This window comes from Rana temporaria, chromosome 4 (assembly GCF_905171775.1).
Source record: "Rana temporaria chromosome 4, aRanTem1.1, whole genome shotgun sequence".
Lineage (NCBI taxonomy): Eukaryota > Metazoa > Chordata > Amphibia > Anura > Ranidae > Rana > Rana temporaria.
The window spans coordinates 170,877,516-170,949,604 of record NC_053492.1 but is presented as its reverse complement, the minus strand read 5'-3'; the positions used below and the strand labels follow the sequence as shown (position 1 = coordinate 170,949,604).

General features: G+C 42.2%; 1 protein-coding gene across 1 annotated transcript; it reads right to left on the bottom strand.

Annotated features, from left to right (window-relative positions):
• Positions 1–14,488: 14,488 nt before the first annotated feature.
• On the bottom strand, positions 14,489–67,529 carry TMEM212 (transmembrane protein 212). The gene is made up of 4 exons (XM_040349375.1): positions 67,209–67,529; positions 34,686–34,745; positions 23,753–24,076; positions 14,489–15,142 (listed from the first exon to the last, which is right to left on the bottom strand). Exons 1-4 carry the CDS (start codon positions 67,365–67,367, stop codon positions 15,122–15,124), a joined length of 564 nt encoding a protein of 187 aa, XP_040205309.1. The 5' UTR covers positions 67,368–67,529; the 3' UTR covers positions 14,489–15,121.
• Between the last annotated feature and the right edge of the window lie 4,560 nt (positions 67,530–72,089).

Sequence of the window (72,089 nt, the reverse complement as noted above, 5' to 3'; positions counted from 1 at the left end):
ACCTAAACACTATATATCACTAAAAAGCAGTGCACCTCCCTATCCATTTAGATCAGGGGTCTCCAAACTTTCTACACGAAGGGCCAGTTTACTGTCCTTCAGACTATAGGGGGGTGGACTGTGGTCAGTGGCAGTAGATAATGCCTCAGGCAGGAGTAAAAAATTACATATCACCCCTGTGGTCAGGTGGAGGAGGAATAGTTTCAAAATTACTAGTGTCACTGGGAGAAATAGTTCCCCATTGTTAGTGTCATTGGGAAGGATAGTGTCCCTGTATTAGTGTCAGTGGGAGGAGTAGGGCCCCATTGTTGGTATCAGTGGGAAAAATAGTGCCTCATCATTTCTGTCAGTGGAAGGAATAGTGTCCCATCATGGGTGTCAGTGGGAGGAATAGTGCCCCATCATGGGTGTCAGTGGGAGGAATAGTGCCCCATCATTGGTGTCAGAGGAAGAATATATGCTCCTCCATTGGTGTCAGTGGTAGAAATAGTGCCACATCTTTTGTGGCAGAAGAAGAATTTGTGCTCCATCATTGGTGTCAGAGGGAAGAATAGTACCCCATTGTTGGTGTCAGAGGGAGAAATAAAAATCCCCCAAAAAATTAAGAAACTAGTCGTGGGCCCAATACCAAACCATCACAGAACTGGGTCTCTGTAAAAACTTATCACAAAAATCTAGACCAATGCTCCATAAAAAACAGCTTTGTTGTACATGTAACACAGACAATTACAAAATCAACCATAGACCACCCTGTCAATATTGCACAATAATTTCACATTCTCATTTATCCTTGAATTTATATTTAAACTCCGTCTGTACACAATTTATAAGTTCAAGGATAAATGAGAATGTGTATTTATTGGGCAATGTTGACAGGGTGGTTTGGGTTCTGTGATTGATTCTATAATTGTCTATGTGCTGCATGTACAATAAAAGTTGTTCTTTATGATGCATTGGTCTAGATTTTTTGGGATACGTTTTTACAGAGACCCAGTTTTGTGATGGTTTGGTCTTGAGCTCACAACTAGTTTCTTTGTTTTTGGATTTTGGATTTTTGCATTACTATTTATTAGGGGCACCCAACTGTACTAGACTTACATGATGGCTCCAAAACATGGGCCAAGTGGTTTTGGGACCTAGAGGGAGTTTTTGTAAGTTCTGAGAGTCAAAGGGAGCAATAATGTCTCAAGGGCCAGATAAAGGCAAGCAAAGGGTAGCATCCAGCCCACAGACTGCAGTTTGGTGACATTTGATTTAGTTAAAAAAAAAAGTTAGGCATACACCACTTAGGCCTATTATTAAAACTGTTGCTTTTAATATTTACACTGCTGTATCCTCTGCATTATTCTAAACCTTTTAGTAAAGCCTCAGCCTGTGCTCTTTTCTCTTGCTATGTAAAATGATCCTGCCTATGGTCAATTTTATTGACATCTGTGGTCTTTTATTTCTTGTATTAAACCACCTTGTTCTTGTTTCTTGTTCTTAAGTACATTTCATCCAATTCTTCCCTATTTAAAATGTGCTGCTACTGACTAATTTTAGACTGCTATTTCATCTGTGGTCTGTTAATTGTTAATGAGAGCTTGATATAAATTGGCCAGCGGCAGGACAGTTTTGCATCAGCTAGAACAAGAACAGCTGTCTCACATTACTAGCTAATTTGTATCTGCCAGTCAAAGCCGGCTTATTACAATTTGACAAAAAAGCATGTTACTGCTAAAACTACCAGAAAAAAAAATCATTTTTTCCCCAAGTTAAAATTGGAATGCTGCTTTGTTAAATCACCAAGACCCAGCTAATTTTAAGACAAACAAACAAATGCCATGCCTATATATGCACTGCTAATGTATGCTGTTGCTTATACTGCCCGTGAAACTGTAATGTTCTGTTAACACCACATAAAGCTTTAAGGCATGTTATTTAAATGATTGGTGTAATTTATACTCTGCCCTTGAAGCCACATTAAATTAACTTTTCCCTGTTGTATGGTAATTTTTTATATATTTTTTTTGCATTGATACATGTTCCCTATGGCAGTACCCAGCTTTTCATACTTTTTTTTTTTTGTACAACAGTTTAACTAATAGCCCTAAAAATGTAACCATAATATTCACACCCCTTACACTTCAGTGGGTATTTACCTCTAAGGTGAGTACACTATGGGGTTTATTTTCGAAAGGCAAATCCACTTTGCACTACAAGTGCACTTGAAAATGCAGTTGCTGTAGATCTGAGGGGGACACGCAAGGAAAATAAAAAACAGCATTTTTGCTTGCACATGATTGGATGATAAAATCAGCAGAGTTTCCCCTCATTTCAGATCTTCTCCTCAGATCTACAGTGACTGCACTTTCAAGTGCACTTGTAGTGCAAAGAGAATTGCCTTTAGTAAATCCCATATTTTGAGCAAGATTTGCAAAACCCTAGGTGATTCATACCTGGGTAGATTTAATCTGCCTATCACTAAGCTTATATACCCAGACATCCTACTACCTAAATTGCCATAGGTTCTGGTATTTTCCTCTCTAGTGTGTTCCATTTCTGAATCAACCATTTACATTGCAGCCACACCCTACACATATGCTGGAGCAAGAGATGGAAGCTGCAGTCTAGGCATCCAGAGAAAAGCCTGCTGAATCTGGGCATGAGAAATTATATCAAACTCAAATCAAAGCTTTGTGGGTTTTTATGACTTTGGCACCATTGCAGTGACTCCTGGAATGAAATGGACTCTAGAACATCATACTCAAGGAACTTTAGACTTGTATGTGTAGTCAGATGAAGGGGAAACTTCAAATAATCTCAATAGCTCTGGCGCGGCAGTTCCTACACAGCAAGGCTTCCTTTGATGGGCACCCAACGGTAGCCCAAACCATAGAAATACAGAAAGAAACACCAGACCAAAACCAGATGAAAGAGTCCAAGATCACTTTAACCACTTGACCTCTGGGAGGTTTACATTTTATTTGCTTTTATAAGTGTATATTATTTGAACAGTTTGTGGGATACTGTGATGGATCTCAGATACCCCAGGTGGGCACATCCGCCAGACCTGTGTCTCCTGTCCTCCAAATGCACCGGCAGCCTGCAGATTCGCCATACCCAGCCCTTAACCCCTCAATCACGAGACAATCCACACAGGTCTTGAGGGTTAAACATGCAGAGCTTAAACTGTTTATTAAATTCCAAGACTTAGCCTTGTCTAAGAGGGGAGGGGGGAAAGGAACAACCAATGGGAACTGAACATTTGTACATTGAAACAGTCTACAGATAAACCTAATGATATTATGTTAAGCAGGCAGCCTCTCAATACACACCCCCTGCGGAGAGACGTCTCCAGTCCAGACCATTGTCTATGTGTCATGAATCAACACAATTAGGCACAGCAACAAGGGGGGGGGAGAAGGGATGTAGCATTACATTATCTCAATGACAGCTTCAGGTCTCCAGTATTTTCTGGCCCATAGTCTGTGGGTAAGAGGCCCGCCCCCAGTCCCTTCCAAAACACACAGTGACAGTGGGTTCTGGCACAGATACAGATACTCGAATCTAGACACCACATCACCTATAAAAATACATAGTAAGGAATGGGGAAAAGGGTAACAAACCCTGGGGACTTTGAACGGTGCCAATAAATCAGTAATACAAATATAATAAAAAATAGAATTTTTTTATTTTACAAAGTATTAAACAATAATTTAGACATGTAAAAAAACATCCAATGGAAATGAATTTGGCTCAAACAATGAGCTAAGGACCTGTTGCAGGAGTTGCTCAACATGTTTTGCTCAAACTGAGCTTCTTCAGGAGCTTGAACAGGTAATGCTACAGGTCACAAAAGAAAAGAGATATGCACAGAATGGAACATGGATTAGTAAATCTACATAAATAGGTGAAAAGTAAACAATGTATTGAAATACAAATAATCAGAAAAAAACAATATATAACAATTTGGAAATAAATATAGATACATGTTCATATGGACTAAAATGCACAACCCTGGCAAAACTCACCATGCTAGACCAGTCTACATCGAAGGATATATATACATAGTGAGGAGAAAGCAACAGATCGTGTGTCGCTGTCAATAACTTGAAACCATGAATCAAAACACCTCGATATTCAATCAAAAAGTCACAGTAGAGAAGAGCCTTGTAACGGTCACCACCGTTTACGATATTCCCATTCCATCAACCACAACAGCTTATCTGACACTCCACAATCCAACAGGCACGATCCATACCAATTCCCCCCAGAAACGAGACACACAGCTCTGTTTGAGGTTCAAAACAGGGAATGAATCTTTAATTGTTAGCTCTCTTATATACAGTTTTAGAACCCAAGTGAACAATGAATCAACTCCACCCACACGGCACTTCAATACACATTCTTAGACAATGACATTCAGTTGAGTTGATTAATTAGTCATCCCCTAGACGTCCCGTCTCTGCATTTAGAGGGGTTAATTACTACAGCTTGACAAGTTCCCCTCACCTGTTATTCCTATCACATAGTATCATCAATAGACTTTTCACACAAACACATTCCTTTAATAAACATAATTGACATGCTAATTCCCTACCCCTAAAAGACGACATCTGACCTTTAGACTGCTAACTCACAACACATATCTATCATCAATAGCATCTTCACACAAACAGTGTTATTAACATACATTATGAAAGGTCTTGCAGCAGACCCAATTAACACCTCAAAGGCATGTGTCCCCCCCATTGAATGAAAACACTCCATTTGGAGTCAGACTTTAACAACTTGTAATATCTCAAGATATCCTGCAATATATGAATTATCATTAATGTCCTATCTCATGTAATCCGAGATATCAGTTCTCAGTCACCCTATGCCCAAAAGGGGCACAGGGTGAACCTAGACCCAAGAGTTATTAGTGACGCTGGCACAGGAGTAACCCTCATCCTTCAAAAGTCTCTAGGTGTCAAGGGGTCATTCCGTTACAAGCCTAATATAAACACATTTTTTTAAATTGAAAAGTAGATTGACATTATATTCTAACACTCATAATCAAACATAAGAAACTCCTGCAACAGGTCCTTAGCTCATTGTTTGAGCCAAATTCATTTCCATCGGATGGTGTTTTACATGTCTAAATTATTGTTTTCTACTTTGTAAAATAAAACATTTCTATTTTTTATTATATTTGTATTACTGATTTATTGGCACCGTTCAAAGTCCCCAGGGTTTGTTACCCTTTTTCCCATTCCTTACTATGTATATTATTTGATTTGTGTGAAAGTTATAGAGTCTACAAATGATGGTATATCTACTGGAATTTATACTAGTAATGGCAGTGATCAGTGATTTATAGTGGGACTGTGATAGTGTGGTGGGAAATCTAACGCTAACAGAGAAGAAACAGCCAAATGGCTGATCTGTGTACAAAGCCCTGTGTGTATGTAAACACAGGACTCTGTGCTGTGATTGGCTAGAGGCAATCAGCAGGTCTCAGCCATAAATCATTGGCCGAGACCTGTTGACACCATTCCACTGTAGCCAGTGACAGCTGTTGGGGAGCGGGAACTGGTTAATTGTTAAAAAAAAGTCCTATAAAAAACAGCCATTGCGTTTCTGTGGCAAACAACTCCTCAACACAGGATAAAACTTAGATGGACTCAGAGAAAACAGTGACTTCACAAATCTAAATTAGAACAAGTATTGAACTCTCTACAAAAAAACTTGACAGCAACAGAGGATGACAGTGCTGCTGGTTAGTGTTTAACCTCCTTAGCGGTATCCCCGAGCGTGACCCGGGGTGGTTATTCAATGCTAGGATCGGTATCCCCGAGTCACGCTTGGGGTAGATGTGCAGAGCGTGCAGCAGCGCAGCTTACCTGCTCGCAGCATCCACAGACAAAGTTACTTACCTTGTCCCTGGATCCTGCGATGCATCCCCACTGTGTGAGCAAGCGGGTCCTCGCTCGATTCACAGTGTCCCCGTGTGCCGCCGATCTCCGTTCCCTGCGACGTTACGACGCACGGGGGCGGAGAACGGCGCCAAATTCAAAAAAGTAAACAAACACATTACATACAGTATACTGTAATCTTATAAATTACAGTACTGTATGTAAAAAATACACACACCCCTTGTCCCTAGTGGTCTGCCCAGTGCCCTACATGTTCTTTTATATAATAAAAACTGTTCTTTCTGACTGCAAACTGTAGATTGTCCATAGCCACCAAAAGTGTCCCTTTATGTCAAAAATGGTTTTAGAGCAGCTAGAAAACAGCGACAATAAATTATAATCACTTGCAGAATTGAGCGATAGCGATTTGTGGGGAAATTCGTCATAAAAAAATAAAAGTAATTACAGCGACAATTCTGCAACTGAGCAAATTTCAGTGATTTTGAGTTGATTACATTATTGAATCATTTTTATTATAAATATATTATTATTTGTTATAATTATTTATAATTATTTATTATATTATAATTTATAATTTTGTTTTTAAAAAAAATTCATACCCGGGATGCCTACTAGACTCTTGTTTGGTCAGATTTAAATTAGTTATTCCTAAGAATTGCAGGCCTACAGTATAAAACGCCAAATTTCCTTGCAAAATGATTGTACCGCTTTTGGTACATAATTACAGACAGAATCATACCGCCAGGGAGGTTAAACAGACAAAAAATAGGTGCACAAGAGGAAGGAGAGGATGGGACAAGTCCTGGGCACTGGAGACGTCTAACATGACAAGCATGAGTGACCTGGATATTAGCAATGGAAGTTCACTACTTTTTGCCTGCGGTTTGTCTTAGTTATGCTTTTTGACCTGACTAAATATTTGAATAATTCTACAAACAAATAAAACACTGAATTTCAAAATCTGTAAACATGTATGAACATATCCTAATAGAGAAAAAAAGCACACCTTATTAACTAAAGTAATGCAAAAGGGCAAATCATTGCTGCGTTCACGTATGTGCACTGCTAGAGAGTGGACATTTCATTATGGCAGTCCCATTGCTTAGGCGCCTTTCACACCTGTGCGTATTCGAATCACAGCAAAATGTGGGACTCAGTTTCAGTTCTGTTATTTCCGATTGGCACCCCAATTTTGCCACGATTGCCATGTGACAAAACGCACCAAAATCATGGCAAAACACGCAATGCCAAATGTGCTTGGCTTGGTGCCAACATTTGGTACATGAGCTTCTTCCTTTTTAGAGTAAAGGGGAAGCCAATTCAAAATAAATGGTGCCGCTCCAAACACGCACCACAAAAATCACAAAAAATAAGTGATGTGACAGCATTGCCTAGTGTCACTCAGGTGTGAATGGGGCTTAACTGCAGCACTAATACCATGCCTGCAAAACGCAAGGCGTCAGAGGATCTTCAGCATCCAAAACAGTGTCTGTGAGGCCTAATCAATCAAATTCTGCAATGTAAAGCCCAACTTTAGCCAAAAACCTTTTTAATTTATTTTTCCCTCACTTCATGTCTAGCAGGGTTGCCAACATTCGGTAAAATTATGAACAGTTTGTAAAATCCGTACATTTTGCATCTGTCCTTGAATGTCCATTACGGACATGTAGGCGGAATGTCCATAACTGACATTCATGGACAGATGCAACATTTATGAAGTTTACAAACCGTTTGTAAATTTACTGAAAGTTGGCAACCCTGATGTCTAGGTATTGGGGAGACCCTACCCCTGTCTAACCAGCTCTAAGGTCTCGTACACACGATAGGTTAACCAGAGGACAACTGTCTGAAGGACCGTTTTCATCGGTCCAAACCGATCGTGTGTAGGTCCCATAGGTTATTTAACCTTAGGTTAAAAAAATGGCAACTTGCTTTAAAATTTAACCGATGGATTGCTAACCGATAGGTCAAAAACGATCGTTAGTAGGCACGTCCATCGGTTAAAAATCCACGCATGCTCAGAATCAAGTCGACGCATGCTTGGAAGCATTGAACTTCGTTTTTTTCAGCACGTCGTTGTGTTTTACGTCACCTCATTCTGACACGATCGTTTTTTTAACTGATGATGTGTAGGCACGATGGACCATCAGTCAGCTTCATAGGTGGACAAGGGTCCTTCAGACCTTTGTCCTCTGGTTAATCTATCGTGTGTACCAGGGCTGGACTGGGACAAAAATTTGGCCCTGGACTTATTCCAGACTGGCCCACTTTGACATGTCTCTCCCATGGCGGCCGGACAAATAGCCACCCCCCCCCCCCCCGGCCACCCAAGCCTCCTGTCCCCCTTACTAGCCGTTCTACTATATTAGATTAGAACGGCTGGTACTGGTACTCTTATAGGCAGTACCAGTGGGGAAGCTAGACATTATTTCACCCGGGGCAAAGAATACGTTTGGTGCCTCCCCCCCCATAGCTGTTGAGTCAGCTGTCTGTTCCCTTCCCCCTGCTCCTCTGGTCCTCCCCCTGCTTCTCTGTTCCCCAAAGGTGAGTGCTGCGGGAAGGGAGAGACAGAGGAGCGGAGAGGGGCGGCGGTCCCCTGTCACTGAGGCCGGCCCACTGAGCAATCGGCCCACCGGGAAACTCCCTGTAGTCCCAATGTCCAGTCCATCCTTGGTGTGTACGAGGCCTTACATTTTGATTGAGTTGGGTATCAAGAATTTAAAACCATTTACAGCTTGTTAAGTAAGGCAACGATCAAAAATGTGACAAATTAAGTACCCACAGCAACCAGACAAAATACAGCTTTTTTAATAAGCATAGTAGGGAGTCAGAGCTGCATGCAGGTTTATAGAGATACCTTAGCAGGGTACATTTTTAAAAAGGTTCATAATAATGATATTAATAATAATAATCTATTTGATAAGGTTTTAACAAGGTACATTTTTAAAACACATTCTTGGGAGTCAGATGCAGGTTTATAAAGATACCTTAACAGGGGACAATTTTAAAAAGGTTGAAAATTTTAAGATAATACAGTAATAATCTTTTTGATAAGGTTTTAATAGCATACACTTTTAATAAACATCCTAGAGAGTCAGGCCTGCATGCAAGTTTATCCTTAACAGGGTAAATTTTTCTACCTGTTGCTGAAGGTGTTGCTGCCTTCTGCATACTAAGATAGGCACACTGGGCCATATTCTCGTAGATCGGCGCATATTTAGTGAGGCGGAGCGGACCTCCGATGCGCACCGCCGGCTTAACTTGGCGAGAGCCGAACCATATTCCCGAACCCCCTGCGTCCTACGCTGCGCTCGCGTAACTTAAATGTGTTGGCGTAAGTAGGCGCAAGTGACGGTAGGAGGGATGTGGGCGTGAAGCATTATAATGATCCGTGACCCCATGCAAATGATGTCCAGACCTAACGGCGCATGTGCCGGACGTGCTCCGCCCTCTGCGCATGCGCACAATGACAATAGGCGTAAATCCATGCTAAGTTGTGCCGGCCCAGTGTATAAAAGCTTCAAGCATCCGCCCAGCTAGTGCAAAGTGACTCCCTTGTATTTCCCTATTGGAGTTTTCACTTTGCTGCTGCTGCTATGCCAAGGAAAGACCGCAGGAAAAAAAACTTCAGCCCTGCTGAGAGGGAAGTTATTATCTCAGCAATGGAGCGCTTTGATGCCAGGCTCCATGGTGCTGAGAGTGGCAATACCAGCAAAATCAAAAAGGAAGAAATCTTACGCAAAGTGACGGCACAGGTCAATGCCCTTGGCCATGAGGTGAGGACCCCCCAGGACATCTTAAAAAAAATGAATGACCTGCGGGGGGTGGTCAGAAATAAAATGGCCACCATTGCCAAACATGCCCGGGGCACTGGAGGTGGGCCACCCTGTCCGATCCGGCTGTCAGAGGAGGAGGAAATTATTGCCAGATGCCTGCGGAGGGAGCAGGTGGAGGGCCTGGAGGGCCATGACTCCAGTGACCCACCCATGAGGACAGGTAAGTGTGTTTTATCTTCTATATGGTGTGTAGCATGTTTGGGGGGGGGACATGTGACAAGTGTGTGGGTCCACCAACATGGGATTTTTTTGTGTCATCCACAGGTGTGCAGGAGGGAGCTGGGCCGTCTTCTGCTGTCCGTCCAACACCATCCCCCCAGCAGTCTGCTACAGTGGCTGACCCCCTGGGAAGCCTACAGGCCATTTTGGAGGGGAGTGGCCAGTCCTCCGCACAGGAGGTGGTTGAGGAGGATATTGCCCATGAGGAGGTGGTGGGCAATGAAGAGGAGGTGGCCCAGAGTGTGCAGGAGGTCATTTTATTTCTTGACGACTCACATGAGATGCCCGGAACATCACAGCACCACCCAATCACCAGCCCCTCAGGGTCTTCCATCACCCTCTCCAGCCCCTCCCGTCCCATGCCCCTCACCACCAGCCCCTCACGGCCCTCCCCCTATTCAAGGGCCCCAGGCACTCCTGTCCCCAGGAAGGCCACCCATAAGACCAGGGGTGTGGCAGGAGTCCTGCAGGAAAAGCTGGTCAGGCAGCAGGACCAGCAGAGCCGCCATATGGGGGACATTTTGGAGGAGTTGAGGCAAGTCAATAATAGCCTGTCCTCCTCTGGAGCAGTGCCCGACGCTCTGCAGGATGTGGCAGGAAACTCTGCAGCCACCATTACAAGTCTGGGTGAGCTGCAAACCACCACAGCCGAACTTGTGGGGGAGGTCAGGGGCCTGCGGATGGCTGTGCAGGCCCAGACTGCATGCCAGGAGGCCCTGCTCAGCCGTATAGCAGTGGCTCTAGAGGGCAGACAGCCAGCCAGGGAGGCACCTGGGGATGTTAATCCACCGAGGGAGGCTCCTCCACCTGATGCCCCACCACCCCCAAATGAGGCTCCCCCCAGACAAGCGAGGGCCAGGAACCTGGGCACCAGGCGGAGTCCGCGCCGGGGCCGGTGATTTATTTGGGCTTCTTTATGCTCTAAGTATGATTTTTGATTTATGCTCTAAGTAAGAGCTTTTTAATATTATTTGATTTATGCTCTAAGTAAGAGCTTTTTAAGATTATTTGATTTATGCTCTAAGTAAGAGCTTTTTAAGATTATTTGATTTATGCTCTAAGTAAGAGCTGTTGTATTTTTTGTGCTGCACAAAGTAGTGCATAGCACAGTGTGAATGGTGTGTGAATGTGGGGTGGTGACATTCCTGCCAGTAAGGGGTGTCACCCTCGGTCGCTGGGGATAAGTTCTCCCCAGGTCCGTGTGAAAGGTGTATGAATGGACAGCAACATCATTGGAGCCTTGACGCGGCGTTGCTGCTCCTTAGTACCGTGCGGTGTACTTCGGTCTAATCCAATGGGATGTGCATGTGGGGTGTGTGTGCTAGGGACCACAGTGGTTTAACGTTCAAAGATTCGCTCCACGAGACATCTCCTGACTGCTGTACCATCAGCAGACGGGGTAGCCTCGGTTAGGGGGGGACATGGTGGTTGGGGGGTCAGGTCATCACGTAGGTCAATCTGCAGGCCCTTTCTCACTGCGAAGTTGTGCAGCACGCAACATGCAGCGATGATTTGGCACACGAAGTTGGGGGAATACAGCAGGGTACCCCCAGTCTTATCCAGGCATCGAAAGCGTGATTTAAGGAGGCCAAATGTTCGCTCAACCACTGCACGGGTGCGTGCGTGTGCTTCGTTATATCTTCTCTCTCCTGGTGTTTGTGGATTGCGGAATGGAGTCATGAGATGAGGTCCCAGGGCATATGCAGAGTCACCTGGAAGGGAAAAGACAGGAGGATGTTAGTAATGCATGTGCCCCTCATGATGTCTGCATCATGGGGGGGGACAGTCATACCTGACACCCATGTCACTCACCAACCAGCCAGCTGTCCCCATACACATTCTGCTCAAATTGTCTTGGGATGTCACTTTGCCTGAATATAAAGCTGTCATGGCTGGATCCGGGGTGTTTTGCACGGACGTGCCATATGAGGCCATGTGCATCCACGATCACTTGGACATTGATAGAATGCCAATGTTTTCTGTTGCGGTATATGTGCTCGGTCTCGTGGGGGGGCTGTATTGCCACATGGGTACAATCAATTGCACCCACAGTGCGTGGGAAACCATCAATTAGGCAGAAATCTGTCATTGCCTTCAGCCGCATGTCCTCCTGGGTGGGTCTGATTATGTGGTGCGACATGCGTCGGAGTATTGCGGGGACAACTTGGTGCATGCATCTACTCATGCTGGTTTGGGATATCCCAACCACGTCTCCACTGGTTCTTTGAAAAGAGCCTGTGGCAAGAAAATGCAATGTTGCCAGGACCTTCACCAGTGGCTGCACTGCATGGGATCGTTGTGTTTGGCTGCTGATGTCATTCTTCAGGGCTCTGGTAATTTCAAGGATGGCATCAGGGTTGAATCTATAACGGTGATACACATCCACATCAGCCATGCCAAAGAGACTAATGCGCTGTGGGTAGATCCTCTCACGTGCCCTCCTCCGTGCCCTCCTCCTTCTAAGTGCCTCTTCCTCCTCACACACTAGCAGTGCTAAGACCACGCCTGCCCCTGGCATGTTGGCATACGAATGTGTTGTCCGTAAAATTTGGTTGCTCAGCTCGTCCGGGATGGTGCTGCTGTATTTGCTTTTTTCAAGCTAACTTACTCAGGTCTGGAGCAAAGTTAACCGAGCTTTATAAGGGGTAACTTTCAGCCGGACAATCGTCTTACGCGCACAGCGCGTAGCCTAAGCCGATCGCGCGTAGGTTCGGGAATCAGCGCATCTACATCATTTGCATATTTGAATACTAATTCTATGGCAGCCTAGGATGCCTTCAGCGGAAATATGCGCCTACGCCGCGTACACTTAAACGAGTTAGGATGGACAGGAGTAGCCTGATTTCTGGCGGATCTGGTTCTGTGACTATGGCGCATAGATAGGACGGCGCATCTTTACACTTACGCCGCGCATCTCCATATACGCCGGTGTAACTTGTTTGAGAATATGGCCCACTGCCTTTTTAAAGTGCAATGGCTGTGGATATCAGTAGCAGCACATCTTTACAAATCAGTGTCTGATAACAGGTACCTGGTCTGTGATTGATGCTCCTTTTAACTAACCTAAATGTGTAACTAACAGAGTATAACATCATCAGAGGCACCAGGCAAGAAAACGTGTCTGTAAACCTATGTGTGAGGGACCTTGCAGGCCTTTCTACAACCACTCGTGTAAAAAAACATAAAATGAATCACATTTCTTTCTATACTATTTTCTGCTATAAACTGTGAAATGGCTATTATAGTAGAAGGAATCAGCTTCTTTATATTACGGGCATTATTTCTGGATAAAAGACATTGGCCCCCTCTACAGGTTAATGTTAACATGATTATTCTTGCTCCAACATGTAAAAAATCCATAGTGAGTGATTATGTAGGACAGATATAATTTCACCTCATATATACAGACATATGCTTGGAAAGAAATAACCGTACGCAAGTTATTTCATTAGTTTACTATATACAGCAGTTTTTTTTTCCTAATTACACTTTTATTACATTTTTCATTTACAACAGACCACCCATACAAAAAAATAAATGAAAAATGAACCGTTATCTATATACTTCCATCCTTACTCCTCTATCTTAGATCCTTTTCCCATTTATATAGGTCAACTTCTATGCAGTATATAAAACCAGCCAAACCACACCCACCCATACAAAACAAAACAAAAAAACAAAACACGGGAAAAAAACGGGGGAAGGGGGGTGAGAAAGGGGAAGGGGGGCGGCAGGGAAGGGGGAGGGAAAGGGCGGAGCAGGGAAGGGACCAGGCGACATAGCCATGCAGAAGGCATGAAGAGAGAAGGAAGAAAAAAAAAAAGAGGGGAAGGTTTAAAGTGAGCAAAACGGAAAAGGTCCTCTCTTCCAGATGAAGGGTCTATATTCCTTCCCAAATTTATGTGCTATCATGTGTCTCCTATGAGTGTATTATTTTATGTGTATGTGTTTATCCATGTGTACTTCATATAAGGGATGGTTAAGGGGAAATACATTTTTTTATAAAAATAAATAAAGTGAAAGTGAGCATACAGGAAGGGTCCCCTTTCCCAAATAGAGGATCTACATTCACTTCCTAGCTTACGTGCTAACATTTATCTATTATAAATGTGTTATTTGATGTGTATGTGTTTATCCATGTGTGCTTCATATATAGAGGATAGTGAAACAGGAGAAAAAAGAAAAAAAAAAAGAAGGGGGTGGGGAGGGTGGCTACCCCACTCGACTCCACCCAACTCTCCTATTCCCCCATCCCAATAAAGAGAAAAAAAAACACACACAGAATTATATAACCTACATTTACATAATATCTGATGCACCTATACAAGGCATGAGACTCTACGGAAATGTTACATCCTATTTCTTTATATTACAGGCATTATTTCTGGATAAAAGACATTGGCCCCCTCTACAGGTTAATGTTAACATGATTATTCTTGCTCCAACATGTAATCTATAGTGAGTGATTATGTAGGGCAGATATAATTTCACCTCATATATACAGACATATGCTTGGAAAGAAATTACTGTACGCAAGCTATTTCATTCGTTTACTATATACAGCAGTTTACAGCAAGTAAACTAATTGTAACAAGAGGCAGTTATATTCTCTGCAGCTGATTTATGAAAACCGATGCGTCAGAAAGTAAGAGATCGTGCCAGTGATAACCAACTATCTTTACTTTCCCAATTTGGGTTTGAGAATGAAATGCAAAAAATTACTGGTTGCTTATCAATGCTATATTTATCCTTTCTTGTGTATATTTAGACCTATGCACAAAATAGGATGTACAGACAGAACACGTATAGACATGAACACTTGTAAAATATTTTTGGTAACGCTGCCTATGTAGCTTGTTCTCCTAGATAAACCCTCTCTGGAATCTGGATGTGACTCTGTGTCATAGGCCAACCAGTGCCAAGATTTGCTTCCTGTGTGCAATACATACAGTTCATACAGTATATACATAAAATATGGTTAGAATATAAACAGATCAAAAGCTAGAACATTCGGAAACTGGATCAAGAAAAAGTGCAGCAGCAATGATATGATGGTTTGAAATGTAAATTTATGCAAAATACATTGCTGATGGTCCACTGAATTCCATGGACATCAATCCGTTGCAGGCTTACAGTTGAGTAGTTGCTTGCAATATAATCTTCTTCTCACAAAATATTTTTTCTTCCCTAGAGGACAAAACAGAATTCTGTAGTTTAGTTTTTCCGCGCTAGGACTAGATTATAAATGCTGCTGCCTCCCCTTAAGTACTCTCAAATGAGAGTAAATAGATATATGTGTTGACGTTTTTGGGGTATATGGCGCTGCTGGTCTGGTGAAGGGCTATCTCTCTTTAAATGATATGCAAGTATATAGGCAAATACTGAATGTTGGGTTCCTTCCTTTGGTTTAGCTTAAATATATAGCCACCATTAGGATGTAAGGTCCCCCTTTTTTATTGATTGGCAGTGTGTTTCCACTCTCAATTGATGAATGGTTCCTGTGTATCCGCCAAGGACAAAAAATGTTTAAGAAACTCAAATTAAATATAAAGAAACAATACGTTGGTGAAGGGGATATTAGTTGAAGTCCCTTAGACCCAGTGTGATATTGGTAGGTGATATCAATTATGTTTGGACTGGGAAATTTTCAATAATCCAATGTGCAAGCTTCTGTTGGTAATTAGTTCACTAAAAAATATATATAATGAATTATGTAAGTTGACAGAAAAAATCTATATATATAAAAATAGTCCCCAAGTGAAAAACTCTTATTCCGTGACGGACGCTAGTTATCTGTATCATATATAAAGTGTGTATCCAGCATCAATGTTCAATCCAACAGAAGAAACAGAAAAACAGGGGGGAAAAAAAGAAAAAACAAAAAAAAGCAAAAATGTGAAAAATCCTTTGCAATGCAAGCTATTATAGCTTCAAACTGTGCCCACTTAAAGTGCTATGTGCTGCTCAAAAATTGAGTAATAGTGAATATGTCCTCTAATAAAAATAATACAAGTTGAAAATGGCAAAAAATGATGATTGTGAAGAAAAATTTTTTTTATATATATATATAGTTCACTTGATTTCTCAGGAACAGGATCAAGAAAAGTAAAAAAATCTTTTGCAATGCAGGCTATTATAGCTTCAAACTGCGCCCATTTAAAGTGCTATGTGCTGCTCAAAAATAAGTAATAGTATATGTGTCCTTAAATAAAAATAATTCAATTTGAAAAAAGCAAAAAAATATATATGAAGGAAAGAATATATATATATATATCGTTCGCTAGGTTTCACATTGGGCTTTAAGTCCCGTAATTAATAATTAGTTGCACTTTGGATTATTAATATGTTAGTATCCAAAAGTTTCTACTGCGATAAGTTGTATAGATGTTTAGAAAGTATTATTCGCAATTTCATTCAAAAGATTCCAATGTCAAAGTAAAGAGAATAAAAACCAAAAACGTCAGGTGTTCCTTAATGGGGGTTAATTAAGCAATATGATCCCCAACATGATTAAACAGATAATCCTTATTGCGCTCTCATCAGTTTTCCTCTATTCACACTTTGATTTGACTGACGATCCCCCCTGTTGTCTCCCCACTCACCGGACAGATGTCCCCTCAAGGGGGTGTAGGGCTTGTCTGAAAAAAGCTTCAGGGAGCTATCAGATGATTACCTCTCCTCCTTATTTCAGTCTGGTGTGGGGCAGCTTTCTCCCAGGGTGCCGTGTCTTTTCTCATAAGTTTTCAATAGTATGAAAGATAAAGGAAATCCACATAGAGTAGTAGATTCTAGACTTGATGATCAATTGTACTAAAGAGTGATCACATCAAGTACATAAATGGTTTTAAAATCGCTACAACCCAGGCAAGAAAACGAGTAACATAAATAAAATATAATATAAGATAAAATAAAATAAACCCGTTCTTGTGCTGGCAGCAGCTATAAGACTAGATCCCAGTCCTCCAACTGATTTGTACACTCGCCCGGTGCGTTAGTTTGGCCCAGCGGTGTCTCTCAGCTTGTGTCACGGCTAATGCTCCACGGCTCTGTAGTCCGTACCCGGAAGCAACTAGTAGCGGTGCGTGTGTGTGAAACAACAGACGCTATATTTTTATATATATAGATTTTTTCTGTCAACTTACATAATTCATTATATATATTTTTTAGTGAACTAATTACCAACAGAAGCTTGCACATTGGATTATTGAAAATTTCCCAGTCCAAACATAATTGATATCACCTACCAATATCACACTGGGTCTAAGGGACTTCAACTAATATCCCCTTCACCAACGTATTGTTTCTTTATATTTAATTTGAGTTTCTTAAACATTTTTTGTCCTTGGCGGATACACAGGAACCATTCATCAATTGAGAGTGGAAACACACTGCCAATCAATAAAAAAGGGGGACCTTACATCCTAATGGTGGCTATATATTTAAGCTAAACCAAAGGAAGGAACCCAACATTCAGTATTTGCCTATATACTTGCATATCATTTAAAGAGAGATAGCCCTTCACCAGACCAGCAGCGCCATATACCCCAAAAACGTCAACACAAAACAGAATTCTGGTCATCAAATAATCTGGCGTTTATACTCTACAGAATTATAGGCAACAACTACAGCCTTAGTACCGGTTCACACTACAGCGACATGAAAGTCGGCACGACTTTGCAAGTCAACTTGAGGCAACTTCGAGGCAACTTCAAGGCAACTTTGAGGCAACTTCAAGTCGCCTCCAGGACAGGCAACTTTGCCAGTGGCCAATCAAACAATAATCAGCTCTGTGGAAGGGAGGGGTTTGCCTGAGAAAACTATTTTCTCTTCCAGTAAAGTTGCTTCAGATAAGACAGTGATCCGACTTTGGAGGCGACTTCCATTGAAATCTATGGGTACAAGTTGCCTAGAAGTTGCCTAGAAGTCGCCTTGAAGTAGTACAGAAACCTTTTCTGAAGTCGGAGCGACTTCAGTAGTGTACATTAAGACGGCTCTCATTCACTTCAATTGAATTTCTCATGTCACGCGATTTGGGACGACTTGGGACGACACAAGTCGGATCCCAAGTTGCGGTAGTGTGAACCGGCACTAACATGTTAAAAAATAAAACTTTAAAACTAAAAGACATAAATCACCCAAAAGAAAATATGTAATTTTACTAGGATTAAAACCGTAATACACATGCTATTGGGGAATTTTTCTTTATTCTTTTTTTAGTTGGGCAGGCTTGGTGAGCCTTACCATACAGCAAGCCTGGACAAGACTACCCAAAATCTGGTAGGTAGTTTTTAGAAAGCTAGAAGTCAGCAATATTGTGGCTTTAAATTGATATATTTAGTTTCTAGCACTTTCAGAAGTCATATACACAATACTCACACATACAGCACCCATATATGCTGTTCTCTCCCATAGCAGTCATATACAGTTCCCATAAAAAAAGAAGCCATATAAACAATCCTCATCCACAGCAGTCACTTATTCTGCAAACTACCCAACCATACTGGATCCTGCTGTACAGCATCCAGCGCCAGATCTATGCCATTACTGTTGTGTTAGGTCATCTCCTGCCCAACAATTTCTGCATAGTTCTGGCAGTGATTGCAACAGGTGGGGCATAGCTAGAGGATTATTTACTGCGTTTGAACACCAATGATTGAGGGTGAAGCAGGGGGTCACTGCCACTGGTCATCAATTATTAGGACAGGAGTTTCTTGCCAGTGCCCACCAACATTTGGGTGGGGGGGTTAATTGACACTGACCACCAATGACTGAAAGCTTTACTGCTACTGACCTCTGATTGGGAAGGGGGTATTGTGCACGGTCCTGACCACTAGTGCTTTGGAGGAGGAATCGTGTTGCCACTGTCCACTAATGATTCATAGCGCATGTTTTTTACTGTAGCTAACCAGAAATGTTACATGCCCCTGACTGCTGCATTCTATATACCATATTGTATTTTAAATACTCTAACACCAGATTGGCTAACATGCCTCCCGTTCTAAAATTGTTAGGTAAGATTCGGTTCTCACCCCCTACATCTGCCAGAAATACAGCTTGCATACTCATCAGTCATTTATACAATTTCCAACACACACAGCACCCTTATTTAAATTTCACAACCCCCACAGTATCCATATATACAGATTTCACCCTCACACCATCAATAAACACAGTTTCATTCTACACCTAGACTAGTTAAATATACACAGCCCCTACCTAAACAAGCAAACACAACTAGAACAGTCATATATACAGTTCTGCCTACCGTTGGGTGACCAGACATCCCGGTTTCCAGGGGCAGTCCCTGGATTGAGGACACAGTCCCCGGACCAAGTCTGTCCCCGGTTTTGTCCCCGGATTGGATTTGAACAGGGGCTGGGGCAATTTCAAAGACAGTCAGTGCAGGATTAAAAAAAATAATCTGAATTACACACGCCCACTCCGCCACTCCTACTAGATTAGGGGGGTGTATTTTTTTCCATTATCTGTGCCCCTTTCTGATGATCATGTGCTGGTTTGGGTGAATGCCCATTCAGCTCTGCTCACATGTTCTTCTGCCTTGGCTCAACCCCCGGCCAGCCGCCTGCCTGCTTATCTCCTTGCTTTCCCCGGCAGAGTGATCTTCCTCCACTCTCCACCCAGTAGTAGCCAGGGCCCGGAGAGTAAGACTTGAGAGGCTGTGAGGCGGGCGGCAGCAGGCAGAAAGACGCTGATTGCCGACTTTCTTAATAAAAAAAATATGTCCCCAGATTTTATTTTAAAAATCTGGTCACCTTAGTCTACCGTCTTCCCTCTCCACATCCGTATGTATATGCTTCTGCCCCCTTCCACCCCTTCAACCTATGTTTTTTTTACTTCACTGATGGGCATTGATGAGGCAGCACTGACGGGCACTAATGGGGTGGCACCGATGGGCACTGATGAGGAGGCACTGATATGCAGCATTGATTGGCACTGATAGGTGGCACTGATGGCCACTGATGGGTGGCAATGATTGTCACTGACAGACGGCAATGATGGGCACTGATGGGTGGCGCTGGTATATTGCACTGATAGGCAGCACTAATGAGTCAATGACAGGTATTACTGATGGGCACTGACTGGCTATACTAATGGGCACTGATTGGCATACTTTATGGGCACTGATTGGCATATGATGTGGGTTCAGGTGAGCACTGATTGGCATACAGGTGGGCATCACTGGTGGGGCACTGATGGGCATCACTGGTGGGCACTGGTGGGTATTGCTGATGGGTCTGAACTGATAATTAATGCGCTGATTATCAGCGAAGACCCCCCTTGTCAGGAGAGCTGCTGATTGTCTCTCCCCTACCAGCGCCTTGTCAGTGTAAATGGCGGAAAGCCGATAAACAGCAGTTACCACTGTGATCAGCTGTGATTGGACACAGCTGAACACATGGTAAAGAGGCATATGTCAGATAGCTATATGGGGGGGGCGGGAAGTGGTTAATGATATCAAAAAATATTTGGAGCAATTTTTGTTAATCAAAAACAATGTATTCAACATAAAAAGTCCTAGAAACTAAAGAGGAATCCCATATACTGATGTAAAGAAAAGAAAACACTGTTCTTCATTTCCAGGATGTCATATTGTTGAGTAGACTGGATTTGCATTTTGCCCAAGGGCCCCAGAGGTACCAGCATAATTGGTCCCTTCTCTTATGGCTCTAATGCTTTATAGGTGCCATTGAATGTGGGCCTGGGACCCATGAGTGTGTTTTTATGTGTTTTGAGGAAGGGACTGCTGATTATATAGTTATTGAATGGAAAATAAAAATGTACAAAAATCTTTCTCCCCTCATTGTCTACTTTGTTAAAAGGGATCGTTTTCTCTCTGGTTCTCTTCCTCTCTAGGTTTAAATTTGCTTCCAGTAATCTTATAGAGTTTTTTTAGAGTGCTTGAACATGGAAATATCTCAGAATCCCATGCTACAATACTATAATGGATGTCTACGAGAGACCCTTATTTAGATTAAATCTTGGAGAAGAAGGGGGAGCATCTATTTTATGTGAATCTGTGTCAACTTTATAGCTACTGAACCTTAGACAAACCTGGGCAGCTCTCGATTGTCTTGGATAGCTGCCCAGAAATCCACAGATTCTAGAAAGCTTTGAATTTATAGAAATATGATGGCTTTGAGTTACCTTTTCTCAACTCTTTAAATATTGTTTTTTAAGATTACAAAATTATGTTATCTATCTGATTTCACAATACAGTGGGGTTGATTTACTAAAACTGGAGAGTTCAAAATCTGGTGCAGCTTTGCATTGTAGACAATCATCTTCTAATCTCAGTTTGTTCAATTAAGCTTTGACAAAAAAAATCTGGAAGTTGATTGATTTTGTATGCAGAACAGCAGATTTTGCACTTTCCAGCTTTAGTAAATCAACCCCTGTATGTCTATATTGTATTATTACAAATAAACATTTAAGAAATGATAAAAGGTTTCCCAGAGCACTATGGGTTAGCTAAAGAGTCCTCACAAGCAGCTCCCATTCCAGGTACTGCTATCTCAGACTGAGCCATTTTAAAACAGTTCATAAAATAATCATGGCTCCGACTCATCTGTAAAAATTTCACTTATTGATCTCTGGAATGCTTTTCAATCTGTACTAAACCTATACTTTCACCTACTAGCCAGCTAAATGACCACAAAATATACAAATGCAATATTTTATGCGTACCAGAAAAATCCTAACCATAATAAATACTTACAAAACCTAGATACACTAATTGTAGGTTCCTGAGGACTTACATGCCCTGCCTTTCACACCTCATTAGGGGTCCATCACTATGAGGGTCAATTACAACTTTAGGAAAATAAGTTGATACTTGGCGATTACCAATGCCTAGGCTTCAGGATTCTCAGGATATTCTTTAGGGTATGTGAATATGCAGTATGAGCCGGGGTTGGTAAGTTGTGTGTAAACGCTCTGGAAATACACCATATTTTGAGATACCTGGAGTTTATAGTAGTGTAACCTTGTATGTATAATTACTTTGTTCACAATAATGTGGCAGCTATGGTTGACTCTAGCAAAACCCCCTTTATATTGCTAAAATGTTTCAAAGAAACTATTAGAAATAGACTACTGTGCTTACCTTACTGTCAAACAACTCCAAGGTTGATTGCTATAAAAACAGTGTTTACCTACAATACAAGATAGTTGGGGAATATTCTTTATATTACCTGCAAGTCACATGTCACACCGAGCAGTACCCATAATCACGTTCCATCCATCAAGTCTAATCTAATCACGTCCAATAACCTTGCCCTGCAAACTCACAGGTAAAATAAACAATATACTACTCTTATTGTGGATAAACACTGGGCCAGATTCAGAAAGATGCGCACATCTTTCTGCTGGCGTAATGTATCTCCGATACGTTACGCCAATGTAACTTTGGGCGCAAGTTCTATATTCAGAAAGAACCTGCGCCCTTATTTACGGCGGCGTAACGTATGTGTTGCAGCGTAAGGCCGCGTAATTCAAATGGGGATGTTGGGGGCGTGTTTTATTTAAATTTGCCTTGACCCCGCGTTTTTTTCGTTTTTTTTAACGGCACATGCGCTGTCCGTAAAATATCCCAGTGTGCATTGTGCCAAAGTACGCCGCAAGGACGTATTGGAATCGACGAGAACGTAAATTACGTAAAGCCGTATTCGCGAACGACTTACGCAAACAATGTAAAAATTTAAAAACTCGGCGCGGGAACGACGGCCATACTTAACATTAGCTACGCCTCATATAGCATTGTTAACTTTATGCCGAAAAAAGCCGAACGTAAACGACGTAAAAAAATGCACCGGTAGGACATACGTTTCTGAATCGCCGTATCTACCTAATTAGCATATTCCTCACGTAAACATACGGAAGCGTCACCTAGCGGCCAGCCTGAAATTGCAGCCTAAGATACGACGGTGTAAGACACTTACACCTGTTGGATCTTAGGGATATCTATGCGTAACTGATTCTCTGAATCAGGCGCATAGGTACGACCGACCCCACTCAGAGATACGACGGCGTATCAGGAGATACGCTGTCGTATCTCTTTTCTGAATCTGGCCCACTGTCTTTTATAACAATCAACTGTGAAGTTACAGTGGAATTTTGGATTACGAGCATAATCCGTTCCAGGAGAATGCTCGTAATCCAAAGTACTCGCATATCAAAGCGAGTTTCCCCGTTGGAGTCAATGGAAACAAAAATAATTTGTTCTGATCGGTGGCGAAAATAATTAGTTCCTATTAGCGCCGTTCGGCTCTGCTTGGCTCTGGCGCCCCCCCACCTCAGGCCAAACACGGTATTGCACACCGCTTTGGCTTGAATCCTGCTCGTTTTGCGAGACACACGCAAACTGAGTCAGGATTTTTTTTAAATACAGTGCTCGTATTGCAAAACGCTCGTTAACCGCGTTACTTGCAGTCCGAGATTCCACTGTACTTGACACTCAAGCTCAATAGTCTTTTTCTTATAGTTATCAGAAGGGAGCAAACCTACATTAATTTGTAATTAAAAACCCCAAATATATTTAAAAAAAGAAGGTAAATTGTTAGATCTAAGCTTGATTGGCTGGCTCATGAAATGTCTGGAGAGTTTAACTTGCATTTTGCTCAGTCATGCTTTTTAAAAAATCCTTTAAATACCTATGTATGCATACTCAAAAGATTAACCATACCATACCATGTTAAGATAATAACAAGATTTTTTTAGAAATTACAAAAGACATTTTCAGTTGGCTCACACTTCACTTAGTCACTACCTCCTACTCACATTAAATGTTCCTGTGCGCAGTATCCTGGCGGAGAGCCTGATTACCAATGCCAATGAAGAGCATAGGATTAAAATGCTTGACAGCAGGTCGGAAATTTGTAGAGCCAAGTGGTACCATTCGTAGTAAAGTGGGTCTTGGCATACATTCTGGAACGTGGCATACGGGAAAGGAAACTTAATAGCGTAGCCAATATAGTTGGTTGCGGACATCCCAGCAAAAGTGTAGTAACAATAAGGGCCGATGAGGATCGATGCAATGGCCACTGCAAACTGAACTGGTGCTCCAATGATACTTAACAGACCCAAGGTGAATGTTGATTCCCACTGAAAGAGATGTTAGCCATAGATAACATTACTGTAAGATTGAGTGTGCATTGGATATTCTTAATACAACTGTGCAAGGAATACAGCACCAAGTGTAAAGCAACCAATAAAGAACCATTGTGTTTTAGGTGCATCTTCATGTGTTGAGATGCTTTAACTTCTTTTATTTGTATGTGTTTTTACATGTTTCATAATGATTGCCTTATATATTTTACAGTTGGTGTGCCCCAAAGCCACCCCCTACATCAGTATTGGGCACAGTAGTATTGAAGGGGTCACCAGGAGAACTACAGCACACAACAGGGAACATGCTATCCGACACCCAGAAGTATTAAACAATAGAAGGGCCCAAAGCTCTTCAAGAGAGAAAACATTTCACTGACCACCGTGGAAAAGATGAGTATCAAGTTATTTCTTTCACAGGGTGCGGCATGTCCTTTTTTTCCATGCTGACTGGGTCTTTTTAAAATGCACATAAAACAATACCTTTGAAAAAAGAGGTTGCCCTTTCCATGTTTTGTAGGTTTAATTCAAATCTGTCAATAACATGTACTGACAAAAATAAGCTTAGAAGAACGACTAGCTGTTGGGAGGATTAGAAAGGATGACTAGCTGTTGGGAGGATTAGAAAGGACGACTAGCTGTTGGGAGGATTAGAAAGAACGACTAGCTGTTTTGAGGATTAGAAAGGACGACTAGCTGTTGGAAGGATTAGAAAGGACGACTAGCTGTTGGGAGGATTAGAAAGGACGACTAGCTGTTGGGAGGATTAGAAAGGACGACTAGCTGTTGGGAGAATTAGAAAGAACAACTAGCTGTTGGGAGGATTAGAAAGGACGACTAGCTGTTGGGAGGATTAGAAAGGACGACTAGCTGTTGGGAGGATTAGAAAGGACGACTAGCTGTTGGGAAGATTAGAAAGGACGACTAGCTGTTGGAAGGATTAGAAAGGACGACTAGCTGTTGGGAGGATTAGAAAGGACGACTAGCTGTTGGGAGGATTAGAAAGGACGACTAGCTGTTGGGAGGATTAGAAAGGACGACTAGCTGTTGGGAGGATTAGAAAGAACGACTAGCTGTTGGGAGGATTAGAAAGGATGACTAGCTGTTGGGAGGATTAGAAAGCACGACTAGCTGTTGGGAGGATTAGAAAGGACGACTAGCTGTTAGGAGGATTAGAAAGGACTACTAGCTGTTGGGAGGATCTTGAAAGGCCATTGTTACATTAAGACCTGAAAGCCATAGACACTGCACTATGCCACTTCCAGTGGTAGTTTAGTGTACCCTGCAATACAACGCAGGACACCTCCAAATAGGTTGCTGAAAGCTTAAAGTGAAATTACAATACATTTCAGCACCACAAACGCTATTTAATTCATGTTTAATAATCATAGCAAACTCACACATCAATCCATGTCTTTGTGCTTTATTTTGCTGAGAAATCACTTTGAAAAACACCCCCTAGCATTTCTGGTCGTGGCCATCTTGAGTAAGGGCAGATTATTCATGTAACATTTTCTTCCTGGAATCCATCTGCCCTTAACTCAGAAACACATAGTAACAAATCAGCTTCTGGATTTTATTGTCAAAGCTTAATTGAACAAACTGAAGGTAGACACTGATTGGTTACTATGCACAGCTGCCCCAGATTCTGTGTGCACCAGTTTTAGTAAATCTCCCTAAAAATATAAATTACATTTTATGATGTTACAAAATATAAGGTTAAATCACCATAAATTAATATTCTAAACATATTGTGTAGGGTTGCATTTAATTTCACTGTAATTTAAACCATTACAAAAATATGCGTTTTTTTTTAACTGTACATATTAATTTGTGAAGGTCAGACAGCTCTTTCAGTGCATTCAGCAGCACCTTCTTTAGCCTGCTGTCGTCACTAATTGGCATTTTCGTTTTCACTTGACGTGGATTGAAAGCTCTTTATGGGACAAAAGCTTTGTAAAGTATGTGTACAGAGCATGACAATCAATCCACATAAAAGTGTTTCCTACTAATAGATATTCTTCTATAATCTTTCATTTAAAGTGATTGCTGCCCTTGGTTTATATGTTATTCACAAATAGCAATTAGAGGGGCTAAACCCAAATGGGAACTGTCTATTCATGTGGAAAGTTGACCAACATAAACACTCCTGATTTAAACAGATTTAAACACAACCTGGATGACATTTTGTCTGATAAAGTATCGTGTATCATTAAAAATTGCTGTGTTTTCCATTAAATATTGATTTCCCCATTTTTTGTACATTCTTTACACCTCCTACATGGTTTATTTAGTAAAGCTGGAGAGTGCAACTTCTGCTCACTTCTGCATAGAAACCAATCAGCTTCCAGGTTTTATTGCCAACGCTTAAAGGGGTTGTAAAGGTTCTATTTTCTAAATAGGTTCCTTTAAGCTAGTGCATTGTTGGTTCACTTACCCTTTCCTTCAATTTCCCTTCTAAGGGGTAGATTCACGTAGAATGGCGTGTTTGTGCGGGCGTAACGTATCCTATTTACGTTACGCCTCCGCAACTTTTACAGGCAAGTGCCGTATTCTCAAAAAAAAGTTGCGGCGGCGTAGCGTAAATAGGCCGGCGTAAGCCCGCCTAATTCAAATGGTGAAGAGGTGGGAGTGTGTTATGTAAATTAACCCTGACCCGACGTGATTGACGTTTTTCACGAACGGCGCATGCGCCGTCTGTGGAATTTCCCAGTGTGCACTGCTCCAAAGTACGCCGCAAGGACGTCATTGGTTTCGACGTGAACGTTAATGACGTCCAGCCCCATACACGGACGACTTACGCAAACAACGTAAATTTTTAAAATTTCGTTGCGGGAACGACGGCCATACTTAACATTGGTACGCCGCATATACGCCTCATATAGCAGGGGTAACTTTACGCTGGGAAAAGCCTAACGTAAACAGCGTAACTGTACTGCGTCGGCCGGGCGTATGTTCGTGAATTCGCGTATCTAGCTGATTTACATATTCTAGGCGTAAATCAGCATACACGCCCCTAGCGGCCAGCGTAAATATGCAGTTAAGATCCGACGGCGTAAGAGACTTATGAATCAGGCGCATAGATACGACCGGCCAGAATCAGAGATACGATGGCGTTTCTGGAGATATGCCGTCGTATCTCCTTTGTGAATCTACCCCTAAATGTTTTTTTCTTTGTTTTCTTTGTCTAAATTTCTCACTTCCTGTTCCTCCTTAGTAAGGTATTCAGTAAGCTGTTCTAAATTACTTTCCACCACTCAGATGATGGTGGAAAGCTTACTGAGGAGAAACAGGAAGTGAGAAATTCAAACAAAGAAAAAAAACATTAAGAAGGGAAATCGAAGGAAAAGGTAAGTGAACCAACAATGCACTAGCTTAAAGGAACCAATTTAGAGAATAAAAGACGAACCTTTAAAAAAACTTTTAATTGAACAAGCTGGAGGTTAGAAGCAGATTGGCTTCTATACAGAAGTGAGCCTGATTTTGCACTCTCCAGCTTTAGTAAATAAACCTCTTACTGCATAGGCGTGCGCAGGGGGTGTGCCAGGTGTGCCTGGGCACACCCTAATCCTGAGGTTGGCAAATCGTCAATCGTGATCTACCTGCCGATCGTGGGTAGGTGACAGGTAAACCACGATCCTTCCTTGCCGAGCCTCAGAATCTGGACAGGAAGGGCAGTGTGGGCTGGGATAAAGTAGAACCGATCTGTATTTTCCTCCTGCAGCAGCTGAAAGTAGGCTTCTCCTCCTCTCCCTCTCCCCGATATTCAGCTGCTACAGGAGCAAAATACAGGGGATCGGTACCAATATATGCCACCCACACCACCCCTCCTGTCCCTGTTTACCTCCTTTCTGCTGCCCGGGTCCCCCTTGCTCACTCCCATTGTTTCAGGATGGATAGTGGGGAAGAGGCCAGTCACACATGTGTATGTGTTGGAGCTTTGAGGTGCACACCCTAATGCAATAGGCTGCGCACGCCTATGTCTTACTGTCTGCATGCGCTACAGTAGTGGCTGCACATTAATTCTCTAGACTGACTTGCTGATGGCAAGAATAGTAAACAATTCCTGTGCAATATGTGTCAGGAGCAGCCACTTGTAGTCTGAACCAGAGACATATCACAGGGTAAGAATCAGGAACACAACTGTAAAACAGTTGTCACGCTATAACAGGAAGTACATAAACAAGGACGCTCATGGAAGTTATTCTTCCCAAGAAAGCTGCAGATTCCAAAAAATAAAAACAACTTCTGAAATTACAAAAGTGTATATGAAACTTCAGTGACTGGGTTTTTAGCTACTTTAGAGTCTAAAATTAAGTTTCCATATCTATTACTATAATGCAGACAGTCTTCATATACAATAATAATATGTTCTTCTTTTTTAAACTCTGGGCTAACAAAAGGCTAGAGAGTTAGACTGTTGCTTAACTGCTTGCCAAACAGCCGCCGGCAGGTCGGCATGTTCCTGCGAGCCGTCGTAGCTGTACGTCGGCCCTTTAAGCAGGGATACCAGGCGCGCGCCACCCGCTGCACTGCGGGGGTACACGATGCGCGTGGCCGGCGGTCGCGATGACCACCAGCCACGTGCGATCGCGGGCACGAGAGGCAGAACAGGGACACAAATGCCTGTTCTGTGAGGAGAGACAGATTGTGTGTTCCTACTAGCTAGGAACAACGAATTGTCATCTCCTCTAGTCAGTCCCATTCCCCTACAGTTAGAACACACACTAGGGAACACATTTAACCCCTTGATCACCCCCTAGTGTTAACCCCTTCCCTGCCAGTGACATTTACACAGTTATCAGTGCATTTTTATAACACTGATCGCTGCATAAATGTCAATGGTTCCAAAAATGTGTTAAAAGTGTCCGATCTGTCTCAGTTATGATAAAAATTGCAGATCACCCCATTACTAGTAAAAAAATAATAATAATAAAAATACCATAAATATTTCCCTTAGTTTGTAGACGCTATAACATTTGCGCAATATACGATTATTGTGATTTTTATTACCAAAAATATGTAGAAGAATACATATTAGCCAAAACCGAGGGAAAAAAATAGTGGGTATTTTTTTAGCAAAAAGTACAACATTTTGTGTTTTTTTCAAAATTGTTGCTCTTTTTTTGTTTATAGTGCAGGAAATAAAAACCTCAGAGGTGATCAAATACCACCAAAAGAAAGCTCTAATTGTGGGAAAAAAAGTACATCAATTTTATTTGGGTACAGCATTGTACGATGGCGCAATGGTCAGTTAAAGCGTTGCAGTGCCGTAACGCAAAAAATGCCCCAGTCATTAAGCAGCCAAATCTTCCGGGGCTAAAGTGGTTAAAGCACAACTTCACACTCAGTCAACACTGACTTTTTTTAATCCCTATGCTGCTGGAATTAGTAAATAGATAAAAAAGTATACCATATTTACTTCAGTTACTTAACCTGCCTGGCGGTATTCCCGAGTCTGACTCGGGGTTAGATTTTCCTGCTGCGAGCGGTAACCCCGAGTCAGACTCGGGCTTGCCTCGCTAGATCCACAGGCTTGGTTTACTTACCTTGTCCTGGATCCAGCGATGTCACCGCGCTGTGTGAGCGAGCGGGACCTCGCTCGATTCACACAGTGTCCTCCTGTGCCGCCGATCTCCGTTCCCTGCGACGTTACGACGCACGGGGGCGGAGAACGGCGCCAAATTCAAAAAAGTAAACAAACACTTTACATACAGTATACTGTAATCTTATAGATTACAGTACTGTATGTAAAAAAAACACACCCCCTTGTCCCTAGTGGTCTGTCCAGTGTCCTACATGTCATTTTATATAATAAAAACGTTTCTTTCTCCCTGCAAACTGTAGATTGTCCATAGCAACCAAAAGTGTCCCTTTATGTCAAAAATGGTTTTAGATCAGCTAAAAAAACAGCGATAATAAATTATAATCACTTGCAGAATTGTGCGATAGCGATTTGTGGGGAAATTCGTAAAAAAAAAAAAAATAATGACAGCGACAATTCTGCAACTGAGCAAATTTCAGTGATTTTGAGTTGATTACATTATTGAATAATTTTTATTAGAATTATATTATTATTTGTTATAATTATTTATAATTATTTATTATATTATAATTTATAATTTTGTTTTTAAAAAATGTCATACCCAGGATGCCTATTAGAATCTTGTTTGGTCAGATTTAAATGAGTTATTCCTAAGAATTACAGGCCTACAGTATAAAACGCCAAATTTCCTTGCAAAATAATTGTACCGCTTTTGGTACGTAATTCCAGACAGAATCATACCGCCAGGGAGGTTAACATTGGTTTGGAGCATGCGTGTTTCTACTTTGGATTTTTTTCCAACGAACTTGTGTACACACGATCGGATAATCCGACGGCACATATTTATTGTCGGACAGTTTTAAAGCATGCTATAAAACATTTGTTGTTGGATAACCAGACAACAATTGTCCGATGGAGCATACAAACAGGTCGGATTTTCCGACAAAACCCTTCCATCACACATTTGTTGTCGGAAAATCCAATCGCGTGTACGAGGCTTTAAACATGCTGTTGGCAATGGTTATACAACCTGTGCTGCAGCCCAAAAAAAAGTCTTGAGCACCTCAGAAGTCAACGTTTAAACTGTATTTAAGCATTCAGAGCATGAAGGAAAGAGTCTTTGAGGCTCTACCTGCAGATACAGCCCAGTTTTGAAGTGTGAGCAGGTACAGTATAGAGTGACTCTTCAAAAGTGCATTACACTTTCAGACAAAGAAGAGTTCTCCATATGAAACGTCAGTCGTCACACAAATTTTTGGATTACTTGTTTGCACTTCAATAAACTAGCACGGATCCCCAGGTAGAGCTTGACTGAATTTTTCTTCCATGCTATGTATCTAAGTATCTAAGCTCAGGCAGGGAACTGTCTTTTATATACCTAACTCCCTGCTCCCTATGCATCAGTGTTTGTAGCCATTATTTATTTTGAACTTCCAGAGTGATACAGAAGTTTAGGTATATTTTCGAAGCTTTGCTGTACAGGCAAATTCTTTTTAACTCAGTGTATATATTCAACAGTAGCATGAAGAATCTAATTTTATTTGTCACAGATATTTGTGCTTGCTTGCCACTTTAATATTGTGTCATACTAACCTATTGTAAAGCTCTGCAACAATTTAATAAAGATTGAAAGAAAAAAAAAGAAAAAAAAGTTGGCAATCATGTCATTTAACCTCGAACAGTTGAGTGGCCAGTTTTTCTGTCATTTATAGAGCACTGGGTTTCGCATTGTTTGCAGTAGTTCTTAAGCTGGGTATACACACCGTGTTTTTCTTTCTTTCAATCAACAGGTTTAATAAAAAAAAAAAACTAACAGATCCGTGCATCAATGCATCGATGTGTGATGCAGGGATCTCTCCCACTGACCTATTGTATTTTGGCAGCGGGGACTTCCTTTTCACTAGAATACACTGATTACACTGATTTCCAACATGACTGTTCAGATAGCGTTGCACACAGAAGTCAGCGGGTTCCTGCTGAACTGGCTGCATTTCAGTACATGTTTATCCAGCTTTAGACCTTTCCTTAGGCCTCACTAAAGCTAGGTACACAAGATCAGTTTTTTTTTTCCGTTCAACTATCCAATGTTAGTACAGCGATCTCCCAGCTGAGCTATTGTGTTCTAACGGGGACTGCCCACTGCCTGAATTCAACCGTCAACAGCCATTGGCTAAGGGCACTGATCAGATATCATTTAAATGGAGTCAATCCGCGCTATCCCCAAAAAAGTGTGTCAGTGCCACAAAGTGCACAAAAAAACTGAAATGTTTGTTCCCTTGAGGGCACAAACAAGAAGTGACATATAAATATGACAAGGTGCTGCAATTATAAATAAGTTTGAATAGTGAACTAAAAGTAAAAGTGAATAAGAGTAAAAAATAATGCGCTACCTGAAAAATCGCATAAAAACAGCGAGAAATATATAAGTATGTGAAAATATATATAATGAAATAGACATAAAAGTGAAAGTGATATCACTACACACCTAAGATGAAATGTAGCAATTCTCAATACACACGTGTAATGAAACAGTATAATTGAGCAAAAAGTGATTGTGAGTAATCATTCATGTCCAACCAGAAAATATAAAAAATATATTTTAGGAAAAATAAATTAATCATTCAAGTCCAACCAGAAAATATAAAAAATTAATTTTAGGAAAAATAAATTAATCATTCAAGTCCAACCAGAAAATATAAAAAATTAATTTTAGGAAAAATAAATTAGTTATAACTTGGAGGTGTAACAATGTAGCAAATAAACTTCAGATGTTCAATCAAAACATGGGAGCAGGGATATAAATCTTCAGTTTAACAGCTTCCATCAAATAAGGTAGATAAATGGCTGCTTACCGCATCAGATGGACCTATATTACGGAGATCATATGGGCTCGGCACACACAGGATGGTTCATCAGGCTCCAGGCATGGAAATCACTCCCCAGCAGGAAAAAAACTTTTTCACCTCTCCAAGGAACACCGAGAACTCCCCTGCATCAGCTGGATCCTTAGTGCGCATACACCATCTCCTCTTCATGGTGCAGTATGTTAAAAAACACGTACCCTTTATTGAATAGACCGGGTTACTGACATCCAAGGAAGATTAAAACAAAATCTCAAAAACAAAATACCAGCGGTGGCTCACGCCAGACCAGCTGGAGTATGATGATGTCAGAGTCCTTAGCTCCACCCGACGCTGCGTTTCTCGGTACAAGGTGTCCACTGGCAAAGCAGCCTCCTTTCCCAGTGGACGCCTTGTACGGAGAAACGCAGCGTCGGGTGGAGCTAAGGACTCTGACGTCATCATACTCCAGCTGGTCTGGCGTGAGCCGCCGCTGGTATTTTGTTTTTGAGATTTTGTTTTAATCTTCCTTGGATGTCAGTAACCCGGTCTATTCAATAAAGGGTACGTGTTTTTTAACATACTGCACCATGAAGTTTCCCTTCTTTTTATTCTAAACATTACTGCTTACTGAACGCCCTTTTTGCTGAGCTGAGAGGAGACGGTGTATGCGCACTAAGGATCCAGCTGATGCGGGGGAGTTTTCGGTGTTCCTTGGAGAGGTGAAAACGTTTTTTTTCCTGCTGGGGAGTGATTTCCATGCCTGGAGCCTGATGAACCATCCTGTGTGTGCTGAGCCCATATGATCTCCGTAATAGAGGTCCATCTGATGCGGTAAGCGGCCATTTATCTACCTTATTTGATGGAAGCTGTTAAACTGAAGATTTATACAGTATCCCTGCTCCCATGTTTTGATTGAACATCTGAAGTGTATTTGCTACATTGTTACACCTTGCAGGACTTTCAATCTTTTGCTTTTTTGGACTTCCAAGTTTTAACTAATTTATTTTTCCTAAAATTTATTTTTTTATATTTTCTGGTTGGACTTCAATGATTACTCACAAATTCACTTTTTGGGTTTTTTGCTCAATTATAGTGTTTCATTACACGTGTGTATTGAGAATTTCATCTTAGGTGTGTAGTGATATCACTTTCACTTTTATGTCTATTTCATTATATATATTTTCACATACTTATATATTTCTCACTGTTTTTATGCGATTTTTCAGGTAGCGCATTCTTTTTTACTCTTTTTCATTTTTACTCTTTTTCACTGATCAGATATCGATTAGCAGACCTTTTTCGGTCATGCCCATTTGACAGAAACTGGATGTTTAGCCAGCCTCTGTCGGACATGGTGGCCAGTTTCTGTTAAACCAGCTAATACTGGCCGATATTCGGCCTGTGTGTACATTCCTTCCAGGACTACTGGTGAGTTAATCCCTGGCTAAGCTAAGTATGTCGATTTCGCTAAGCTCTTGTTTTGACATTCCACTGTTATGATTTTTTGGTGATTCTGCCAGTAACAAAAATTCTTGAACTAAAGTCAGAGTGCTCTGTCGCTGTACTGTATCCATGAAGTTGCAGTAATCCCAGCCTAGGTTGCGTAGACCCAAAACTACAGAACACCCCTCTCTCCTATCATCTCCATAACATAGGAGATGATTACAGGTGTTCTGTAATCTACAGTACAGAGTTGATAACACTACTTGCGATTTCAGAGCCCTTTTACACTGTGCCGCCCCTAGCGTCGGTGGTAAAACACAGCTATTTTTAGTGGCGATTTACCGTCGGATTTGCAGTGCTATTCGGCCACTAGCGAGGTGCTTTTAACCCCCTGCTAGCAGCCCAAAAATGGTTAAAATCCTCAGGCTTTCACACTGGAGTGTGAGGAGCAGCTGTTTGAGGGCACTTTGCAGGCGCTATTTTTAATGCTATAGCGCCTTCAAAACGCCCTCAGTGTCAAAAGGGTCTCAGTGTGGCAGAGGGAGGGTGTACAGGAAGATAGGAGCCCCCTCCACTGTCCCCACAGCCCCCCTTGTCAAACACTTACCAGCCTGCTCCAATAGCCCTCAGCCTACATCCAAATCCTTTTGATCTCCCTTTAGCCCCCTCCAATGTGGGGGAGGGGGGTGGATTGCACAGGTTAGCTGGCCTATAGGAGAAAATTGTATAAATCTGTCACAAAATCTGAAATCTACATCATATTTTGTGATCTTACCAGTGATCTTTGTGTCCATTCCTGATATGATAAAACAGCAAGGATGCCAACAGAAAAAGCCTATAAAAGAAAATGGCTTTAGAAGCTTAAGAAATATTTAACAAGATATAATAAATACGTATACTTTTCTGCATGTTGAGTAGCATGTTACGGTAAAAAGTAACAACTTTTAAAGATAAATAAAAAAGATAAGATAATAAATCACCCATGTGTTGGGTTTTGTTGACTTGCTTAATACATGGCCTTAAAGTGATTGTAAAGTCAGAAGTTTTTTTTATCTTAATGCATTCTATGCATTAGGATAAAAAGCCTTATGTGTGCAGCAGACCCCTAAGCCCCTCTAATACTTACCTGAGGTCCCTCTCTGTCCAACGATGTCCGAGATTCTGCCTCCTGATTGGCTGAGACATAGCAGTGGCGCCACTGACTGCTGCTGCTGTCAATCAAAGTCAGCTAGCTAATCAGGGGAGAGGGGGACAGTGCTGGGTCGGGGCTTTCTGAATGGATACAGGGAGCAGGTAAGTATAACATGTTTATTATTTTTATAGGAAAAAAACAATACCTTACATGTGTGGTTTGAACACTGTTTTTATATGCGGGCACTGCTCACCTATAAAATGGGTTCCTTAAAAGATAAGGCTGCTAGCTAAGACACTGGTCTGAAAGGGGACATCATGGCTACACTTAATCCCAATTTGTAGATGAGAATAGAGAGGGGAATGTCTCTGATTAAGGAGTGAGATCTCTAAAACAAGATAGAAAGGGCAGAAACAAGACCTTTAGGCTGGGTTCATACTAGTGGGAATTGAATGTGAGTTTCACCGAATCCAATTTGCATGTAAGGGAGATTGTGACCGGCTCTTTATGGAGACAAAAAAGATATTACATAGGATGGAACAGTGTCAATTGTTCACCAACAGGACAATTTTAAACAGAAATTTTGGGCCACACTTTACATGAAAAAATCACTTCAAGGATTAAGAGACCACAGGGGCAATTCTAGGGCAACTTTTTTTAGACACAAAAGCACAGGCTGGGGCTTTACTACAAGAAACAAACCATTAAGAAAAGCTAGGAGTGAGCGGGGGGCAGTGGTGACAATATGGGAACGTGACTTATGCTACGTCTATTTTGTGTCTGGTGCCATGAATCTTTTATACATGGAGGGAGAATTCATGTACAACAAGATAGAGGATACGTATGTATGCCATGTGGAAGATGCTGTTATGTATTGGGGACAGTCATTCAACAGAATCTGTGAGCTTTTCACGATCAGTAAATCTTTTGCCACAGTTTCCCATTTCATGAGCCCAGTGTTTAGAAATCCAAATCTTCACAAGGTTTGGGGTGAAATGATATCAGCAGACAAATGTTAGTATAAATGTAAGTTGCAGCATGTGGTTAATGATGAACAGTGTGCTAGCACGTACAGAACATTGACTAATGAAAGTCATACATTTTAAACAGATCCAACTGTTGAACTACCAGAACATTTGCAACTTCTCCCTGGGACACAGAAATGTTGACTTTTCGGGCTTCCATTTCAAATTTATTTTAATATGGAACAGGGCTTGCAATTTATTTCCAAGATGATAGCTGACAAATGCATTTCTGTGTGTCCAAAAATGTCTACATAGATACAACAATTACAGTCAATCCCCGTTTTACAAACAAGATAAGTTTGTAGGTCTGTGGGTTCGGAACAGGTACATTTTTTAAGTGTGGCTCCAGCCCAAAATTTTTTTTTTTTTACGTTTTTTGGGTAGCCTAGGGAAGGGTTAACACCCCTGTAACATTTTTTTTGCTGTCTGTGCCCCTGTTCAGAAGATTTCACCTCACTTTCTGTCCCTGTGACAATTGGATTTTGTCGTAGAAACAGAGATTGCTGATAAAGCTTCAATGGAGACCCCGTTTTCCTATGATGACTTTTACAGGAGGGAATTTCCCTACCTAGGGGTAAATTTCCTCTCACCTCCTGTTGTCTCCCTCTGTTTGCAAGTAGCAGTTGTTTGTAAGTCGGATGTTTGTAACCCGGGGGGGCTGCCTGTATTGTCCAGGTTTTGCCTCATGTTGATGTTGGGAAAAAAGCAGCAAAAAGTTTTTTACTGGTAGATAAAAATTGCTGAGCTCTCCAAATGGCTTCAAAAGTTTTTACAACCCATGCAAAAGGCCACTTTTCATGGCCCGTCAGATCTGTAAAGAGACATCTAACTCATAAATCAAAGAATGTATCTGATCAGCAGGGAATCCATGGAAGGGGCCATTTTCAAGCAGCAAGATTCTTTCTTGAATTAATAGCTTGAAAAGTGACCAGAGGAGTTTGAAAGCAACCAAGAGATTAAAAGGAGAGCCTACTTCAATTGTTGAGAATGCTATATATGCATTTTTAGAAGTTGAGCTATCCGAGAAAGAAATTTATGGGCTTAAATTTAGCTTGAAGTCTGCAACAGAAAGCAGATTAAAAATTTTAACAACAAAGATTAACGAATTGAGAGTTCTTAGGTGTGATAATGAATGCATAAGTGTGGCTGATGACCTTCTGAAGGCCATAAAGGTTGTCAGTGAGAAACAGCTCTCTGCTCCATGACTTTAAATAGTCTAGGAAGATAACTGCAGAGAGTACCTCTAAATGAACCCAGTAAAAAAGAACAGGAGATAATAATTAACATAAACAACAAGAGTTGTAAAGCAGATTAATGAAGAGATTTGTTTAATTGGAGCCATCAATTCAAAATATTTTACCTAGTGCTGAATTAAAAAAAAAAATATAGTAAAGTGGATCAATAAAAATCCAATTGTGGATAATTTAACGTCAAGAAGACAGTTAATGGACTCAAAAAGGTCAATGGAAAGCAGCACAATAGAGTGAGATAATTCAATAAAGCTGTCTGTAGATATTTGAAACATGAAATCGCTGAGCTAAGAAATAAGATATTTTATGAAATACAGATTGAACAAGAATAGTATGTAGAATTAAATGATTTGGTGTAGACGTGGCTCCCTGATGTACCTCTGGTGTACTTCGATGCAGGAATATTTAACTACATGAGTTCTGGAGGCCTTATTTCAAATAAAATGAACAGAATACTGTTTAATTCAGAACCAACAGAAGAGTGAAAGTAGTACTATAGGCAAAACTTTATTTTTTCATCTTGGGTAAAGTAAAGCCCCGTACACACCATCAGACCTTTGTCCGACCAAAATCACAACGGAATTCAATCGAAGTAAAAGAGAACATGTTCTCTATCTAAACTCTGATGAAATTCATCGGAATTTCTGATGTAATTACTCCGATGGGGCACACACACAGTCGGAATTTCCCATGGAAAAAGTCCAACTGACTTTGTCCATGGGAAATTCTGATCGTGTGTACGGGGCTTAAAGGAGGGTTAAAACCCTTGTCATATTTATTTTTGCCCTCTTTATCCCTTTGGGGAGATAAACCTTCCCTTCTTGCCTCATATACAAAACAGGAAGTGGGAGGGAAACCCTTTAAATTAAGGGAATCTTATGGGGACCCCCGAGGTTACCAGAACTAGGGCCAGATTCACAAAGAGATACGACGGTGTATCTACAGATACACCATCGTATCTCTGACGTAAACTGGTCCTATCTATGCGCCTGATTCATAGAATCAGTTACGCATAGATAGGGCTAGATCCGACAGTGTTACAATGTGTTACACTGTCGGATCTTTTTTTCAATTTAAAAATGGCGCCGGGGGCGTTCTCGCTGATTTACGATAAATAATATGTAAATCAGCGTGTTCTTACGTAGTTTCCGTAGCGGTTTTCCGTCGTATACTTACCCCTTCTTTTATCAGGCGCAGCCAATGTTAAGTATAGCCGGCGTTCCTGCGTCGAATTTGAATTTTCCTACGTCGTTTGCGTACGCCGATTCACGAACACGCGCGTCGCAAGTCCCGCTCACGTCGCAACCACTGACGTCCTAGTGATGTCAGTGGGAGAAATGCACGCCGGGAAATTCCCCGGACGACGCATGCGCATTTAAATCGGCGCGGGAACGCGCCTGATTTAAATATGACACTCCCCTAGCCGCAGAATTTGAATTCCGCTGGGGGATTTAGGATCCGCCGTCGCAAGTTTGGAGGTAAGTGGTTTGTGAATTAGCCACTTGCCTCCTAAACTTGCGGGAGCGGATCTTAATTCACGTAGATCGAGCGGATCTATAGATCCGCTGAGCTACGTGAATCTGGCCCCTAGTGTCCCCATTAGATGATTACTTTTCTTCTGAGGACAACCCAAATGTTTTCATTTTCTTTTACTTTCACTTTAATGATAACAGTAAACAGGACAAATAAGGAGGATGAATCTCCCGAACGCAAAAAAGAGGAATCCTTGAAAAAACGTTGACTCCCACAAAAGATGCATCACAAGTCTTTAACTCTCAACACAGATTTTGGTAAATTTGGCATGTAGTTGCAAGTAAGATGATTCTGTAAAAAGTACTGCTCTGTGTGTTTCAGTATTCCCAGACAAAGAAAGACCATTCTTTCAAAACGCATTGAAGGTGCTGCAGGCATTACAGTCAGAGCTGCTTCAGAACCATGATGGGTGTTTACTAGCAGCATTACAAATTCCATGTATGTGTTACCAATTTGGACACTGACAAAAGGAAATACTTCTCTCTGATTAATCTTTCCATGTTCACTATACAAGAGGATACTTGTTTACAATAAAAGAACTGAACAAATGTGTATGGAATTAGCAGCACTTTGTGTGATAAGCGCAGACTGAATTTATAGTGATAATGTTCCCTAAGCATGCTTCACATTTATTCATGTGTGAGTAAACCTTTATGTAAACATGAATCTGCAACATTGTAATAACTTTTCACAAGGATCACAGGTGTTGATGTGCTTGAGTAAAGCTACAAAGAACAAATGGCAAAGAGTCTGTTAAGGTTCTCATTTATCCAGAGCATGGAATAGCTAGTAGTAGTTAGTCACATTCAACTACAGTAAAACCTTGGTTTGAGAGCGTTTTGCAAGAAAAGCAAAATGTTTTAATAAATCTTGCCTTGATATACAAGCAATGTCTTGATATAAGAGTAGCGTCATGTCACAACTGAGTATAAAAAAGAAGAGAGGAGCCTCTAAGTGTAGCAATATGGTTACATTTAATGAAGGTACAACATTTAGCAACTTATTGCTACACTTAGAGGTGCCTCTCTTCTCTTTTATACCCTGTAAAAAAAATGCTTTGATATACAAGTGCTTTGGATTACAAGCATGTTTCTGGAACAAATTATGCTCGCGAACCAAGGTTTCACTGTAGACTTGTTCTGTAATGTTGAAGACTTTTTGTTGTTTCTCCAAGCCCCTCCTTCGGTTCCAGCAAATGCTAAATTCTCATCATTGTTTGAGTTGAGTGACTTCTGCTAGATGAACATCTGACAAAGCGATTAAAGATGAACTCCGGGCAGAAATTGTGTTCCATGTCATTGCTGGTGCTTTTATATCTTTATGTCATGTGTTCGCCATTTATTTCCCCAGAAAATCAGTGTGCATTATTTGAATCACGTAGCTTCAGTACACACATCAACAGCATTATGCTGAAAAAGCCCCTCCCACCCAAATTCCCCAAGATGCACAATGTTTTGTCACCTAAAGGACACCCACTAACTTTTATAGTGAGGGAGCTGGCACATAACAAAGCCTCTGTTATTGGGCATCCTCACCTGACCCAACCTCAAAGGCCAGGAATCACATTATTGCTAGTTGGGTTTTAATAGCGGTGAACAGCTGTATTAGTTTGCAATTTCTGCGAAACTGCAAAATGCCCTAAACACAATCCTAGTTGAGGTTCGCATACCATTTCAGCTGCCTAAATCAGTGGTCATCAACCCTGTCCTCAGGGCCCACTAACAGGCCAGGGTTGCAAGATAACTGAAATACACGACAGGTGATATAATTTGCTGCTCAGTGATTGCAGTATTCTAGTCTGCATCACCCCAAGGTAATACATTAAACCTGACCTGTTAGTGGGCCCTGAGGACAGGGTTGATCACCACTGGCCTAAATCACTAAACAAACTGAACCTTTTAACATGTGGTTTGACTTTCCCAGGTTTATGACCAGGTGAAAACCATAATCCCTTTTTAAATACATGTACCACATTTAATTTATGCCAGTCTACTGGTATCAAGCCAGTCATTTAAAAAATCTCAAAAAATTTGAGATAACGGCCTAAAATTGTATAGTTTGTGTTGTGACACCGGCGCAACAAAGTTTATCTAATAATTTACTAAGTCTGCTGCAGTTATTATATGCACCTCCAGGAGGTGCAGTGATATAAAGTTATAGGTGTTTGCATATGTGGAGCATATACTACTGCGCTGACCCCATATAAAAATTCATTAATACTGTGAATAACTTGCTTAAATCACATGCATAAAAAAATATGTATATATAATAAAATATGTATATAATAAAACACCAATCAAAAAAATATCAATCAAAAAAATATAATGATACGTGACCCTCAATGTGCAGTCTCAATCAATAATGCAATGCGCATATGCGCAAAATAAAGTCCAGTAAAAAATGCAATGTGCGCATGCACCAAGTGAAATAAATTCAGTGTCTCAGACTTCCAGAAAATATCTCAGAATTTCCAAGAGAATGTATAAGAAAATGGTGCCTTGTGTTCTTGCCAGATAATTTCGTGACTTTTCACCCTTATTTAGTGTCACCACCACCTCTAATATATTATGCGCTCACCAGATCAGGGAAAAAATACAGCATGTAATCATATCCCGGTATGCATTTCCTCAGACTTCTAGCAGTGGTTCCATTTATCTCCAATGCTTTTATCAGACCCAATATGTATTAAAAAGGACTTTTCTCATGCTCATCGGCTTCTCGTAAGATCTCTTTGCTCCCAAAAGAAAAAACCTCATATGGTGTAGTATGTATAAAAAGGCAGTTTACTTATAAACATTAAAATGTGCACTCACATGTTAAGGTGCCCAACCGGCATTAGTTTGTCCAATGTTACTGCTCAATCTCTCCTCGGCGTGCGCTCCACGCCTCGGTTGTGATGCGGTTCAGCGTGCGGAAGTGCCGTGGGGGAGGCGTGTGACGTATTTCCGTCTACGAAGAAATATTACCCATAGGCCTCTACGCGTTTTGCATGTACACATGCGTCGTCAGGAAGCAAGCAAGCGTATCAAGCCAGTCATTTAAAAAATCTCAAAAAATTTGAGATAACGGCCTAAAATTGCCTAAATGATAAAAAGTTACTTACCTTATACACTGGAAAATTTGAAGATTCCAAATCTTACTAGAGTGCACTAATTCAATGTGCTCAACTCCTGCACCGATCTCACTAGAAGGCCAAGTGATGGCAGCTTCCAGGTTTTATTGCCAAATCCTAATTGAACAAGCTGAGGTTGGAAGCTCTATGCAGAAGTGAACCTGATTTTGCACTCTCCCGTTTTAGTAAATAAACCCCTTGTGTCCAGTTGCAGAAACAGTACTGTATTGACATAAAAGTTTAGCAAAGCACAGACGACAATCCAACAGGGTGCACTCAAAGAATGTTGCAGCAAAGAGTGTAACTGTAGGTCTCGGGTAACAGCATCTGTCTCTTGGACCTGGTCAGTCCAAACCCAAATGGGGATGTTTCTGAGAAGGATGTGGAGAATCAGAGATGCTGCTTTATAAAAAAAAATTAATATATATATATATATATATATATATATATATATATTATAGTGGTTACATCTGGAAAGTGCCCTGAGAATTGCAATTTTACTTTCAAAAAACAAATGAAGCCTGCAATATCTGCCGTGCATGTGGACAGAGACAGGCTGTGTAACAAATCAATTGAGACCAGCAAAAAATTAGAAAAAATTACCTGTAAAAAACACATTCAGCCTTTAATGACTGTAAACAGTGCATGTGAAGAACGTAACAGTATGTCTAGGGTGCACCAACAGTCTGTCTTGAGGGATGGAATGTGGCCTTGCCGATCAAAGCCCAAACGAGAAGGCTTCTGAGAAGGATGGCGTGTCCCTGCTCTTTCCCTTCTCGTCTGCACACTCTCCATGATGTTAATACTGTCCCTGACAGACAGGTGAACTTTACCTACACTACCAACACTCAAAATGTGTGCCAAGCCTGGAAGCCAGTGTTGAAATAGACTCTGCCTGAGCCAAAATGGCTGCCAGAGTCACATGGGGTGGATAGCTCCCCCAGTGAGTCAGGAAACCATAGAGGAACCATGTTCCTATCAACTTCCATTTCAACGGCAATGCCACTGCAGTTGAGCACTACCTGCAGTGGAGAAAGTAGACCGGACCGCCCTAAAAGTAAGTAACTTGTTATTGGGGTGTATACATAGCATAGCATTATCTTTCTTCTTTATGAAAAGTCAGCTTTAAAAATGTTTTAAATGGTCTTCAGCACTTCAACTACCTGCCATTCACTCAAACACAGCAAAGAATAAAAGGCCCTTTAAAATGTAAAAAAAATAATTTTCAAAAGTAGTAAAAAACTATTCAAGATCAAGAGAAAATGTATCACATGGTAGGCAAACTAGCACAACAGCTACATTTTTTAACTCCCCCCTTGTTCCAATTTGTAATCATCTAAGGAATTTTTAAATGTGTTAATTCTACAGAACCTGCACCATCATCAATCCTCCTCTACAGTGACAAAGCATAGCTCTGAGCTTTATGCTCCAGACACAGAACATAACCACAAGCATTGCAAGCTGAACAAGTATCTGGCAAGTAGTTATGTCAGAGGGTAAAATAGTTCCATTTTAGAGAGCACTCACATAACAGAACTAACGTCACGCTAATGATTTCACCATTTCTCATGTAATATCACATTGTTAAATGATTACTACCGGTAATTTATACAGCTGTGCTTCCTCGTAAAAGTGTGGAAAATCTGAATTGTTACCTACATAAGTTAAGAAACAGTGACATAAATCAATCAAAATTGTTCCAAATAGAATCCTGAGTAGTGTGAGGGATAGTAAATCAGCTTACTATAAATGGGAAACAGTGATCGGATATTCCTGACGCTGGTCATCTTGGGAGGAAGTAGCTATCAGAAAAATAAGCTTTTATAGCAAGGAAAAAATTTAATGTAAACTGTTGAAATGTGCATAATGCATAGCTAATTATACAAATTCCTATAACTATGTTAGACTCCCACAGTTTTATAAATGTGTACATATCTATCCAGGGCCTTTTTTAAGGCAGGGCAAAAGGGGCAGCTGTTATTGTTGTGGGGCCCAAAGAAGCTGCCTCATACTTGCCAACTATACTGGTTTAAATTCCATTGTCCCTTGAAGTTTTAGTCCTGTGCTGTGTCCTAATATCTCAGTGTGAAATTCTGTTACTAATGCTGCCCAGCTCTGCCCTATTGTGTATGGTTGACACACTGTGTTTACATGTAAATAACCAGCATTCATATGTGTCATGGACCTTGGAATGCAGAAGTTTTCCTCCTTGAAAGCTGTTACACAGTGGGGGGTCTTCTTCCCTGTCTTAAAGCTCCAGACGGCTCCATTGTTCTGTGTCTGGCTATTGTGTACATTGATTGCCCCCTGGGGCTTCTGTCTCATTACACATAACAGTGCCTCCATTCAAGCTATCGGACCAATCCCTGATGACTCATTTTCAAGTCCTCATTTGCATGGCTAAGGAGGACCTGAAGGAGGACTACATGTACTTTACAATTGACCAATAGGAAAGCGATTGTTGGGGGCGGGATGTTCCAAATTCTGTTTAAAAGTGTGTTGTGTGCTTCCAATAAAGGTTTTCTTGTTTGAACTTACATACAGCCTGCCTGGTGTTTGTTCTAATGGATTCCGAACAGCACATAGCTGTAGTTCAGATCCCGGAGCCTTGGATGACCGAACCATCAGACGTTGCGATCTGCAAGCTGATTCAATAGCAGCAGAGGAGTGTCAGGAGAGCGGAAGCGAGCGAGCAAGGGTCTCGTTACAATATGTAAATAGTGGCGTCCGGTGGCATTGATATGTAAATAAAGGAGGCATTTATATGTATAGGATGCCCTCCTAAAGGTCATATCCGCCATCACCTATACTGAATGCTGCTGAATCCCTAGGAGTTTTCTGTCTATTGATGGGTCCGCTCACCTCCTCAGTCCATGGTGTGCAGGCAGTGAGGAGATGATGTGCTATTACCTCTAGCAACCAGTCAGTAAGCGGTAATGCTATGCTGTAACCTCTGGCAACCAATCCCAAATCGCTGCCTGATTTGATATAGTAGACTGATTTGAGTCTAGATACTACTTATTGTATGTCTTAGAGCAAGTGGAGAGCAAAATTGGGGGGGCCCCCAAGATTTTTTTTGACCAGAGTCCAATCAATATTAAAGACGGCCCTGTGTCTATTAAGGATTAGCTAATGTCTATACAGAAGTAATAACATCCAGAATCTTTTGGCCTCAGGAACTGGTTTAATATTTTCTGATTCTAGACACATTCCTGAAGTTTTAGAAGGCACATCAATGGCAACGTAATTACATTTCCCAGTTAAAGCGGGGGTTCACCCTTAGAGGGCACTTTTTCCCCTTAGATTCCTGCTCGTTTTCTCTAGGGGAATCGGCTATTTGTTTTAAAATATGTGCAGTACTTACCCGTTTACGAGATGCATCCTCTCCGTCGCTTCCGGGTATGGACTGCGGGAATGGGCGTTCCTTCTTGATTGACAGTCTTCCGAGAGGCTTCCGACGGTCGCATCCATCGCGTCACGATTTTCCGAAAGAAGCCGAACGTCGGTGCGCAGGCGCAGTATAGAGCCGCACCGACGTTCGGCTTCTTTCGGCTACGAGTGATGCGATGGATGCGACCGTCGGAAAGCCTCTCGGAAGACTGTCAATCAAGAAGGAACGCCCGCTCCCGAAGACCCATACCCGGAAGCGACGGAAGAAGATGCATCTCGAAAACGGGTAAGTACTGTTCATATTTTAATACAAATAGCCGATTCCCCTAGAGCGAACGAGCAGGAATCTAAGGGGAGAAAAAAAAAATTTAATAAATGGGTGAACTCCCGCTTTAATGTCATTGCAGAGTACCAGTTACAAAGCTGGACGGTAAACACTTATGAGATGGGCAGTACAAGCCTAGACGTCAGAAGAGGTTATGCTAAGTCCTGGACCTTGTTTAAAGTGAACCTGTCATGGCATGCATTGTTGGCATCCTTCTGATAAGAAATGTTGGCTTACTGGGAAAATGGAAATAAAAATAAAAGAATTGAATGATTTTCTAATACTATCTAAAGCCACAATCGCAATAAGCTAAGAAAGCAATATTTTATCCCGAGAATTATGCTGACAGCTTTTAGGCAACACAAGGAGTTTTTTTTTTAATTTTTAAATTGGCAACAGTTGTGCGGGGAGTTTTGTTTTGTCGCGCTCTGGAACAAAACTGCAGAAATGCAGTTGTTTTGAAAGACTGTACTTGATGAACATCCGTGTTTTATCATCTATATCAGCTATCTAACTATGGCTGGCTGTTATGCTGTACCCACTGGTTTAATATTTTATAAGACACAGACCTGGAATAAGGATGCAACACAATCCATAAAAGATTTCAAGTATGCTCTTTATTCCTGTTTTTGTTTAAAAGGCACAGTCCAGATTTCACAGAAATAGTATTAAATGCAGCAACATTAAAACATATCTAAACCCAAAAGCAAAAATATGGTATATTGTAGCTTACCCATCCTTAACCACTTCCTTACTGGGCACATATACCCCTTCCTGACCAGGTGAAATTTCAGCTTCCGGCACTGCGTCGCTTTAACTGACAATTGCGCGGTCATGCGACGTGGCTCCCAAACAAAATTGACGTCCTTTTTTCCCCACAAATAGAGCTTTATTTTGGTGGTATTTGATCACCTCTGCGGTTTTTATTTTTTGCGCTATAAACAAAAATAGAGCGACAATTTTGAAAAAAAAACCAATATTTTTTACTTGTTACTATAATAAATTGCCCAATTTTTTTTAAAAAAATAATTTTTTCTCAGTCTAGGCGATATGTATTATTCTACATATTTTTGTTAAAAAAAAAAAAATCGCAAGAAGCGTCTGGTTTGCGCAAAAGTTATTGCGCTTACAAAATAGGGGACAGAATTATTATTTTTTATTATTTTTTTTTACTACTAATGGCGGCGATCAGCATTTTTTTTCGTGACTGCGACATTATGGCGGAGACATCGGACACTTTTGACACATTTTTGGCGCCATTCACATTTATACAGCGATCAGTGCAATAAATATGCACTAATTACTGTATAAATGTGACTGGCATTGAATGGGTTAACACTAGGGGGTGAGGAAGGGGTTAATGTGTACCCTGAATTGTGTTACTAACTGTGGGGGAAGGGGGGTGACCGATGCTGTGTCCCTATGTACAAGGGACACAGATCCGTCTCCTCTCTCCCCTGACAGGACGTGGAGCTCTGTGTTTACACACAGAGCTCCACGTCTTGTCCCTGTAGCCGCCGATCGCGAGTCCCTGGCGGACATCGCGGCCGCCAGGCACTCGCATCGGCATCTCAGCAATGCGGCGAGCGCGCGCGCGCCTCCGCCAGACGCGCGCGCGCCCGCGCCGCAGGCTGCGCGCGCAGGCCGTAAAAACACGGCCTCCCAGAGATGTAGAGCCACCCTGCGGCCGTACAAAGTCGTACGGCCGTCGGGAAGTGGTTAAATATGGTGACTGAGAGGGGTGCTTACAATGGTAACCTTTTTTAATTTACATAACACCTCCATTTCCAAAGGGGAAAAAATGTTGCTGTAACTCCTTGAAAAGTCTTAAGCCTTGTACACACGATACGATTGTTGGCCAACCGAGCGTCTGATTTTTGTCAAAAGGACGTGTCCCAGGATTTTGTCTTGCATACTAACGTTACACAATTGTAGTAACTACCGCGGTACCCATCCACGCACGACATTTCGTCACTTCCTGTCCCTCTGGCTCCGAACACCACCAAGGTGGAACGCACGCTCGGGACACATGCACAGCACCCAGGATCTTTGATTCTAACAAACGTGAGCAAGCCTCAGTGCCGGGTTCGAGGCACAACAAAAAGTAAGCGGCCATTTGGCTCACCCTTTTTTTACATATATTTTTAATAAACAAGTTACACTATGTTGGCATCATTCTATTCTTACATGTACAAACTGGGATATATGTGATTGCAAGAACATCAAGTGCCAGGACACATCTGTTTACACAGGCTTGACCTGTAAAGCATTACATGACTCCTTTTTTGGTATCAAATTAAAGCGGTAGTTCACCCACAATCCCATGATTTTACCATCGAGACAGGCATTGTAGCGCGAGCTACAGTATGCCTGTCCCGATTTTTTTAACCCCGTACTCACCTTGTAGTCGTCCATCGTAGATTTCGGCTCCCGCGGGGAATGGGCGTGCCTATGGAGAGGGAGGATGATTGACGGCCGGCCCTGGCACGTCACTCTCCCCGAAGACAGCCGGAGTAGGTCTCGGCTCTTCACGGCGCCTGCGCACAGGCTATGCGCACGCGTCGTGAAGACCAAGCCTATTTCGGCTATTTCCGGAGAAGCGTGACGCGCCAGAGCCGGCCGTCAATCATCCTCCGTCTCCAGAGGCACGCCCATTCCCCGGTATCTTCGATGGACGACTACAAGGTGAGTATGGGGGGAAAAAATTCGGGACAGGCATACTGTAGCTCGCGCTACAATGCCTGATTTTAAGGTAAAAAAAAAATAAAAATTTTTCCCGTCGATAGGGTGAACCCCCGCTTTAAGGAGCAATACCATCTGGTAAGGAACCATCTTTAATATTCACTTCGGGTGTCCTCAGCATACACTAGTGAAGGTGGAACCTCATTGTGATTTTCGTGAGCACTCGGTTGTTTTCAATCGTCCAGGATTGTTTACGGACTTTATTCAAAGAACCATTCGTGCACTTAGTTGCACTTAGTTGCACTTTAAATTTATAAGTTTTTATTTATTTTGTCCGGCATTTAGACCGGTCACGGTGATGACGGTGAGATCATTGTTATCACGGACATACGTGCTGGATCACTACTAACACTATAGTCTATTTCTAGATGTTGTTGTATTTATGCACTTTACTTGTATATAAGTTTTTTTTTAATTATAACATTTTTTTATTGTTGTTTGCATATATAAAGTACAAAAAGTAGTACACCAACGTGCATAGACTTAACATAATACATACATAAGCATACATTTTACCCCTCCCCCTCCCCCTACCCCTGTATCATTATAATTGAGTGAAAAAGCCTCTTAAATTCCAAATTGTCTTCCCTTGTGTTCACCCCCCCCCCCAACCACACCTACACCCCTCGCCCACCCATCCACCCTCCCATCACACCATGGACCGGTTTTTTAAGTTAATTTGCTTCATTAGATTAATCCTCCCCATAAAGGGATGTCCGATAGCGGGTTAAAGTATATATTAAATTTGAAAGACGACATCTTCTTATATAGAACATCCTGTTATGTCTAGCCAAGGTTTCCACATCCTCACAAACTTTCTATAATTGCCCTGTCTAGTGAGTGTCACTCTCTCGCTCCAGATCATTGTGTTAATGGTTTCAACCCAAGATTTGACAGTGGGTGGAGTCTGGGCCTGCCACCTCCACGCAATTAACTTCCTTGCCTGGAAGAGGCATCTCAGCACCACCTCAAGGGCACCAGCAGGCACTCTATCCTCCTCAATACTGCCTAATAGGCATGTCTTAGACTCAGCTTCCAAATTAGTTTTAAAAGTTTTATTTATTATGTCTATCACCTCCTCCCAGTATCTGAATAGCTTAGGGCATTTCCACATCATGTGGATAAGATTGCCTGTCGCTCTGCACCATGGACATTCGTCAGTACTTCTCCACCCAAGATTGAACATTCTCCTGGGGGTGTAGTATACTCTATGCAAGAGGAACAAGTGTGATACTTTCTGAGATGGAGAGATCGAAACCAGTACCCCCCTCCTCAAGATCGCACTCCACTGTTCCGTGGTCATTTGCCCTAAGTCTCTCTCCCACCCTATCCTGCTCTTAATGGGGCCTGCCCTACTTATTGTTTTAGCTCCTATTCTGGAATACAATTCGGAGATCAGGCCTTTAGTTGTTTTTGAAGAGATTATTTTCAGGAGGGTAGGGGCCGAGGACCATACAATGGGTTGTGACCCAAACTGGGCTTGGATGCCGTGCCGGATCTGGAGGTATCTGTAAAATGTTTTATTTGCTATATTGAATTCCTGTCGCAAGTCTGCAAAGGATTTCATATGTTCTCCATCATACAATTGATTTAAACGGTTTATCCCTTGTCTCTCCCATTCCTTACATCTCTCAATATCTTTTAATTCCCTTAAGTTTTGATTGCACCAGAGAGGGGCAAACGTTGTTATTCCCTTATAGCCCATCAGTGCTTTTGTTGTTTGCCATACTTTAAGGATAAGTTTTATAGTTGGACATTTATGAATAAACGAACCAGCCTCGAGTGCCTCCAATATTGTCCTATGTGGTGCCCCTATTAGCATCAATGTACCGGGATTCCCGTCTCCCTCCAATCCGCAATTCGCAAGATGTTGTAGCTGCGAAGCTAAGAAGTATGTTTTCGGGTGAGGTACTGCCATTCCCCCCTCTTTAGCTGGTAACTGCATGGTCTGGAGACAAATCCTGGCTTGTCCCTTCTTCCAAATTAACTCTCTAAAGATGGATTCTATCCTTTTGAACCATTTTTGATCTATCCAGACTGGGGAGTTATGGAGGATATAGAGTAGCTGGGGCAGCCATAGCATCTTTATTAAATTACATCGCCCCGCTATGGATAATGGTAGTCTACACCAGATGTCTCTTTTATGTTCCCATTTGGACAAGAGGGGAATTAAGTTATTTGAAACAAAGCTATTGATGTCCCTCGTGATCCATATCCCGAGGTATTTCATCATAGCTACTACTTTTAACTGAGGAATTCCGTGGGGTATCTGGACACCAAGGGGATCAATTGGCAGTAGTGCTGACTTTTCCCAATTAATGACCAGCCCAGAACATAGCCCAAACTCACCCACCGTTTTGATCACATTTTTTAACGAGGTTTCGGTGTCTCCCAGAAAAAAAAGGACGTCGTCCGCAAACAGTGCGATCTTATCCTCTATGGTTAGTCTACGGAACCCCTGTATATCTTCTGATTTTCTGATTTTAATGGCCAATGGTTCCATCGCCAGCGCGAACAGAAGGGGGGAAAGGGGACAACCTTGTCGAGTTCCTCTCTCTAGTTGGAAAATTTCTGAAAATTCGTTGTTGATTTTAATTTTTGCTCTTGGCTGGTTATATAACAGCTTCACCCAACTAATAAACCTGGGGCCAAACCCGAATTTCTCTAGGACCTTCCATAGGTAGTCCCATTCCAGACTGTCAAAAGCCTTGGCAGCATCCAAGGCTAAAACAGCTCTGGAACCCACCCCCTCTGTTGGAATTTGCATATTCAGGAACAGTCTCCTGATATTAATACTGGTTGACCTATTAGGGATGAAGCCAGATTGGTCAGGATGTATGAGCGCTTGGATATTCCGGTTAAGACGAGTTGCTAATACTTTAGCCAAGATCTTGGCGTCAGTACATAGGAGTGAGATGGGACGATACGATGAGGCCTCAGTTGGATCCTTCCCCTCCTTGTGTAAGACAATAATGGTGGCTTCTATCATAGAGGTGGGGAGTGTTCCATGAGTCAATGCCCAATTTAATGTCTTGAGGAGTTCTGGTAACAGAATATCCCCATATCTTTTATAGATCTCTAAGGGCAACCCGTCTGGGCCAGGTGACTTTTGAGTTGACATCCCCGCCACTGCCTGTTTTAATTCACCTAGAGTGATTGGCGCCTCCATATCAATGTTATCTTCCTCCGACAGGGTCGGGACAGACATTCCCTGGAAAAAAATTCCCGGTCCTTCGGTCCCCTCCCTCCTCTTGGAGCCATAAAGGGATACGTAGAATTCTCTAAAAGGTGTTTAATATCACAGTTTTATCGGTGGAAGTTTCCCCACTTGCTAACTTAACTGCTGTAACAGTGGAGGGGGGGGAATTAGTTCTAATAAGCAGAGATAATAGGCGCCCCACTCGCTCTCCCTCTCCAAACTGATTCTGTCTCTGGAATATTCGTTTTCCCTCTGTTCTTTTTAATGTAGTCATTTTATATATCTGTTGTTTTTCTAACTTGTATATAAGTTAGACATACTTATATTTATAGCGCACCCAACCCCACATATACCAATAGACAAGCACAGTCTGCTTAATCTAATAACACACAAAGAATTAAATGTTACCATGTTTTTATTGAACACACCATGTAAACATTCACAGTGCAGGTGGAAAAAGTATGTGAACCCTTGGATTTAATAACTGGTTGAAGCTCCTTTGGCAGCAATAACTTCAACCAGACGTTTCCTGTAGTTGCAGATCAGACGTGCACAACGGTCAGGAGTAATTCTTGACAATTCCTCTTCACAGAACTGTTTCAGTTCAGCAATATTCTTGGGTTGTCTGGTGTGAATCGCTTTCTTGAGGTCATGCCACAGCATCTCAATCGGGTTGAGGTCAGGACTCTGACTGGGCCACTCCAGAAGGCTTATTTTCTTCTGTTTAAGCCATTCTGTTGTTTATTTACTTCTATGCTTTGGGTCGTTGTCCTGTTGCAACACCCATCTTCTGTTAAACTTCAGCTGACAGATGGTTTTAAGTTCTCCTGCAAAATGTCTTGATAAACTTGGGAATTTTTCATTTTTTCTTCGATGATAGCAATCCGCCCAGGCCCTGACGCAGCATAGCAGCCCCAAACCATGATGCCCCACCACCATACTTCACAGTTGGGATGAGGTTTTGATGTTGGTGTGCTGTGCCTCTTTTTCTCCACACATAGTGTTGTGTGTCTCTTCCAAACAACTCAACTTTGGTTTCATCTGTCCACAGAATATTTTGCTAGTACTGCTGTGGAACATCCAGGTGCTCTTGTGCAAACTGTAAACGTGCAGCAATTTTTTTTGGACAGCAGTGGCTTCCTCTGTGGTATCCTCCCATGAAATCCATTCTTGTTTAGTGCTTTACGTATCGTAGATTTGCTAACAGGGATGTTAGCATATGCCTTGAGACTTTTGTAAGTCTTTAGCTGACACTTCTTCACCTCATTGAGCAGTCTGCGCTGTGCTCTTGCAGTCATCTTTACAGGACGGTCACTCCTAGGAAGAGTAGCAGCAGTGCTGAACTTTATCCATTTATAGACAATCTGTCTTACTGTGGACTGATGAACAGCAAGGCTTTTGGAGATACTTTTATAACCCTTTCCAGCTTTATGCAAGTCAACAATTCTTAATCGTAAGTCTTCTGAGAGCTCTTTTGTGTAAGGCATCATTCACATCAGGCAATACTCCCTGTGAAAATCAAACCCAGAACTGGTGTGTGTTTTTTATAGGGCAGGGCAGCTGTAACCAACACCTCCAATCTCATCTCATTGATTGGACTCCAGTTGGCTGACACCTCACTCCAATTAGCTCTTGGAGATGTCATTAGTCTAGGGGTTCACATACTTTTTTCACCTGCACTGTGAATGTTTACATGGTGTGTTCAATAAAAACATGGTAACATTTAATTCTTTGTGTGTTATTAGTTTAAGCAGACTGTGAGTGTCGATTGTTGTGACTTAGATGAAGATCAGATAACATGTTATTTCCAATTTGTGCAGAAATCCATATCATTCCAAAAGGGTTCACATACTTTTTATTGCAACTGTACATGTTTTTTGTTTTTAATGCTTGTATAAAACCTTATCAAGCCATAAAGCAATAAGCCTATTATTGACATTGCCCACATATTTTGTGGTAGTTAGAAATGCAAGCTGAAAAATTAAAACCTAATATTGTTACTATGAGTAACACCTCCTTTCTATTATATTAGTGCCAGTGGAAACATAGTTTAGTAGGTAAATGTTTATTTCACAGTTCAACAAGAACCCTTGGCAGGTTTGCATGTCGTGTTAGCTGATCATTATGGGCTAGTGTACTTATGCCTCGTTTCCACTGAGCGGATCGGTTCGGGTCGGTACAGTTTGGAACGGCTAGAATGGTCCGGTCTATTCTGGTGAGCATTTCCACTGCAAATCGGACCGACAGGGGCCATACATGGTTTAGAAAAAATGGCTAGTGTGTCCACCAATCAGTGGAATGTATTGTGTGAAGACAGTATCTATGCCCTAAACGAACCATACCATTTTCTATGGCCCCACATCTGAAGCAGGACCAGTGGCGGTGTGTCCATAGAGGGCGCAGGAGCGCCGCCCCCTCTCGCTCCTGCACCGCCATTGAATACAATACATGGCCGAAGCGTCATCGAGGGCGGAAGAAGACATCGAGGGACGGTGGAAGGAGGATGGCTAACCCCAGAAAGGTAAGTGCCGGGCGGGGGGTGGGGGGGCAATCTGGCAACATTTTACAGGGCACAGTGGCGACAATTAATAGGCACAGTGGCGACAATTGATGGGCACAGTGGCTGCGTTTGGCATGGCACAGTGGTGACAATTGATGGCACAGTGGCGACATCTGATGGTACAGTGGTAACAATTGATGGCACAGTGGCTGCGTTTGATGGCATGGCACAGTGGCTGCATTTGATGGCACAGTGGCTGCATTTGGCATGGCACAGTGGTGACAATTGATGAACACAGTTTGCGACAATTGATGGCACGGTGGTGACAATTGATGGCATAGTGGCGATGATTAATGGCACAGTGACTGCGTTTGATGGCATGGCACAGTGGTGACAATTAATGGGCACAGTGGCGACAATTGAGGGCACAGTGGCTGCGTTTGATGGCATGGCACAGTGGTGACAATTGATGGGCACAGTGGCGATAAATGATGGCACAGTGGCTGCGTTTGATGGCATGGCACAGTGATGACAATTGATGGCACAGTGGCTGCATTTGATGGCATGGCACAGTGGTGACAATTAATGGGCACAGTGGCAACAATTGATGGCACAGTGGCTGCGTTTGATGGCATAGCACAGTGGTGACGATTGATGGGCACAGTGGTGACAATTGATGGCACAGTGGCTGCCTTTGATGGGCACAGTGGCTGCCTTTGATGGGAACAGTGGCTGCGTTTGATGGGCACAGTGGTTGCCTTTGATGGACACAGTGGCTGCGTTTTATGGGCACAGTGGCTGCAATTGATGGGCACAGTAGCTGCGTTTGATGGGCACAGTGAGGCTGCAATTGTTTGTTTTTTTCGTTTGTTTGTGCCGCCCCAAAAATTTTGAGCACCAGCCTCCACTGAGTAGGACCCAGAATGGTGTGGTATGGTTTGGTTGTATGAGCCTTGGGGGTTTGCTATATTAACATCTTTAAGGCCCCTGTCAGTTTTTTCAGCGGACCTGAACGGCCGCTCCATACATCTCTATGGAGCATCAGATGTCAACGGTGACATGTCCGCTGCCATCCGACCCGGTCTGGTCTGCTAAAATCCGACGGATGATGATACGTCGCCATCCGTCCATGGTGGATCCGAACGGGTGAGATCTGATGAAAACGGACATGCTGTCCGTTTTCATCCGATCTCTCCATAGGAGACAGCGGCGCTGGACAAGCCCCTCCCTGATCAGTGAGCAGAGAGGGACCTTTCATCCACCGGATCAGCAGAGAGATCTCCCGCTGAGCTGGCGGACCGCTGCAAGTGAATCCGTCCCCGTGTGGAAGGGGCCTTACAAGGAAACTTGGTAAGGAAGTTATAGATTTTTTGGGAGCTGGGTTTGTTTTTTGTCAACATTACTCTAACAGGTAAAAAGTTACAAAAACAGAACTACTGTAAATGTAAAACGGAGGAATGTCAATATGATAAAATAAATACGTCTAAATAATGTTTTTTTAATACCTGCTAACATACTTTATGAGTGAGTGAGTGAGTGAGAAACTTATATAGCGCAACCAGTGATGGACTGGCCATGGGACTACCGGGAGATTCCCGGTGGGCCGATGGCTCTGTGGGCCAGTTTCAGTAACAGAAATGCCTCTTATTTATTTTTTATTTTTTTTTGTAACGGATACCCACAGCCCCGCATCTTCACCCGGCCACCGTGGAGCTGATACAGGCACAAATTGGGTGTCTCAAGCTAGATTTCCTAGCTGGTTGCTAGCCACACCTGCCGCTTAGCGTCTGACAACCAGTGACGTCAGGCACACAGACACAGAAGGAGGCTGAGGCGGCCCGGCATTCACAGCAGAGCAGGACTTAACTTTCTCCTCCTCCGCGCCGAGTGCTTAGCTCCACCCACCTGCTCCTCTTGGTTCGGTGATATGCTCTCAGAGAGGGAGTGCTGTGTGTGATCCTCTTCTTCTGCTGCCTGTGCCTGACTTTTCCGCACTGCCTGAGTGCTGACTGAGTGAGCCAAGAGGGAGAGCAGAACTTCCTATGCCTGTTGTGTCCCCACTGCTGTTTTCCCTGCTACTGTTGGTGTTCGGGATCTGTAGGCAGCTGTCACTATGTCAGGTGACTTCAGGCATGCCCATACTAGCTCCCAAACTACAGCACAGTATTGGCCAATGGGGAAACAAACAGAAAGCAGCGGGAAATATGACAAGTGAGCCGGAGAGGACATCAGCAACATCAGATGACATCAATGTACAAGGTAATAGATCATTGAAGAGTGTGAGGATCGGCTTTAGTGGTAAGCTCTGTAATATTAAACAAAACGAGTTCTGAAAGCTGTGATTCCTTAGGGGTTAACTTAGTAAAAGTGCAGTCAGTTACCCTCCATAGTGACTGAAGGGGTTAATTTGTACCTCTGATTTAAGATTAGAGTCTTTGGCAGCTTCTCTCTCCCCTTATCTTAGTTTGCAAGTTTTGCTGTATTGCGCTTTAACTTCGTGCTCTGGTGTGGCTGATCTGAGTGTCCAGAATCATTACCTGGGGGTCAGTATTCAGAATGTGGAGAGATAACATTATTTTATCACTATAGTAGAGCCGCAGTATCTTATGCCATTGATAAGAAACACGTCGGGACTTTAGTCAAGTCACAAACAGCATTGCCTGGCTATCTATGGATGTGCTATATGTTTAAGCTATTTATTTCTCCAATGATCTATTACTCCATGCTGTCATGTTAGGTTGCAGTAAATTGATATAAGAACAGGAATAAAGTATCTGCTTTCTACTGACAAGTCTAATAAGAGCGGTATTAGTATGTACTCATTTTATTTCCCTCAGACCATGTACACTGACATGAGAGCACCTTATATGCCCAGTGCTGGGTGATGTGTACACTGACATGAGAGCACCTTATATGCCCAGTGCTGGGTGATGTGTACACTGACATGAGAGCACCTTATATGCCCAGTGCTGGGTGATGTGTACACTGACATGAGAGCACCTTATATGCCCAGTGCTGGGTGATGTGTACACTGACATGAGAGCACCTTATATGCCCAGTGCTGGGTGATGTGTACACTGACATTAGAGCACCATATATGCCCAGTGCTGGGTGATGTGTACACTGACATGAGAGCACCATATATGCCCAGTGCTGGGTGATGTGTACACTGACATTAGAGCACCATATATGCCCAGTGCTGGGTGATGTGTACACTGACATGAGAGCACCTTATATGCCCAGTGCTAGGTGATATGTACACTGACATGAGAGCACCTTATATGCCCAGTGCTGGGTGATGTGTACACTGACATGAGAGCACCTTATATGCCCAGTGCTGGGTGATGTGTACACTGACATGAGAGCACCTTATATGCCCAGTGCTAGGTGATATGTACACTGACATGAGAGCACCTTATATGCCCAGTGCTGGGTGATATGTACACTGACATGAGAGCACCTTATATGCCCAGTGCTGGGTGATATGTACACTGACATGAGAGCACCTTATATGCCCAGTGCTGGGTGATATGTACATTTTATTGATGGGATGCTGCTAAACTGATTCTTGGTGGATGTGGAAGGATATTTCTGTGGAACTTTTCAGGGAGACTTCTATTCATGATATTTAATGTATCATTATTGAAGGTACTGTATATACATTGAGATTTATAGCAGCTGAATGAGGGGTCCACACATTATAGGGAGTTCAGTTTGACAATGCTGACAATTTGTAATGGTGAGGGCCTTATTCATTTAGCTTAGATCTAGAATGGCTTGCTATAGTTAAAGTTTAGCCCCGTTTTGTCCTTGTGTGTGGCCACATTTTTAGCCAAGGTTTTTCTTCTTTGACTGTGGTATCGCATGTGTCTCCCATATATATTGTTCCTAGAGTCACCACTGTGTACTGCCTATCATAGAAATAAAGCAGAACGGCTAATGGACAGTGAGGGGGGGACTTGGGTGGCCATCAGGGTTGGCCATGTCCGGCAAGCATGGGAGAGATCTGTCATCTGCACTGCCCATCACATCACTTCGAAGTGCACAACCCAACTCAGCCTCAGCACTGTTGCATTGCTGAAAGGCAGCCAATGGCTGTGCAGCAATGCGGCTTCTAAAATTCCAGCCAATGAGGCTGTAGCAATGTTCCTGCATGACATTAGCCCTCCCACTTCACCTCTTCACACGTTTTTGTGCGCGTTTGCAAAATTAAAGTGGGCCAGTCGGGATGAAGTCCAGGGCCAAATTTTTGTCCCAGTCCAACCCTGAGCGCAACACAAGCAAACTGAATCGCCTCTGGGCGCTTAGTATCCTTTCCCTACTATAAATCAGTACAGAACACTACATTTATCAATGCAGCCTAATACAGTCACAATACAGTTGCTCCCTGGAGTATTATAATCTCTGTGGGATAAACTCTAGATCAGGGGTTCTTAACCTGGATGGGTTTGAGGAGGTCTGTGAGGGTGCGACAAAAAATAACATTTACAGCCCTTCCCTTATCCCAGTCAATGGTTTCCCATTGAAAAAAAATAAAGAAAATGCAGCCTGCCATTGCACATAGCACCGACCGCAAAGCATCTCTTTTTTTGGCCCATGTTTACCATCTAAATTTGCATCATGGTTCTCTCTTTTATCACATTGCACCACTCCATAATAGCAAGTGCTAATTAAAATTTTCTAGTAGTAGTAGTAGATTTGAGCAGAATTAAAATTGTTTTGTTTATTTTGGTTTATTGTGCACAACCTGATATGCAGTAATAAAAATTCCTTTTTTGTAATATTTTTTATTATAAAGTAAAAGAGGGCAACAAAAAATGAGTGTGATATTTGACAAGTTCAATAACATTTTATTTTTCTTCAGCCGCATGTGTTAGTATAAATGCATTTTTTCCCCAAAATTCCCCAAAAAATCAAAATGTTTTAGTAAGTTTATGACTTTGTATTGGGTCCCATTTACAGTCGTCTTGGGCCACATGCAGGCCTTGGGCTGCAGATCAGACACCCCTGGTTTAGTACTTCTAAATTGTACGTAGGATCTCTCCTATTTTTCTTAGAAATGTTCTGTCGTTTCCAATAATAAATTGTATCTTTATAGCTCAGTAAATATAGAAATGTGAGGAATGTGCTGATTTACAGGAGCACTGAATGAATAAAAATACATGCAGTATCTTTGAAATTAGTACACCCCAAGATATCAGTCAAAGCTAGGTGCAGTAACTTTTGCTCTCTAGTAATGTTATGCAGTGTTTTTAAACAAGTAACTGAGTATAATGAGTATTATTATCAACTATTTAGAACTGCTTTGGGATTACAAAGTGAAAAAGATGCTCTTGGTACTGATTGTGATAGACAAAAACACGTGGTCATGATAGATGAAAACAAGAGTGAGAGGAAATCCAAATAAATGAAACGCAGACACGCAATCGAGCGTTAGCAAGTTAGCAGCTTAATAATTACACCTGACATAAACTGTATGGCACCCAAGCAAAAGCAGACTCTCCACAATCATTTAATTGTAAAAACTCAATCACTCAATATAACTGAAATAATTTAGTTTTATATGTGGGGGTCATCAAGTTTATAATAGAATTTGGTATAGGTGGCATAGTTATACAGTATATAGCCAAAGGTTTGTGGACACTTGACCATCACTCCTATCACGCGGCATTGGCGGCTTTACGGGTGGCATGGGCGGCTCCCCCCTTCGTCTAGGTGGCATTGGCGGCTTCATGGGCAGCATGGGCGGCTTCCTCCTTGCTTCTACTCCATGGCAGCATGGGCGACTTCACGGGCAGTATGGGTGACTTCCCCCCTGCTTCTACTCCAAGGCAGCTTCCCAGGTGGGATTGGGTGGCTTCCTCCCTACTGGCCAATAAGGTCGCTTCTCCTCTCGGAAATTCGGGACTTACGATCCGCTTCCTAAAAATCCCTGTGTCTATAGAAACCACCGATCTAACACTAACCTCTCTAGCCTTGTAATGAAAAAATGTGTAAAAATACCTTTTTTGAACCCGATCCGACCGATCTCCAGCGGCAAAAGCTCTGCAAAGGACAAGATTGACAATAGCTGTGAAATGAATGGGAAGTGATGTCACATATAGACTTGCTATGGGGCTTCCGTTGTCATCCATTTCCTCTGTACCCGCCTCCACAGCGAAGGAATGGAGGTATGTATACTCATTTTTTCTATTACATGGCTAGAGAGGTAAGTGTTACAATTCTGGTGGCTATAGATGCAGGGATTTTAGTTTTTGCATGGACTTCCACTTTAAGCCCCGTACACAGCGGCCAAATGTCGGTCTGGCTTCTGTCGAAGGGGCATGACCGGCTCCCAATCAGCACTCTCAAGCTTTGACCAGAGTGTTCTGGCAGGGGAGGGGGGCCGTCACCCTGTCAGAACACAGTAGAATAGCAGGGGAGATAGCTGTACTAACATTGGATTGTTAGTACAGTGGCTCTGACCTGAGCTGTTAGTTTTTTTCCGTTCAGCCCGATGTTGTTGCACAAAAAAATTAAGCCATAAGTAACAGGCTTTACTGAAGGCTATACCCAGGATTTTGGAGTTCATTTCAGTTAATTTGTACCCATTTAGCAAAGAGAGCATTTGTGAAGTCAGGTATTGATTGAGTAGAGCTGATAGCTTGCAATTACAGGCCACTTGTTTGACGCAAGCAAACACCTGTGGAACACATGCAGATTTTTGCATGTACCTGGTCATTGGCTCAATTGAGTCACATTCTCAGCCATTAATAAAAAGAAATTAATGGAATCCCTTGGGGACCCCCAGTTCACCAGAACTAGTGTCACAATTGAAAGATTTCCCCAGCATGCTACTTCAGCGTGATTTCAAAGCTTTGGATCAGTGTGATTTGCACCTCAGATTTCATTGCAGCTTGCAACTTCCTTTAATAGAAGTCTATGCAAGTTGCAATGAAATCTCTAAAAAGTAGTACAGGAGCCTTTTTCAAAGTTGCTGTGACTTGATTTGCAACGATTTGAGTGGTTCCATATCCAGCAATGGAGAAAAGCTTATCATACAATTCTGAACTATAAAAATTGCATGACAAATCGCACCGGTGTGAACCAGGTTTTAGAGATTATGGCTTCCAAAGCTGCTTCAATCCACACAAAAATGGAAAATTGTATCAAATACTTATCGCAATTTCCTTTTCTGATGCCAATATATAGCAGCATACATATGATATAGTTCTGCCCCTATATTCACCCACAGGACCTGTTTAGCTCTATAAAAGTCTGACTGAGAGCTACCTTCCCCATTCTCTGTATAAAGCACAAAGATCAGAGGGACGGTGCGTTTTCTTCCATGTATTGGCGTCAGTAAAGGAAAATTACGGTAAGTAATTGATTACATTTTCCATTTTCCTGACACCAACATGGCAACATACATATGATAAATAATGAGCTTTTGAGAGGGAAGGTTTAATGCTGCAAACTTAGTCTTTGTTTAACAATAATTATAGAAGTTTGGATCGTTTTCCTCCCAAACTCTACTCTAGTAAGAGCTGCTCGATCCACCCTGTAGTGTTTCAAGACAAATGATGGGATGACCAGCTAGCCGCTTTGCAGACGGTCTCCAGAGACACTCCTGCCCATGCTGCCCAAGAAGAAGAAGACATCATCCTGGTTGAGTGAGCTCTAACCACCTCCGGAGGGTCCTTCCTGGCCGCTCTATATGCCCGGTGAATAGTTTTTGCTATCCAGGCCGAGATGGTTCTGGCCGAGGCCGCTTTTGCTTTAAATTTTCCAGAAGGTATAATGAAAAGTCTATCAGAATGTTTGACTAAAGAAGTAGCCTAGAGATAGGCTTTGAAGACCTTTGGAATGTCCAACCCATGCAGGTCAGCATCTGCTTCTGCTGGGAAGGCTGAGGTGAAATATTGATGCCGCTTTTGGGAAAAGTGATCCAATGGTCTCAGCACAACCCTTTCTGTGAAGAACATGGTATAAGGTTTGGTTGCCCCCAATGCTTGGAGTTCCGACACTCTTCCCCCTGAAGTTATAGCTATTAGTAATGCCGTTTTTAAGGTGATATCCCATAGTGAACAGTCTTCTGTCGGAGCACAAGGAGGGTTTGCTAGAAAATTGAGGACTACTGCCAGGTTCCATTGAGGGAGAATATTTCTCTTGGGAGGGCGTATTCTAAGTACTGCTCTCATGAAGCGTTCCACCATCAGGTTTGCTGCCTATTTTTTCGGGGTAAAATCCGACATGGCTGAAATCTGCACCTTAAGTGAACTTAGGCTGAGCCCCAAATCCAATCCGGATTGCAGGAAAGACAGGATTTGAGACACCTTCGGGTCACTAGGGTCGAACTGACGTCCGGCTTCAAAGCTTGTGAATCAATCCCATATTCTGGAGTAGATGGCATTGGTTGACCCCTTTCTGGAATTCTGTAAAGTCCTAAAACCCTCAGGAGAACATCCTAACTATTGTAAGCCCTGCCTTTCAATCTCTGTAGATATCTCCTTGTGACATAAGATGAGGAGTCACCGGCAGAGTGATCGATGGGCACACGCTTAGATCCATTGCCAGAGAGAACCATGGTTGGTGAGGCCAGTAAGGTAATACTGTGACGACTGTCAGATTCTCTGCCAACAATCTCTTCAGGAATTTCAGAATTAGAGAAAAGGCATAGGCCAGCTGTGCGTCTGTCCCCCCCGCTAATGGATAAGGGTAACCGGCTCACCTAGTTGGTTGATGAGGCAAAGAGATCCATTGCGGATGCCCCACTCATTGGAGATCTGTTTGAACACTTTGGGGTGAAGGGACCATTCGTTGGGATCCTTAAATTTACTCCGCTTCCAAATTCTGACAACCTGGAAGATATATGGCCCTCAAATCTGGGAGATATTGTTGTGCCAATGTCATGATTGGTTTCACCTCTCTCAAGAGGGATTGGCCTTGTCACTTTATATAGGACATTGCTGCCTGCTGCAGTGTTCTCCAGACGGAGCAGTACTGGGCTACCCTGTATGTCAGGTAACAAGGTGGCTAACGCCATGAATGCTGCTCGATATTCCAGAATATTGGAAACTAGGCCCTGAGTGGGAAATTCCCATCTGCCCTGGATCTTGAGTTGCTCGCAGGTGGCATCCCACCCTGCTGTGCTGGCATCTGTGGTAACAGTGAAACATGGCTGCGGCCCTAATGGATGATGCTGTACTATCGTTTCTTGTCTCAATCACCACCAGAGACTCTGGCATATCTGGCTGGTGATCATGATTGGCTAAGCTAAACAAACCTTCTTACACTGTATCAGGAAGCCCTGTTGAAAATGTTAAGTCTCCAGTGAGCCCAGGGGATCATTAGGATACATGAAGCCATCGTCCCAAGAAGACTCATGCACTGGGATGCTGACATCACTGGTGCAACCATTGTCTGTTGGAACTTATAGATGATTTTGGGGAATTTCTGAAGAGGCAAAAAAACTGTGGCTGTCTGAGTATTGAACTGGGCTCCTAAGTAGACCATATTCTGTGTAGGTTTCAGCTGGCTTTTTTGATAGTTGACTATCCAGCCAAATGTCCTTAAGGTGGACAGCATGAGCTCCTTTTGCGTCTGCAAAAGGTCTTGGTCCTGGGCCAGGAGGATGATGTTGTCCAAGAAATGATGGACTCTAAACCCTTTCTCCCTTAGTGGGGCCAAGACTGCAATAAGAACCTTGTTGAAGGTTTGAGGAGAAGTTGATAGGCCGAAGGGAAGGCAGACAAATTGGTAATGCCTGTTCCCCACTGCGAACCTGAGGAACTGTTGGTATGACTGAAGAATAGGGACATGCAGGTAGGCATCCTGTAAGTCCACCAAAATTATTCAGTCTTTTGGTTGAATTATCTGGATTATGGTATGGAGAGACTACCTGGACAAATTTGTTCAGCTTCTTAAGGTCGATCACTGATCTGAAGCCCCCCATTTTTCTGGACCAGGAAGAGTGGTAAGTAAAAGTCTGTAAACCTTTGAAAGGTCAGAACTGATATGATTGCCCCTTGAAGCAACAAGATGTTGATGTACTCCTGAAGAGCAGCTACCTTCAGGGTGATTGGGTTGTCTTGGTGGGGGTGAAGGAGTATTCTGGAGGGCTGACGTTTGAACTACCAATAATGACCTTGCGCCACTGTGGACTGCACCCACTGATCTTGCCAGACCTGGGCAAGTTTGAGCTGCCTGGCTCCAACAGTCTTCCCCTGGGCAGACGTGGCATCAAAAGGGCTTCTGGGCATCTAAGGGAGCTGCAGGGGCCTTGGCTTTCTATGATCTAACAAAGGTTGACTGTGTACCCCTCCAACCTCTTCTGTAATCTTTGGACAGACTAAAACCTCTGGAATCCTGGTACCTGTTTGACGCCCCTCTGGTTAGTCGCCCCCTCTGGCGTCTGGACCTCCGATCTTGGGGTAAAAGGCTTGATTTTTCTCCTGTAACCCTGGAAAGTTTCTAGCTTTTGCCCGAACAGTGCAGCCTGGCAGGTCAGGAAAGGTAGGGAAAGAGGGAGTGCCCACCCCCCTTCTGAACCATACTAAGCCACGTGCCCTCAACATAGGGGGTGCTTTGAGGGAGCCCCCCAAGCACCATGTCTCCATATTGATGGGGACAAGGGCCTCTTCCCCATGTTGATGGGGACAAGGGCCTCTTCCCCACAATCCTTGATATTGGTTGTGGGGGTCTGTGGGCAGGGGGCTTATCGGAATCTGAAAGCCCCCTTTAACAAGGGGACCCCAGATCCCGCCCCCCATGTGAATAAGTATGGGGTACATAGTATTCCTACTCATTCACCAAAGAATAAAGCTGTAGTGTAAAAAAAATGATAGTAGGCAGTTTTTGACAATTCCTTTATTAGAAAAAAACAAAAACAATGTCCCCTGATCCATCATCAATCACAATGCCTGACACCACCAGTTACCCGAAAAAAAAGAAAACAAATGGTCCACACCCACCAAATGTTCCCTCCATCTGATAGTTCTTAAATAACTAAGGGGCGAGGCCACCTGGTGACATAACCGGATGACTCTTTCCCTTGTGACATCATCCGCCAGGGGCATGCTGGGCCAACGATATCACAAGGTGGCGGGGTCACCTGGTGATGTCAGTGGGTGACCCCACCCTTAGTTATTTAAGAACTGGCAGACGGCAAAGCTTGCAGACGGCAGGAGCGGACCCCTTTTTTTTTGGCTGGCGATGGGTTTACTTCGGGTTCTTTGTTTTTTTAGAAACATGTACCATAGGAAACCATGTTAAATAGACTGTAGTACGTTTCTGCAATCTGCAAAGCGCATGGGTGTGAACTAATTCACTCATTGTGAGTGACAGTTAAGAGCTGAAATCCTCATACACATAAAGGTAATACAACATAAAAAGTGGGTATACTGCCCCACCTGGAAGTTACAGGTCATGTCCCAAGGTCTATCTAGGAAGTAATGGAGAGGTTTTTTTTTTTACTATATAACAATCACTGACACTGAGATTCTGGTTGTGCTGATTATGAAGAAATGTACTACGGAATATACACTAACTATGATGATGAGCTTTTATAGAATTTGACCTAAGCTTACTTTGCAAGTCCAGCTTTTGAAAGCTCCTCTTTTGAGCATCGCTCCTGTGGGATTAGGAGTTCGCCTCTTTGCCCTCACTTGATCAAATTGAAAAGGCTCATTTTATCCCTCTTTGAGGTAAGCGCTCTATGAGCATTATGTCATTGGGATCACCACCAAGTTATTACACAGAAGAATTATTTGACACATCACATAGAAGCAACTTGTCACTTTATGAAGACTGTTTATACACTGCTTTGGAAGAATTATTGTTTCACATTTGTAAAAAGTGGAAGTTTTTCTTTATATCTATTTATCATATTTTTGCAGTTATTAACGTTTTTAAGAATTTGCGCTGATCACCATTTATTTTTATTATCCATTTAGGTGCTATGTACAGCCACCCATAGAAATGAATGGCTGTATGTAGACATACGCTAGCACTTGTGTAAATGTGTGTGGATGTATGGCCCTGGACGCAGGCTGTCTGCATTCAAGGGTGTAAATTCATATGCATGTGTATGCGTTTAAGCAAATACAGGTGTATACCCACGTGCAGCCATTGATTTCTATAGGTGGCTGTACATAACACCTGTGGCTCCTGGGCTGAGAAACACACTCACATTTTTCGATGTATAGCCCCAGGAACCTGTGTACGTGAGGCTGAGAATGGTATGCTCCACCTGAGGCTGATCCCTCAGTTATTTTGTTTCCTGATAGATTGCTCTTATTGGACACTTTTTCATTATCACCAACAAACTTGCTCATGTCTGGGCAGCATTAGGTTTGCACAAAGTTAAAGAAGCATTTCTAGACTTGGGGTCAATTCCACATAATGTATGTACAGAATTTTGTATTAGGCCTCATGCACACTGGATGTTTATAACGCTGCTCTTAGGGGCATCTAGCCCCTGCATGTTAGCCTATGCATGCATGCTAGCATAAAGTAGGCATTTAGAGGCAGAAAAAGCTGCCAGCACGTCCAGGAGCAGCAGGGTTTTTTTTTTTTTTTTGGCAGAAAAAATGCTTGACGTGCTTAAACAATTAAAAAGGCACGTTAATGCTTGGCTCGCTTAGCGCTTGATTGTTAATTCTTTGCAATGACCAAAGTAAATTATAATTCTGGGCAATGAAATTAATTAATGCCCAAGCGCTTGACACGCATAAACGCATTGCACGCGTTTACAAGCATCAAGTGTTTTTTCAGCCAAAGACGATGCCAGGAGGAAAGGTGTCTAGGAGAGATGGCCAAAGCATGCAGTGTGCATGAGGCCTTAACAGCCAATGCATAAACATTTTTTAATTAGAAAATAGTAGGCGGGTAAAAAAATAAAATATGTTCCTATAGTATAATAGGAAATTCTGAAAAAATCCATTGACTCACACAATAATCTGAAACGATTTCTTAGGTCTAGGGATAATCTCAATAATAGCATTGTCTTCAGTATTTGTATTTTGATTTGCAAAATAAATAGTAACCAAGGCATGCTACTTTAGAAAAAAAAAAAGACAATAAATAATAAACATGCTATTGGTTTTCTTACCAGCACTCCATTCCAGATAGGACAAGCAATCCGTACACTCCAGCCAATAAATAAAGGCTTGTAACTAAAAACTGGAAAAAATGCTATGACCCCTGAAAAAATACTTAAAAGGCCAAATGCAATGAGGATTCCACCAGCAATCTGATAGCAGCTCGTCATTTTCCATAAACCTGCTACTTATGCCTGTCAGGCAGACTGGGTAACTAATAGTGTTTTCCACACACTTTCAGTAAACTTCAGTTTCTTGGAGACTGTAGTTAAGACACAAATCCATTGTTTACATGTGTTAACTCAACCTGCTGTTTGCTTTTAATTATTTCCGGATATGCTAGGACATGGCCAACAAATAATCAAGCTTGCGTACGTAAAATGTATGAAAAAAAAATTCCCTCTGAGTCAAACTCTCATGTCTGTGTCAATCCCTTGTCTTTCCTGTGAAAAGAATGTGTTTTATAGTTACATCAGCTGCAGATTAAAGTCGTGTGGGGTAATTCATCCACACAAAGAATGTAGCAGTTTGGAACAAAGCTAGACACAGTCCGATTACAAATCAATGCCAGCTAAAAGGAAAGTAAACACCAATAGTGAGCATAAACTTACTTGTCTACACTAGGAAGCATTTATGAACATAGTCGTTAAAATCTGCTCTTTCATGTGCACTGCGTAGTTTATTATATTTGCATTTTTCTTGCTCTTTTTATACTTTTTTGCAGAATTTGCTACTTAGATATTGTCACAAGAAAGTCTCTCTTTGATTATACATTTTTGCTACACTTATTAATGTGTGGCCCACCACATCCTAGGCTGGGCTTGCCAACTTTGGGCTTGTGGCTAGGGTGCCAGGTGCTGGAATTCTTATGCCGAGTACACACGATCGGTCAAACCGATGAGAAAGGTCTGATGGATTTTCATCGGACCAAACCGATCGTGTGTGGGCCCCATCGGTTATTTATCCATATGTTAAAAAAAAAGCAATCTTGTTTTAAATTTAACCGATGGATACCTAACCGATAGAAAAAAAAACGATCGTTTGTAGGCACGTCCATCGGTTAAAAATCCATGCATGCTCAGAATCAAGTCGACGCATGCTTGGAAGCATTGAACTTCATTTTTTTCAGCACGTCGTTGTGTTTAACGTCACTGCGTTCTGACACAATCGTTTTTTTAACCGATGGTGTGTAGGCACGACTGACCATCAGTCAGCTTCATCGGTTAACCGATAAAAACGGTCCATCAGACCGTTTTCATCGGATGGACCGATCGTGTGTACAGGGCTTTACTGTTTTCTAGTAACCTTCACTGAAACATTGTAGATATTGTCAGGTGCAGCTCCATTCACATCTGCATGTTCCTGGAACACGTGCAAATGAATTGGCTTCCCTCATGCATGTCACACCAAAAATGTCCAAAAAAACACATGAAAAACCTCACGTGCACACATGGGGCCCTAATAACCAATAACCATGAATACTAGAAAGTTGGATTGTCAAGTCACTGAACACCAATTGTTACCAAAAATACTGCTACTGATCACCAGTTTTGTGGTTTAACATAATACTGCTAATAAACTCTTATGGGGGGGGGGGATAAAAACTTCTCCCACTGACCACCAATGTGGCAGGCTTAAAGTGATTGTAAAGGTTTTTTTTTTTTAATAACAAACTTGTTATACTTACCTGCTCTGTGCAAGGGTTTTGAACAGAGCGGCCACAATCCTCCTTTTCTGGGGTCCCCTGGCAGAGCTCCTGGCCCCTCCACTTCATTGGGTGCCCCCACAGAGAGACGCTTTCCATGGGGCACCTGTGCGGGTACACTTCCGAGTCCTTCTGATGCGTCCATTGACACAGACAGTAGGACTCGGCCCTGCCCCGTCTCCCGTGTCACTGGGTTTGATTGACAACAGCGGAAGCCAATGGCTCCTGCTGCTATCAGTCTATCCAATGAGGACCCGAGACAGTGGCTTTAGCTGGTGGGCTTGTGCTCAGCGCTGGAACGACCGGGTTTAGGTAAGAAAAGGGGGTTCTCTGGGGGGCAGCTGCAGCACAGAAGTTTTTTCACCTTAATGCATAGAATGCATTAAGGTGAAAAACCATGAGACTTTACAACTCCTTTAAATAATACTGCCACTGACTACCAATGCAGGGCTCTTTAATAAAAGTCACCAAAATTAGGTTTACAGCTCAACTCTGAGCAATAAAAAAGTTTTTCTTTGCAGTGGGGTTGTGCCTGCTCTGCAAGGATTAAGTGCTCGTTTTAACCAGGGGAGAGGAGAAACCCTTATACTCACACGATCCTCCGCTCCACCGGCAAACGGTACTCCCCCGTGATCCAGCTGTGGACTGTTCCTGGCATCCTCACATCCAGAGCAGATCTGTGGAGCCTGCTCTGGGCTTTATGACATCAGAACGAAAGACTGCTAGAGCACTGGAGTGCAGGAGCTGAAGGAACTGTTTTTTTTGCAGGGAAGATTAGAGGATCAGGTAAGTACATCTCATTCTCCCTTCATCTCTCCCCTAGACAAAAATGAGCAATTAACCCTTGCAGTGTGAGCACATATGCCCCACAGCAAGGGAAGCTTTTTTTTTGCCTGGAGTTCAGCATTAAAGACCACTGTCATTGACCACCAGTGCATGGGGGGAGGGGATAGGGTTGCCACCTCATCCCTTTAAAAATCCACACACATTAATTACACAGGCTCTGAGGCTAATTTAATGCAGATAAGGCACTACGTGAGGATAATTACCACCTTAATCAGCCACAGAACCTGTTAATTAATATGTGTCCGGTTTTAAAGGGATGAGGTGGCAACCCTAGGGGGGAAGGTAGGCACTGCTATTAAAACAATCGCTGGGGGTTGTTATTGCAGTCATTGAAACGAACATGGAGGTTGTTATTGCAGTCATTGACACCAACAAGGGAATTATTATTGCAGTCATCGACATAAATACTTGGGGTTTCTTCTTGCGCCCACTGATGACAATACTTGAGTTTATTATTCCATCTATTGACAAAAATGCTGGGAGATACTATTACTGCCACTGACACCAACAATATGGCTCATTTTATTTTTGTAAGTGCCCTGTACAGTTATTGGCTATACATTTTTCTCCTATAATCCTGCAGAAATGTATTCATCATCTATGGGCTTCCTTACACACTGTCACAATATAGGTAATAGAGGTGACCCTGGAAGTGAGCTCTTGGTTTGAGCCTACAGGCCCCAGTGATAGGACTCCATCCACAATGATTTCTTTATAAATGGTTCTATGGTTCTCTCACAAATAGCATAACTGCATATTTTTCATGTCTGCTGAGTACTATGAGCAGCTGTGGAGTCTATAGTGGGAGGATCCTTGCAGTCAGCGGGATCCTTTTTTTTTTAAGATACACAATTTAATGCTTATTTCTTTAAGACTACTTGCCATCACAGTTGTTATCTGTCAGTGCTAATATTGGAAGCTGCCATTGCATGACTCCTGGAAACAATGCTAGGTCCAGGACAGTGCTTAGTAATATCATTTCAGTCCTGGAACGGACGTGGCTTACAGGAGGCAGGAAATGGAAACTCAGTTCTGCTAGGTCACAGCCATATTTACCTGTAACTCGTATTCATCCCCCACTCACATGCACTATATAATCACTAAGCTGTTCCTAAGTGCTGGGCCAGAAGTTTGATAGCTTAGTATCCACTAACTGGGGAAGTGTTTGTTTTGCCCTACATTGAAGTGTGTTAGGCTTCATGTACACGGGATGTTTTTACAACAATGAACAATTTAACTTGACACATAGTAACCCATGTTTAAAACGTCAGTTTTGCCACGTTTACATGCCGCGTTTTGCCACGTTTGCGTTTAGAAGCGTTTCTAAAATACGCCTTTTTTAATGGCTAAAATTGCCTGTAAATGAAACACGGTTAATCGCGTTTAGAAGCGTTTGGCACTTGAAATGCCTCTAAACGGAGCATCTGAACACATTTTTTTTGCTTTCCAAAAAAAGCCTCTAAACTCAGCTACCTAAAACGACTTTAAACGAACCAGTGTACATGTACTGATAAGATAACATAGAGGAAAGTTCAGGAGCAGTTGAAAAAAATGCCCAACTGCTCCTAAACGTCCGTTTACCAGCAGCGTAATGCCTCGTATACACGATCGGAATTTCAGACAGACTTTTTCCATTGGAAATTCCGACCATGTGTATGCCCATCTGAGTTTTTCCATCCGAAATTCAGAGGAATTCCATCGGAGTTTAGATAGAGAACATGTTCTCTTTTCCTCCGATGGAATTCCATGAGAATTCCGATGTGAGTTTGGTCGGGCAAAAGCCTGATCGTGTGTACGAGGCATAAAATTGAATGTGGCAAGCAATATTCAGGCTGAACCCAGCCTTGTATATCCATTGATCCTCTTTGCTTATCCCAGCAGAGTCACTCCTCCGTTATCAGGACAGAGTATAAAGACCTGCTGCAATGTGGCCTAAAAGTCATATAGAATGTTAAGAAGTGTCTTAGTGTGGTAAATAGATTAAGTTAGTTCAAGTTAATGTAATAAGGCTGATATTGTTGGTTATGTGCCAGCTTTATATGAATTGGCTGCTATACCAGAGTAAACCTGAAGTGTTATTAATGGCAATGAGTCATAACCAAGTGTCCACTTGTAGTACAAAATCAGACAAATCCATTTAATTCTTTTTCATTTCAATGTGTAGCTATTATATAAGACATTACCATTTACCACTAATACCACATAATACTAGTAATAGTTGTAGTCACTGTATTCCTAGCATGTGCCGTTCTAATTACCGGTATATAAAACAACAAACTAGCCCCTTTTAGTTAAAACTATATCATTTCTGTGTACATTTTCTAGGCAAACTTCAGACATA

Coding starts and splice junctions, on each gene's coding strand:
- TMEM212 (XM_040349375.1), bottom strand. CDS start 67,367: ATGACGAGCTGCTATCAGATTGCTGGTGGAATCCTCATTGCATTTGGC. Junction 24,077..34,685: donor AATGGACACAAAGATCACTG/GTAAGATCACAA, acceptor CATCTCTTTCAG/TGGGAATCAACATTCACCTT. Junction 15,143..23,752: donor TGCGCACAGGAACATTTAAT/GTGAGTAGGAGG, acceptor TTTGTCCTCTAG/GGAAGAAAAAATATTTTGTG.